The 72,089-nt window shown below is 38.4% G+C and overlaps 3 protein-coding genes, 1 long non-coding RNA gene and 1 pseudogene across 5 annotated transcripts; 4 read left to right on the top strand and 1 right to left on the bottom strand.

Annotated features, from left to right (window-relative positions):
• Positions 1–20,991: 20,991 nt before the first annotated feature.
• On the top strand, positions 20,992–29,099 carry LOC110700809 (WAT1-related protein At3g02690, chloroplastic-like). Its single transcript, XM_021878402.1, has 7 exons — positions 20,992–21,696; positions 22,755–22,802; positions 24,315–24,437; positions 26,789–26,938; positions 28,039–28,210; positions 28,348–28,408; positions 28,491–29,099. The coding sequence occupies exons 1-7, from the start codon at positions 21,121–21,123 to the stop codon at positions 28,594–28,596; spliced, it is 1,236 nt and encodes a 411-aa protein (XP_021734094.1). The 5' UTR covers positions 20,992–21,120; the 3' UTR covers positions 28,597–29,099.
• Positions 29,100–30,394: 1,295 nt separating this feature from the next.
• Positions 30,395–32,358, top strand: LOC110699496. The gene is made up of 2 exons (XM_021876991.1): positions 30,395–31,697; positions 31,985–32,358. The coding sequence occupies exons 1-2, from the start codon at positions 31,013–31,015 to the stop codon at positions 32,017–32,019; spliced, it is 720 nt and encodes a 239-aa protein (XP_021732683.1). The 5' UTR covers positions 30,395–31,012; the 3' UTR covers positions 32,020–32,358.
• Positions 32,359–36,618: 4,260 nt separating this feature from the next.
• On the top strand, positions 36,619–39,930 carry LOC110700775 (tetraspanin-6-like). 2 transcript variants are annotated; one of them, XM_021878381.1, is made up of 4 exons: positions 36,619–37,464; positions 39,024–39,343; positions 39,490–39,510; positions 39,662–39,930. In XM_021878381.1, coding segments are annotated over exons 1-3 (813 nt in total). In that variant the 5' UTR covers positions 36,619–36,972; the 3' UTR covers positions 39,491–39,510; positions 39,662–39,930. The 2 variants fall into 2 exon arrangements, with proteins under 2 accessions (XP_021734073.1, XP_021734068.1); XM_021878376.1 differs by lacking the exon at positions 39,490–39,510 and having other exon boundaries at positions 36,621–37,464.
• A 227-nt stretch (positions 39,931–40,157) lies between these two features.
• LOC110700790 lies at positions 40,158–49,263 on the bottom strand (annotated as a pseudogene).
• LOC110700802 lies at positions 43,972–45,037 on the top strand. Its single transcript, XR_002507279.1, has 2 exons — positions 43,972–44,872; positions 44,977–45,037. It is a non-coding gene; the product is annotated as an uncharacterized LOC110700802 (long non-coding RNA).
• Positions 49,264–72,089: the final 22,826 nt, after the last annotated feature.

Genomic DNA, 72,089 nt, shown 5'->3' with positions numbered 1-72,089 from the left:
AAAGTTGAGAGAGAATTTAAGAGAGAGAAATATTCTAAGTAGTGAGAGAAAATCTAAAAGAGAAGGTCCCCCAAAATTACGTACATAATCCGTACTTAAACATTCCTCAAAACAAAAATTAAAACTAAACTAATCAGGTCTGAGAAAAACACGCGCCCGATCGGGCGCGCCTTTTTCCTTGCGCTTCTTCTCAGCAGCGTCGCCCGATCGTGCTAGATGCTCGCACAATCGGGCGCGCCTTAGGCCACGTACCAGCACCAAATGCATGCCGCGCCCGATCGTGCTAGCTTGCCCGATTGGGCCCTTGCTTCTCTTAGAGGCTTGGACTTCGGTTGGGCTTGATTCCTTGGCCCAATACGGATTTCCTCTTCGGGTCTTGAATACTCGGTCCAAATACCTCGGTATCCCGATTACCGAGCCCTTAATCACCGGCTCGATGACTCTAACCGGCCTTGGGCTTCAAAGATGGTCGTGCTCTTCTAATTTCCGTAGTCGCTCCATGAAAAACCCGAGAAAATGCTCCAAAGGTGCAATTTCCTACAAAACTCAACAAAGACTACGAAAACACTAGAAAACATCAATTAGCAATAAAAGTGGCTCGAAAGAGCCAAAAACACTACTATTTAAGACCAAGGGACGGGGGTAAATTACTATATAAAATGGACATATCAAACTCCCCCAAGCCAAACCTTTGCTTGTCCCTAAGCAAAGAGCTCATCAATGAACATATAAAGCATGCCTCACCGCAATAATCAAAATCAAGCATAAACGATTCAAGATAAATCTAATGAACGTGCTTCAATATCAATCAATCTTATTCATCCAATCACCCTTCCTCCCCAACAATTGTCAAATAGAGCAAACCACAAGAGCATATAGAATTCAAGACTAGTACTCACACACTCAACTCTCATGTATGTGGCGAGTAAAAGATGTACTCGATCGCTCTCCAACCAACCCCTTTAATTGTGAACAATGCCCACCCATCTCACACTCTCGTGTGTTTAAAACAATGAACGCTCAACCTACTAGTCGACTCGAAATATGTCAAATCATAACTTGCATTGATAAACAACACTTTCACATTTACACAACTCTATGCACAAAGTCGGAAGGTCTTTAAAGCTTGTAATGTAAGGCTAGGGTAAAGGGTAGGATAAATTTGGGAATATGTGAGAGAAAAGCTATGCATTAAGGGAGCCAAATCTTAATAAACCCATGATCAAAATAAATGATGATCATACATCTCCATCAACATAACTAACTCCAACAAGAATCCACCAAATACAAATCCAAACAATATAAACAATCCCAACACTTACAAATTTCACTCATAAGAATATAATAATGTAGAACTTGAGTGAAATACAAACTTTGAACTGATTCTTTTTTTTTTCTTTTCAAACTTGAATTTTTTTTCTTTTTTTTCTCTTCTTGAACAACCTTCAAATAGAACATTTGAGCATTAAATTTTTTTTCTTTTGCTCTTTTTTTCTTTTTAACGCATATTGGAAATTTCAACTTTGAAACACAACATATCAATATTTCCCAATCATAAAATCAAAGAACAAACAATCTTCTTTTATTCCCACATTGTGCAAATAATGTGCACACCACAACTCCCTCACCTCACCAACTAATAGCTCCCCCAAGCCAAGCTTGGGACTAGTAACCAATGGGGCTCATATAGGCTTGTATTGTGGCTAAATAAACAATAAAAGGGCACAAGCAACAACATGGGTAGCAAGAAGGGAACAAATGTATCTAAATACTCTGAAGGCTACCTAAAAGAATGAACGCCTTCGTCCTCCTCATGTGCATAATAATAAGTCATGAAACACTACTCATAGTTGCAAACCAATACTCAAATTCATTGACATACCAGGAACTATGGAACTATCACACATTCCTAACCAAATCAACTAGTCAAGCACTATGTTCACAAATAGTTGGCAAAATTGACGCATGTTTAGGAATCCAAACAATTAAACTTCAAATCATGACCAACAAATCCACAATGCTCATTATCGATAACCAAGAATCAAAACAAATTTTCTCAAATTAGGGGCACAGGGAAGCATGATTTACAATTCATTGGAACGTATTTTTGGATTTTTTTTTTATTTTTCAATTTTTTTGTATTTTCATATAGTAAATTAAAGCAAATAGAATCTACACTATAAAAGCAAATAAAAACTATACTAGAAAGCAAATAAAAAGATAAAAGGAAGAGAATTACCAAGCAAAAGATCACCCCCCAAGCCAAATCAAGCAATGCCCTCATTGACTTGGGAGTGTAGCCTACTCCTCATCCTCATCCATCCTCGAATAGCCCCCTCCATAGCTAGAACCGGCTCCTCCATGGCTCGAACCACCACCTCCATAACCCGAACCACCTGCAAAGTAGTTAGGATCCACATTCCCCCAAGCCCACCAAAAGGAACATCGGTCCCATAACCATGGACCGATGAGTAGTCCACATAGGTACCGTAGGCACTTAGGTCCGTGTACCCTCCTTGCGGATATTGGAACCAATCGGGAACAAGTGAATCGGGGGGAATAGCCCCCCGACGTGCATAATCATCATACATGGGTTACAAACCCCTCCCGACGTTCCTCTCCAAATACCCCACCCGTCTATCTAGAGACCCAACTCTAGTGTCCAAGTTCCTAACTGATTAGGGGATTTTTATCCACCAAGCGCCGTTTGACAAGTGGACCAACCAGGTTCCGCCACGCGTCCTCCACGGACCACTTAAGACACGCCACGTGTCCACCCATGCCAAATGGGACAACCGGCCATCAAGGCCCATTTCAGTCCAGAAGCCCGTTCGGCCCTAGGTTTACCTTAAACCTAGAGAGTTGCACGCTTCCCAAGGCTATAAATACTCGATTAATCCTCATTAATCAGGAGACCGAATACATTACGGAACACACTAATAACCGGCTGATCTCGCTAGCAAAGCAGATTACCTACATTAAATACTCTCACCTAGAGAGACCTTATTACTTGAATTTCTGTATTAATTACTCCTTAATCAGGTACTAACTTGACCGTTGGAGGCGGAGCTCTCAGGAGTCTCCGTTATTTTGCAGGTACAGGCGTCCGGTTCCAGTCTCGGAATTGTAACTCTCCCGCAGGACATCAGAAAACCCCGAAACATTTGGCGCCGTCTGTGGGGAGAGTACTTCAGAGATGGCATCCAAGTCTGTACCGACCCCAGAAGAGAGGCGTCCCCTAGACGACCCTCAAGTTCAGTCGGACCATGATACCGAAAGTGAATTTGAAGTTGAAACTCATACAGCTCCAGACGGGACCCTAAGGGCCCGCCGTACCCGTCATACTGAAATAAGGGAACGGGAGTATCTTCAAACAGGAAGCGAGCCAGCAGGCGCACCGTTTGCTCGGCAACAGCCGACTGATGGGTCTGCTCCCATCACAAGGAACGAACTCATGACCTTCATGAGGGGATTCAAGGGAGAGATCCAAGAGTTGATCAACAAAAAACCGCCTGCTTCAGTCAAAGAGCAGGCGGCCAAAAAACCTTCCACTTCACTGAAGAGGAAACCAGTTCAAGGGCGAGAGGCGACTCCCCATCCTAAATCTAAGAAGCGGGAGCCGTCTGCTCTTGATTTCACAAAACTCCGTTATCCTACGGGAAATAGGAAACCGGTTCGTCATATTCAGGCGGACGGGTCAAAGCAAACGTTCACAGATGCTCGGCACCTGCTAGAGCAGAAGAAGAATGACCGATTATCAGAGTCGGCGTCTACTTCAAATTTTCAGGACAGTTTGCAAAATGCCTCGATGAGGCCAACTCAGTCGTACCATGCGAGTCAGTCAGGCGGCACCTCCCGTCAGTCTGGCTTTCATAGTGCGCAGGCGGTACCAAATTTACCATTTGTGCCGCAACAACAATATTTTATGCAGCCACCTCCATTTGGTGGACCTGCAGCAAAAAACGTCCAACCTATGGACTGGCAGCTACGGCTGCTTAGACTTGGTGAACAGCCGTCGGCCTTCTCCAAGGAAATTACTGAAGCCGCTCAGCCGGCCAAAGTAAAAAATGTTTTAGTAGGCGCCTATGATGGCACTACTAACCCGGAAGACCATCTGATGGCATTCACCAACCTGATGTACCTTCAAGGGTTGGATGATCCCACTTGGTGCAAGTGTTTCCCAGCAACTCTCAAGGGAATTGCACAGCAATGGTTCGGCAACCTGCCGACTGGTTGTGTAAACAGTTTCAGGACGCTTGCTTACTTATTTGCCTCCAACTTTGCAATGAACATCCCTGCGAAGAAAACGACCCTTGATTTGGGAACCATTCAGCAGGGTGAAAAGGAGGGGCTTCGTTCCTACATCAGGCGGTTCAACCTGATGAGAATACAGATCAAGGCTGTTATAATCCCGTCACTTATGCTGCTTAAGTTTGAAAGGGACAATGGAACAGTCGGCTCCCTAAGGGGAGATCAGAGGATGGCCCGAGAGTGCTATCTCTCGGCTGTCAAACCCACTGCTAAGGCCACTGGGTCAAGTGGAGAAAAAACAGACCTTGACAATGTCAAGGAAAGTGCGCCTGTTCAAGAAACAGGCGACAGAAAAAGAAAGGCGTCCCAGACAGAGTCCGCCAGAAAGGCAAGAAAATAGCAATCATTGGCAGAGGACCGGCCGGATGAGTTCCGCCCTCAGCCGGCTGGTGAGCATACGGACCTGATATTAGACGACTCCCGCCCTGACCGAACAGTCAAAGTTGGGACGACTGCTCTGAGAAACCTTGGTGATGACTTTCACAACCTGTTGAAAGAATACAAGGACATCTTTGCATTTGAAGTCCATGAAATGCCAGGCATTAGTCCTGATCTGGCAGTACACAAACTCGCTGTGGATCCGAAAAAGAAGCCGGTACGGCAAAAGAAGCGGAACCATGGTGAAGAAAGAGGTCAGGCGGCCGCCGCCGAAGTCAAAAAATTACTTGATGCAGGGTTCATTCGGCAATGTTACTTCCCAGATTGGGTTGCAAATGTGGTACTTGTTAAAAAGCCGAATGGCACCTGGCGAATGTGTGTAGACTACACAGACTTGAACAAGGCGTGCCCCAAAGACAGTTACCCTCTGCCCAAAATTGATAACCTAGTCGACTCAACAGCCGGCCATGCCTTGATGAGTTTTATGGACGCCTATTCTGGTTTTCATCAAATTCCTTTGTGGAAGAAAGATCAGGAGAAGACGGCCTTCGTCACTGATCAGGGATTATACTGTTATACGGTCATGCCGTTTGGTCTTAAGAATGCCCCGGCTACATTCCAACGAATGATAAACACAGTGTTCTTTGATCAGATTGGGAGAAACGTCGAGGCATACATTGATGATATGATTGTTAAGACTAAACTTCAGAAAGATCATCTGACGGACCTCCGAGAAACTTTCGCCACACTCAGGCGGCACCATGTCATGCTCAATCCCAAGAAATGTGTATTTGGAGTTGAGTCTGGGAAATTTCTCGGATTCCTTATCAACCAGAGAGGAATAGAGGCGAACCCTGAGAAGGTACAGGCGGTCATTGACATGCAGTCGCCTCGTACCGTCCGAGAGGTTCAGAAGTTAACAGGTTGTCTGGCGGCCTTGGGAAGATTTCTAAGCCGATCAGGCGACAAATGCCTATACTTTTTCCAGGCAATTAAGAAAAAGGCAAGGTTTGAATGGGGGCCGGATGCTGAGGCCGCCTTCCAGAAATTAAAGGTTCACTTGCATTCCTTGCCAAGGCTGGTCAGCCCTTTGCCCAAAGAAAATCTCTACATGTACCTGGCCGTCTCTGATCATGCGTTAAGCGCGGTGCTCCTTGCTGAAAGGGACGGCTGTCAACTTCCGGTCTACTTTGTCAGTCACGTACTGAAAAATGCCGAGTTGAGGTATCCCCTAGTGGAGAAATTTGGTCTTGCACTCTTCATGGCTGTTAAAAAATTGAAGCCCTACTTTCTGGCACATGCAGTCGTCGTGTATACCGACCAACCGATCAAGCGGCCCCTTACCACCATGGAGTCCTCCGGACGAATGATCAAATGGGCCATAGAAATGCAGAGTCTCGAAGTTACTTTCGAGCCTAGAAAAGCAGTGAAGGGGCAAGCCTTTGCTGACTTTATTGTAGAGATGACTCGTCCTCCTGACTCTCAAGTTCCAGACCAAGTCTGGAAGGTATATGTGGACGGAAGCTCTACTTCAAACGGTTGTGGAGCAGGCGTCGTATGTCAATCTCCAGAGGGCGACAGGTTCGAGTATGCTCTACGCTTCAGTTTCCAGGCTTCAAACAATGAGGCAGAATATGAAGCTTTACTAGCCGGGATCCGCATGTGTAAGGCGGCCGGGGCAAGGAAAATAGACGCCTGTTCTGATTCACAACTGATAGTGAGTCAGTACAATGGCGAATACGAAGCAACACATCCGGCCATGATCAAATATTTACAGGCGGTCCGACAAGCAGTCGGCTCCCTTGAGGATTTCCATCTGATCCAAGTACCGAGATCAGAAAACAACCAGGCAGATGCACTCTCGAAATTAGCATCATCCGCCTCCTCCGATACTCCTCGAACTGTGTTTTGGGAAGTAATGGAGAAGAGAAGCATCGAGGAAAATCCTATTGGAATTCTAGACAGAAGCTCAACCTGGATGGATTCAATCAGGGCATATCTGACAAACGGTACACTGCCGGATGATCCTCAACAGGCGGCATCACTGAAAAAACGAGCCTCCTGTTTTGAAATGATACAGGGGGAACTGCACAAGAGGGGGCACCTTCAACCCTTCTTAAAGTGTGTTACTCCTGAAAAGGGACGAGAGATACTAGATGATCTTCACTCTGGTTTCTGTGCTTCCCATATAGGTGGTAGGATGCTTGCTCAAAGGGCAAGGCGGCAGGGCTACTTTTGGCCTACTTTGGAAGCAGATGCAATGGAGATGGTGAAAAAATGTGACAAGTGCCAAAGGTTTGGCAAATTAATTCACCGTCCGGCTACTGACCTCACTACTATTCACAGCCCACTACCGTTTGCTAAGTGGGGCATGGACATTCTGGGTCCATATACGCCTGCTACAGGCGGCAGAAGGTATATACTTGTTGCCGTTGACTACTTCACTAAATGGGTAGAGGCGGAGGCTGTAAAGGGAATCAAGACGAAAGATGTAATTTCATTCATTTGGAAAAACGTCATCACTCGGTTCGGGGTTCCCATGTCTATGGTTTTTGATAATGGTCCCCAATTTGAGACGCCTGTTCTCAAAAGTTGGTTGGGAGACCAAGGAATTGGACATTACTTTGCATCTGTCGGCCGTCCACAAGCAAACGGCCAGGTAGAAGCCTTTAATAAAATCATCTCAGACGGTCTCAAGAAAAAAATTGAACGAGCAGGCGGCCTATGGGCAGATGAACTACCACATGTTCTTTGGGCCATTAGGACGACTGAAAAAGGGGCGACTGGAGAAACTCCATTCCTCCTAACTTATGGTGCAGAAGCTGTTCTTCCAATAGAACACTACGAGCCGACTCTTCGAGTAATGCTATATGACGAAGAGGCAAACTGGGAAGCTATGCGCCTGGCATTAGACTCACTTCCTGAAAAGAGGGGCAATGCTGTTTTGCGCCATGAAATCTACCGCCTGAGAATGACTAGATCATACAACAAAAAAGTGCACAGGCGTCCACTCAAAGTAGGGGACTTTGTACTTAGAAAAATGGAAGCAGTTGGTAGGGCTAACGAGTCTGGCAAACTAACTCCCAACTGGGAAGGACCCTACCGAATCTATGCGGAAGTCAGGGACGGTACCTACCGTCTGGAAACACCAGACGGACAACCGTTGCCTCGAACTTGGAATGTAGATAACCTTAAGAAATATTTCTTTTGAATGATGTAAAGTAAAGAGCTACTTAAAAAAGTTGGCACTTACTATTCAATTTTGTATTACGAGGGGCATGCCGTCTGTACCTTTACAGTCGGCTACTCTCCATTGAGTTTTTTCACTCTATCTTCAGAGGGGCATGCCGTCTGTTCCTTTACAGTCGGCTACTCTCCATTGAGTTTTTTCACTCTATCATCAGAGGGGCATGCCGTCTGTACCTTTACAGTCGGCTACTCTCCATTGAGTATTTTACTCACAATACTTAGCTAAAAAGATTAGGGCCTGGCCGACCCTGTGCCTAACAGGCGGCTACCCTTCTTTGACTTAGCACCTACGTTCACCAAGAACTTACCAAGGCCACCGGCCGAATGATCAGACCAGGCGCCTAGTCAACTGATCTAACTTTTAAAAACTAATCCGACCTGTCCCAACATTATAGCAGGCGTCCGGCGGCATCCATTCGGATGAAATTCGCCGCAGAGAGCAGCTCCCTTTTGGGTGGAACATTGTTCTATAAACTAATTACACGGCACCTATACGACTGTCCCCAAGGGCAACCACGTAGCCGTTTTTGAGACAAGGATAACTCTATCACTAACCAAACCAGTGGTAGCAGTTGACATCTGAGTCAGATGACCGCCTGTATTACTTGGGATAAATGCAGGGGGTACCTATTGAGATAATAGCCAACAAACATTGGCGAATCAAGGGGTCTAGCCGGCCTACGCCGCCTGGTACCTCTACTTCTCAAACAAAAGTGACGGCGACTGAGTAACTCCAAAGTTAACTCATAGTCACTCCTTCAAATTTGGTATGGAACCTAAAGTTTGAGTCGTCCGCCTGTTTTATACAAACAAGGGCACTCGAACCCCTATTCCTACTGGATAACCTATTGAGTAAATAGCCAACAAACATTGGTAAATCAAGGGGTCTAGCCGGCCTACGCCGCCTGATACCTTTACTACTCAATCAAGATTGTGACGAAGACTAAGTAACTCCTATGTTAACTTAATAGTCACTCAAACTTAGTACTGAGCCTAAAAGGTACGAGTCGTCCACTTGTTTTTAATAAACAAAGGCTCTCAACCAATACTCTTGCTAGGTTAACAAATAACAAATTAGAGGCCAACATTGGCAATAAAGGGAAACAACCGGTACCCGCTGCTTGTTTTCCTACTTAAATTCCTTGGCTACTTGGTAATTCTATTTACTTGGTCAAATTGAATAAAGAGTTCGAATACCGATTGATTAAATGGCCGACTGATCATCTATCCTGGAAACAGACAACCAGTCGTCCAGGGGCATAGGCGGCATACTTACTATTTGTACCTGTCTTAACGTTCGGCCATGCACAACAGTCTGTCTAGTGAGCAAATTTCAAATACTTAGACAAATTTGAACAAAAACAAAAAATTTGATTAAAATGAGCCGGCCATAAAAGACCAGCAGAATATTCAAAACCCCGGCCCCCTGGCCGGGTAATTACAAAGCAAACGGCACGCAGGCCGTGAAAAGAAAAAATATACTTAAAGCTTAAGAAGGGGGCAGTTCAGTATCAGCAGCAGCCGCCTGGTCAGCACTCTTCTTGCTGGACTCGGCCTTAGCTGCATCATCTTTTGATGCCTTACCCCCAAGTGGCACAAGCGCCACAACCGGCTCTTCCTCCTCCAACGCAACGTCCATCGCCTCTTCTTCAGCAGCCGCCAGGATCTGTTGATTATATATTTCCGAACACTGGCGGTACGTTCTTTCCCATGAGGCAAAGTCGGCACTGGGGAACAGTCGTTCCCAGGTCATGCGTTGGATTTGGGCGGAGTCTTCCACCATCTCCCGGACGAGTTCTTGTTTTTCTTGCTCGGCCTTGTCCGAGAGCTCTTGGGTAAGACTCTTCTCCTGGTTCACCAGGCGTTCTTTTACGTTAGCCAAAGATTTCTCCATGGCTTCGTAAGAGTGCATTTTCTGACGAAGGGGCTTCAGCTCGGCTTTAAGTTTGGTGACGGTCCCCTCCAGCTCGTCAACCTTCTTTTGGGCCGCCTCTAGCTGAGCCCGAACAGCGGCGGTCGCCTGCGCCTGATAATAAAGAAGATCAATGGTCAGTACTTCATTTTGGGCAATTTGAAACATTGCTTTATCACAGCTGGAGGCGGCCATAGCCTTTGCGGCCTTTACCTCTTTGTTTTTCCGATCAATCGGCTTGCGAAGGCTGTTGACTCGGAGCAGGGCCTAAGTACAAAGAAAAACAGGCGTCAGTTTCCAATCATAAGGGTTAACAGGCGTCCTGGAACTTCAAAAGGGTATACCTCAGCTAGGATCCCCGAAATTCCATCGAGGTCAAGGGTGCCGGCACCCTTGACCGCCTCCCTGTCAGAGGGAGGAACTACTTTAACCATTGACTTGGCTACCTCAACCAAGTCAAGTCCCTGGGGGCCGGCTGCATTAAGCAGAAGGAAAAACAAGTTAGACCTAATCAAGAAGGAAGCAAGAGTGAGTTTTTACAAGCAAGGGTCCATACATCTAGGCGGCCCCGCTTGGGTTTTTGAAGAAGTGGCCGGCTGCTTCTCAGCCGCCACTGTTTTCCTGGAAGACCCAGGAGAGCTTGCAACAGTCGTCCTCCGGGCCTTGGGGTCCGGCTGTTGCGAGGAAGAAGCCCTTGGAGTGCCAGACTGAAAACAAAAAGAGTTAGTATATGCATAATACAACTTAAAGGGGAAGAGTTTTCAAAGCTTACCAAGGGTGCCTCCTTGCTGGGGGAGTCGGCGTACGACTGCTTCATTAGCGAAACCCGCAGCATGGCCGCCGCAGTCTTAGATGCTGTTATTTTACTCATGGCGTCGGCTGAAAGAAATAAACAGCAAAGTTAGTAAAAATCCCAAGTAAACAAGGCGTGAAAAAACAGAGTATTCGTCAGGCCGGCTACCTCTAGAGCACCGACTGCCGAGGCCACAGGCGGCCAAGAAGTACTCATCATAGAGCCACTTGAAGCTCGGGACGCAGTGTAGGGGTACTTGCTCTCGTACCCCTGAAGTAGAGTTCACCCTAGTCTCTACTTTGAAGAGTCCTTTGTCTAGGATCTCTCTTTTAGCCTTTGGGGGAACAGGCGGCATGCTGCGGCCGCCTGCAAGAAGAGGCGGATCCCTGTTCCACTTGTTAAATCGTTTGTTCAGCTCCGTGTCTGAACTCTCGATAATAAGGAAGGTGTTCCGCCAATCCTTCCATTTGTTTGCCTTACCTCTCGTCATGAGGTAACCCCTGTGGCTTGTTAGTTGATACCAGCCGGTACCTCCCGACTTAGGGGTCCGGCTGAGATAGTTCATGTGGGCGAAAGCCTCAAAACTTGGCTCCACCCCGTTCAGTTCGCACCCGGCCACATAGCCGAGTACGTTTACCCAAGAGTTGGGGGGTAACTGCCATAACCCCAGATCATACCCATCTAAAATCCGCTGAACAGCCGGATGTAATGGGAAGCGCAGACCAGCTTTGATGGCCGCCACATAGCAGCCAAAACAGCCGTCACCATAGCTGGTACCAGCCGGCCAGACGACAGTATCTTCTGGATCCGGCACAAACAGTAAATACTCCGGGCCCATTTTGTGGTTAGCAATAAAGCTCGCCACGTTGTCTCGCATGGTTGCGATCCGGCCCCGGGGCACCCTGCAGTAGTAGGGGGTGTTTTCCTCTCTGTAAGAGGCGGACGGCTCTGCCCAATTATCCCCCTTCTCCACTGCATGGGAACTTCTCGCCTCTTGTAGGCGGTTATGTTTTTCTTCTGAGTCAGAAGAACTATGGTCAGAAGAGCTGGAATCGGACTCGTCCCCTGACGAGTCCGAAGAGGACAACTCCTCCCCTCTCCTAGAGGGGCCCGCCTCCTCTCCCTTAGAAGGAGCAGAAGGTAAATTGGACATGTCCACGGTTAGATGAGAAGGGAACACCTTGGTCCCTCTCTCAGAACTGTCAGCTTGACAGTCGCCTCGTTCCACATCTGGCGCCTGGTCAGATGTTTCGCTAAGGAGTACCCTTTGGGAGGAGCCGTCTGAGTTTGATATTCTAGCAGTCTTTTTTGTTCTGGCCATCACGTTCTGCATAGACACAGATTCAGTCGGACTTTGTATAAAGGGCAAAGATGGGTCCAGAAAAGGGCAGGCGGCACTCCTAGTCCTAGATTCAGCCGTCCCCGGTGACCGGCTGATCACTAACTTAGGGCGTGTCGTGTGCTTCCATGGTGCCATTTCAAAAAATAAAAAGAAAATTAAGAGTAAGAGAACTGAGTTACCTGAATGGATGACAGTTGATGAAGTCCTGAAAGTTCGGGTCAGTCGGCTTGTCAGAACAGGCGGTAGGCAGAAAAAGTCCGAAAATGTCAGAGCAAGTTCAGGGGTCCGAATGTTCTCGCAAAAATTCTCAAATGTGAAAATGACCGAAGTCAGCACTTCCTTTTATAGGCAAAATGAGAAGGCGAAGGGTCGCCTCCGAATTCAAATTTGGGCGGGAGAGTCTCCCGGCCGTCTGCAAGGTGACACCTGTAACGGGCCGTCGCCTGTCACCGTGCGACACCTGTCACAGGCGACACGTGACCAGTCGCGTGCCACCTGTGAGGGGCAAATGATTAGGGGATTTTTATCCACCAAGCGCCGTTTGACAAGTGGACCAACCAGGTTCCGCCACGCGTCCTCCACGGACCACTTAAGACACGCCACGTGTCCACCCATGCCAAATGGGACAACCGGCCATCAAGGCCCATTTCAGTCCAGAAGCCCGTTCGGCCCTAGGTTTACCTTAAACCTAGAGAGTTGCACGCTTCCCAAGGCTATAAATACTCGATTAATCCTCATTAATCAGGAGACCGAATACATTACGGAACACACTAATAACCGGCTGATCTCGCTAGCAAAGCAGATTACCTACATTAAATACTCTCACCTAGAGAGACCTTATTACTTGAATTTCTGTATTAATTACTCCTTAATCAGGTACTAACTTGACCGTTGGAGGCGGAGCTCTCAGGAGTCTCCGTTATTTTGCAGGTACAGGCGTCCGGTTCCAGTCTCGGAATTGTAACTCTCCCGCAGGACATCAGAAAACCCCGAAACACTAACCATACTCTCGACTCTCCCTTGCCCCACCTCAATCCTATCCAACTGGCTCCTAAAAGACGAAAATCATAAGGGGCGTTGGGGTCAATGTTGTAATTGATTGAGGAAGTGGGAATGTCATATGTGAAGGGTGGAGGTGGTGGGTAGTGTGGTGAATGGTGATGAGGGGAGTGGTCTAGGGGAGATTGGTGGGGTTGTGGTGAAGGGTGAGGTGGTTGAACCTCACCTTAACCGTTAATCTCAAAAGTATAAGAGGGCTTCCCCTTCTCAAATTTGGTCAAGGCGGGGTTGGGCAAAGTAAAAGCATTGTCCCTTCTATCCGATTCCTTTTGAATCACCCACCAAGTCTCACCTCCCATGACATTTATCCAATTTAGGCCACCTAAATAGGGTAGGCCCATAATTGTTGGGCCGGCTACCTTTCCTTCGTTGTTAGGGACAGAGTTAAGGTGTTTGACCGCTATGTGAGTTACTAGACCACCAAAATAAATGGGTACCCTAGACCTACCCGCCTCGGCCGCATTGGCCACCCTTTGGAAGTGGTTGGCCATCTTATGAACAATGTTGAGCTTATTACTCCTAGGTATCATGTATGACCCTAGCAATTCTAGCTCATCCCTCCTAACATTGGCGGGTTCATGCCTCCCAAAGATGGTAAGGCCAACAAACCGTTGCCAAAACTTTGGCACGGGATGTTTTATCCAAGTGCCCTTGGCATGTTGGAGGTTCAAGTTGGCATCCCCCGTAAGGGATTGGTAGACAACGACAATGTTGTCTTGGGGAGGTTCAATTGGTCTATCCGATTTTAACTCAAATAATTTGCCAAATTCTTTCAAAGACAATTTAACATCATTATTAAGTAATCTAAATTGAACATGAGAAATCAAGGCATTAGATTTTATGACATTAAAACTAGAAATAAATTCCAAGGTCAAATAGTCATAAGTATCATAGTGCAAGTTAAACAAACCACTCATGCCAATTCCTTTAAACAACTTTTCTACGGGTTTATCAATTCCTAATTTAGCAAGGGTTGGGTGATGAACAAAATGTGTAGGAATTACCTGCCTTGACGTGAGATTGATCATCCTTTGCTTTTGCTCTTGGGTGGTGATGACCACCCTCTCCCATCCCGAAACTTGCAACTCCGAGTCAATCCTAGGCGCTTGTTGCCTTGAGCTTTCCCCCTTTATGGTTCTAGATCTTTTGAGAGCCATTGCTTATGAGAAATGGTAGGAATTAAAGCTTTCTCTCTCTTAGGGTTTGATAAAAATTGAGAGAAAGTGGTAGAAAATTGGTGTAGATTGTAGAGAAAGATGAAAGGATTAAGAATATGCAAAAATATTTGAGTTTTGATGGAAGAATTGGAGGAGATCTTGAAAATAAGGGAGTTTGAAAGGTGTGAGAATGGAGGTTTTAGAGAGAGAAAGTAGTAATGAAGAAGATGAAAGAAGAAGAAAGTGAGGAAAGAAGGAAGGGAAAGGAATATAATGGACGGCCAAAATAGGCGCGCCCGATCGGGCGAATTAAGCTGAATTCCAGATGTCTGGTTGCGCGCCCGATCGGGCGAGCTCCGCCTGATCGGGCGCGAATACGAAGTAAAATTTCTCCTTTTCACTCTCCCGGTCGGGCGAGCTTCGACCGATATTTCTTTTCCTTCACTCGATTTTTTACAAAAATGCGCCCGATCGGGCAGCCTCGCCCGATCGGGCAGCCTCGCCCGATCGGGCGAATTAAGCTCCAATTTCCAACTGCAGTTGCGCGTCCGATCGGGCAGCCTCGCCTGATCGGGCCCGTGCCCGGTTAGATTTTCTTAGCTTCTTCTTCGATTTCTTTTCATCTTCAAATTTTTCTAAGTCTCTTTACCTTTCAAACCTATACCTGCACAAAAACACTTATAAAAGGTAAAATTTCACTCTCCTCGCCTCTCTAAAATAAAAATAAAGAAAAAGAAAAAGGAAAACTAGTCTAGTAAGCAAGAAATACGGGTTGCCTCCCACAAAGCGTTGGTTTATCTAGGTCCTGCACGACCCTCTTACCACAGTATAATAACTAGGACCCTTGGCCTAACGCTTAATCGGGCGGTTTCTCACCCGGTCTGGCGGTGTTTAGGCTACGACGCGGCTTCCTGACATACCCTGTGGGACGCCAATTCACCTTATCGGGTGGATCCTCCTTGACTTGGGTAAGGGGTTCTTCAATGCTACGCACCAAAGATCCTTCTTTGATCGAGGATTGTTTCAAATTGTCATTGTATTCAACACTTGCAACTCGATCTGACGAAACACTTACCGTAGTCTCAAATCGCACAACTTGCTTGATCGGTTCCACCTTTTCATCCTCGAAACCAAGACCAACAGTGTAAAGTGCTCTTTCTATTGCATCGAATTCCCTCTGCCATTTATCTATCTCATCTGAAAGGGATGCAACACAAGGTACCGCCTCCAAGGGATCTTTTTCAAGAGCTTGGGGCTTGTTAGAATAGTTCTCAACCACATTAACACTAAAACATTTCTCCCCAGTCATGGAGCTTTTAGGGGCATTATTAAGATTAAAAATAACTTTATCATCCCCTACTGATAGTGTTAACCTACCACTTCTCACATCTATGATTGCTCCTGCAGTGTTAAGGAACGGTCTACCCAAAATAATTGGGGTTTGCATATCCTCAGCCATATCAAGAACAACAAAGTCAACAGGTATATAAAATTTTCCTACTCTAACGGGGACATCCTCTAAAACACCTAAGGGGTATTTGAAAGAACAATCGGCCATTTGTAGAGTTATACTGGTAGCTTTTAATTTATCCATATTTAACTTGGAACACACAGATAATGGCATGACGCTAACGCTAGCACCCAAATCACACAATGCATTATCAATCATTAGATTGCATATATGACAAGGGATAGAAAAACTACCCGGATGTTTTAATTTAGGTGGAGACTTATTTTGAAGTACGGCACTATACTCTGCAGTGAAAGCTACCGTCTCTACCTCACTAATAGACCTTTTCCTTGTCAATATTTCTTTCATAAATTTTGCATATGAAGGAATTTGTGTGATTAATTCAATGAAGGGAATTGTTACCTTCAAATCTTTTACCATCTCTAGGAACTTACCAAACTGCTTATCCAAATTTGTCTTCAAGTGACGATTGGGGAATGGAAGTTTGATAATTGGCTTTGGAGCATTATTGCTCTTGTCTGGAGCAGCCACCTTCTCTGGAGTCGTACCCTGCAATGTAGAATTAGATATGTTAGTATTATCCTTTAGCCCTGCAGGGCTATTAACTACATTGTTTGGTTTAACGGAATCAAGATTAGCATTATTTAATAAATCAGGTTCATCAACTCTGGGCATAGAGGGCCCTTCATAGTTTGAACCACTCCTTAGAGTAATTACATATGCTTGATCTGTAGGCCTGGTCGGCTGTGCCGGTAGAGCTCCCTGTTGGCGGGCTTGTAGAGTAGCGGAGAGTTGCGCAATTTGATTATCTACAATTTTATTATGTGCTAGAATTTGATCAATTGTCGCATCTCTACTCTCCATGTGATTTTGCATATTAACCAACATTGCTCTAATTTCCACCATAGAAGGGTCAGAAGATGAGGAGGGTTGTTGTGGTTGGTTCTTCTGGCCAGCATTGGGATGATAATATTTCTGCTGCTATTGTTGTGGCGCTTGTGGTTCTTGTAGTGGTGGATTTTGAATATTAGTACTCCGGTAGGAAAGGTACGGATGATTCCGATACCCAAGATTGTAGGTGTTGGAGTATGGGTTATTCTGCCTATAAGCTTGAAAGGCATTAATTTGCTCCACGGAACTCCTGCAATCTTGTTCCCAATGACCTATAATACCACAATTTTCATAGAAAGCCTCATTAGAATTATTATTAATTGCAGAAACATTGGCTACATTAGCGGTGCTAAGATTATCTAATTTTTGGCATATAGAGGTCAGTTGAGCTTGCAAAAAGGATACAGAGTCAACACTATGTTTCCCTTTGTTAGCAAATCCTCTAGGATTCCCATATTGGGAATTGTGTATCGCCATATCTTCAATAACCTGACCTGCATCATCAACATTAAGATTCATAAATCTCCCACTAGCTGCAGAATCTAAAATTATTCTAGAGGAATTTTCAATGTCGTTATAAAAGGCTTGGATTAACTGCCATTGTGCTAAATTATGGTGAGGGCATTCTCTTTGTAAGTCCTTGAACCTCTCCCAAGCCTCATATAAAGATTCATCGGCTTTTTGGGCAAAATTCTGAATCACACTCCGTAGTACGGCTGTTCTCTCTGCAGGAGAATACTTATTATAAAAATTCAAAACAAGAGTTTCCCAGTCAGTTATACCAAGTGCAGTTCTATTTAAGCCATTAAACCACAATTTAGCTTTTCCAGTTAAAGAGAAGGGAAAGAGAATCTCCCTGATTTGGTCTTGAGTAACCCCGGCTTGCCTGATGGTATTGCAATATTGACAAAAGTCGGCAATGTGAAGATTCGGGTCTTCACCCTTGGCTCCACTGAATTGCTTCCTCTCTATCATCGTTATAAATTGAGGTTTAATTTCAAATTGAATCCCATCAAGAGCCGGAGTGGGGGTGAGATGTGGAAAATCTGTAAGCTTTGGTTGTGAGTAATCACTAAGCTTCTTTGGAGCCGTCATTTCTGATTCTGGATCTGATGATACCTCTGAATCGCTAGAACCAGTTGGAGGGTCTCGGTGATTATTATTATCACCAGAATCCGCCAGGATTTGCTTGTAGAGATTTTTCTGTCTATGGAAGGAACGTTCGATCTCAGGATCGAATGGGATGTACCCTGATCTGGAACACCTAGGCATAAACAAAAACTAGAAGCGAATATGAGATTTGCCTCAGAGAACTAAAAGTTCTCTGAGACAAAAAGAAAATAATCTAGACTACAAAAATAATCAGAAATAAAAATAAAAATGTTTCCCCGGCAACGACGCCAAATTTTGACAGGGTTAAGTCGTATCCCCTAATAAAAAATAATTACCTAACTCCTCTAAATAAAGTAGATAGGGAAGTAGGGTCGAACTCTACAGGGAAAAAAGTCTTTCTATTCCTAATTAACTAATATATATAATCTAGATTATGAAGTAACCAACATTTATAAACTACGAAGATTGAGAATAGGGAGAAAACAATATATAAAAGGATCTAAGGCATAGGTTCACCAATAAATAATACTCCAGGGTAAAACATAATAATCAATCATTGACATTGCATAAATAACATGATTAACAGGCTCTCGCAATTTATTAATCAACATATATCTAACAGGCTCTCGCAATTTATTAGATCTAAGTTCTATTGAAAATAGCCTTTAATATCAAATTAACATCTGCTCGATTCATCACTTCAATATTGCTATACTTTTACAAGTCATAATTGTAAAGCGTTAAAACAATTCAATAAGAAATTATCATGCAATGTCAAAAATCAATAATAGTCAATCATCAATGCATCAATTAGCCAGATCGTAAAGGGCTTTCGCTACGTATTACAATCACAGAATTAATCTACCGGTATTAAATCTCATCTCTCGAATCTCGACTTAACCATTTATAAATTAATCCGCCTATTGAAACTAGACCTAAACATCAATTCTCATCAGTCGAATCTCGAATTAATATTGTCAAACTCATGCATAAAATATCAAGCCTAATCTAGTCACAGAGCATTAAATCAATCAATAAGAAATTAATCTAGCATTGATAATTAACAACAATAAATTACCCCCTCATATTATTTAAGGATCCCTATAATCCCTAGAAATAAAACTACTCACACATAATAGAAACTAAACTAATCAAAGCCATAAAGTAAGACATAATTAAAGGAATAGAATAAATAACTAAGATTAAGAGAGGAGAAAAAGTTACCAAACAAATCTGGAATTAAGAATGTAATTAAGAACAAAAGTTGAGAGACAATTTAAGAGAGAGAAATATTCTAAGTAGTGAGAGAAAATCTAAAAGAGAAGGTCCCCCAAAATTACGTACATAATCCGTATTTAAACATTCCTCAAAACAAAAATTAAAACTAAACTAATCAGGTCTGAGAAAAATACGCGCCCGATCGGGCTAGAGGCCGCTCGATCGGGCGTGCCTTTTTCCTTGCGCTTCTTCTCAGCAGCGTCACTCGATCGTGCTAGATGCTCGCACGATCGGGCGCGCCTTAGGCCACGCACCAGCACCAAATGCATGCCGCGCCCGATCGTGCTAGCTTGCCCGATCGGGCCCTTGCTTCTCTTCGATCTTGGACTTCGGTTGGGCTTGATTCCTCGGCCCAATCCGGATTTCCTCTTCGGGTCTTGAATACTCGGTCTAAATACCTCGGTATCCCGATTACCAAGCCCTTAATCACCGGCTCGATGACTCTAACCGGCCTTGGGCTTCAAAGATGGTCGTGCTCTTCTAATTTCCGTAGTCGCTCCATGAAAAACCCGAGAAAATGCTCCAAAGGTGCATTTTCCTACAAAACTCAACAAAGACTACGAAAACACTAGAAAACACCAATTAGCAATAAAAGTGGCTCGAAAGAGCCAAAAACACTACTAATTAAGACCAAGGGACGGGGGTAAATTACTATATAAAATGGACATATCAATGCTAACTGCCTAGGTAAATGCAAGTAAGAGACTAGATGGAGAATACCTCCAAAACCCATCTCGGTCACCCATTGTGTCCTTCTTACATCAAATTTCTTACAAATCCGACCGACTGAATACGACAATTCATATTTGGGGGCTGCAAAATCAATTTGTTTAAACGTCATTATTTTCACATCAACCCCGTCAACAACCAATGATTACTAAATAGTAATAGTAAATGTCATAATTTTAACACTAACTGACAATCATAAACACATACTCTGCTTATTGATCTTGAATGCTCTCTTACAACTTCACCCCTAGCCTTCACAACACCGCCCTTGCTCAAGCTATTGTCCTACCAGTTGTAATGAGAATTAGAATACATGCAAGATAATTAATTGGCTTATAAACTGCAAAATACATATTCATTTTCATGATACCTATAATCTTACCTGAAATAAGGCAGGATGCAAATCTATTAGCTTTTTACTACAACCAACATAGGGTACCTGTTGCAATCCCCTCAATTAACAAAATAACAATAATGGATAAAAGGTAACTCGATCTATAATCAAATAAATCATATCCATCAATACATGTGCACACAATAAAAACTACAAGCCTAATGTAATCATCCTAAATTACGTACCTCCTTGATTTTAGCATTATCACCCGATTCCTTCATTCGGTTGCCTATAGATCTATATGAAACTGAATTTGAAAAAAAAATTAAAATTCTATTATCCATATTATCAACGACCTAATTACCAATGTCAAAATTCTTCTAACTATACAAGCTTTTATCATATCATTCAAACACCATAAATCACCAAAAATTTATAAAAATTGCAGAAAAATACAGTGACGAGTAATTACCAAAAATTTATACAAATTGCAGATGAACAGAGTGACTATGAACTTACATTATTCTGAATTTCCTCCAAAAGTCTTAGTTTCGCCTACCGCTTTTCGTGGAGCTAGATTATGGATGCAGAGCATAGATCTTAGTTTCGGCGACCACCGACGCAGGATTAAAATTTAATTTATTCTTCTTTTTTGCAAAAAAGATTATCCAAAAAGCAGATTGCCTATCTGAGAACATTAAAGATATCCAACAAACTGCTGTGACTCACCCATTTCACGACGTTAGCTGAGCATTCAAATTACGTGGCTTCATTGATTAGTCAGAATTCACGTGTATCACTGTGGCCGTCCACGTAAGACGGGTATTACGAAAATACCCCCATGATAGTCGTTTATCATGATTCATGAAGATGAATGTGTATTTTGCGGTATTTTGTTAAAATAAGCCGTTTACCAAACATAGCATAAGTAAGTTCAGTTTAAAGACTCAAAGACAGCTTGCTTTCGTGGTCCTTTGCTGATCACATATTTTCTCTGTTGTCATCATCTCTGCATTATACGAAGTAGTATTGTACAATGGCAAATTACAGAACAACTTCTCAGATTCTTCGACTCAAGTTCAGCTACTGGAGGAGAGAGAATCATGGCGTGTACAACACCACTCTCCTCCACCCACAACCACGCCATCTTCTCAAACCCATCTAAATTTCCCAACTTTCGACCAAATTCTCACAACCCAATTCAACTTCGACCAATTTCATCCAACAAAAACCCACCAAATCTCACAAATTCCGATAAAAAACGTTCTAGATTTCGGGTACTTGTTCGACAAACAAAATCGACGAAAACTGGTGATGTTTCAGAGCAATCAGAGTCGCAGCAATCCGAAATTGAATGTATAGGAACAGGGACTGAAGTAGAATGTGTTGTCAATGAGAATTCAGAGAGAAATGAAGAGGAATTAGGGTTAGGGTTAATTGGGAATTTGTGGGAATGGGCAGTGTTGATTTCACCCTTTTTCTTCTGGGGTACTGCAATGGTGGCAATGAAGGAGGTTTTGCCGAAAGTGGGTCCCTTTTTTGTTGCCTCGTTTCGGCTGATTCCGGCTGGGTTGTTGTTGGTTGGGTTCGCCGCGGCTAAGGGTAGGCCTTTGCCTTCTGGGTTCAATGCTTGGGCATCAATCTCTCTCTTTGCTCTTGTTGATGCCACTTGTTTTCAGGTTTTTGATTTCTTGCTCTTTCTTTCTAATTTTGGAGTTCATTTGGTGTTAATACCAGCTTTTGCTATTGATTTCCCTTATGAAATAGGAGTATTGTTTGACCTTATGTTATACACTTATACAAGTTATACTTGTAGGTAGTAACTGAGTAGTAACTAGTAAGTATATTTATTGTTTTTTTTTTATGTATCTCTAATTTGTGATTGTTGAAATTTGAAAATGTGAGTTGGTTTATTGATGAAAGTTTTCTTGTTGGTTGGAATTTACCCCGTTTCAATTCACTACCATTTTTCAGTTTATTGGCTTATGATTTAAGAATTCTTGTGATGAAGCTGTAATGCCTAATAATCATGTTGATTATTAAGATGGACAACATTAAATTAGAAGCTAGTTCATGTGTTTTCCATTTGTTTGTAATTCTAAGTAGAAACGGAGAATTAGATTATAGAAATGAATAAGGATAACAAATAGGCCCTAATAAACCACTAATTACTCATGTGTTTGGGCATTGGACACGTTTTCCTATGCCTCTTAGAGCGTAATACTTTTCCGGAGAGGCTTTTGTTTTGGTGTTTGTTTGGTCAGTAGGAAGTCAGTGGCAATCAAACTTCTCTTAGGTAATAGAGGCGTTGATTTAACTAGCAGGGTTTGTTTAATTTACAGTTAAAAAAAAAAACACATTTGCATTTACGGGAAGTTGAACTTTTTCCCTGTAAATCAGGCAAGTTTGAAATAGAAGTATCCCAGGTAGCTTGTAAACATATGAGAATGAGAGTCATTTCAGTAGAAATGCCAGTTTGTGGATGAACTTACTACAATACTACACTATTACTTATGCTGACCAAACAAGGTGAGGGAATAAAGTGAATTACTGTCATCGATGCGATGATTGTCATCTGCAATCTACACCTTGCAAAATCTCTGTCTATTGATAATTTTCTAAGGAAAGATTAAGATGTCATTATTTGAATGTATTTTTTATGCAAAGCGTATCAAATTTTACACACTTTGACGCAAATGGCTTTGCATAATGATTATCTGTTGCTGGCATGTTACAGGGATTCCTCGCGGAGGGTTTGTTGCGAACAACTGCAGGTCTGGGCAGTGTATGTTTACTTTATAATGCTTCATATTTAGCTGCTTGACTGGCTTCTTTATCTGTGCAACAAATCCTTTGCTTTATTAATTGATATTTGCTTTGCTATGCAGTGTATCTTATATGGACATTTTATTCCTATTTGGCTTGTTGTTGTGTTGTTTAATAGAATAAGAGCAAAAGACTGCATATGACCCATGACCAGTTCTCCTTTTTTGAATGCCGCGAGATTATTGGGAATATTAAGAATTCTTAGAAAGTTTTTGGTTTGAAACCATCCGTCATTCTTTTTCTTGGAGCCCACTCAGATCACCATGATATGAAGCTGAATTGATGTCTTGCTCCAGGATGCCTACTTTTAACTGTGATTATATTGTTTATTTTATTTTTATCCCATAAGGTATAATCATCTTGCTTGCTAGCTCCAGCCTGAGGAGTCCTAAATTTCACTTGGAAAGTTGTATTAGCTTTATTTTTTATTTTTATATTATTTTATGTGGGAATTCGGAGTTTCATTCTTGTATATCTGATCCGATTAGGAAAATTTGCAGTAGTTGTTTTGTCCAGTTGCTGCTTCCAAATCAGTTATGCTTCCTTTTAAATCATTTGAATGTTTGCATTGGAGAGTGTGAGGCTTGTTTCTTATGAGTTCTAAGTGTTACAACAAGTATTAGAAATAAGTAAAAACCATTTCCAATTAGTTTTCTCATTCCCTGTATTGAATTCTTGGTCTTATTATTTTATTTATTTTTATTACTTTTTAAATTATGGCAATAGTTAGAAGCACTGGTGAAATGATATGAAGTAGGAGTTAAGTTGTAAAATGATGACAATTTTTTTAAATTAAAAAAAAAAATGGCAATTTGAATTATCTACTGCTAATACAAAAGCTGTACAAAAGTAAGTCCCATAATAAACTGCTCAATATCTTATAAGTTATTTATATAAGCCACACTAATTTCTTCTTTAATGTTACTAATGCCTATAAGTGAAACTTTTAGATATACGTATAATCTTTCTATAGTATACTCCGAATCCCTCACTACAGATAATTTATTAGTATCTTAAAACAGCACTTTGAAGATGTCTCATAAAAATCAACATTATAAAATTACTAAAAAATTATTGCATGCGGCCTAGTATGTTTAGGAACTAGATGATACGTCAGCTATGATATTCCACAGCTAAAGCATATGGTTAGGCGTAAACTCAGTGGGATGTTTCTGCTTTTATCTTTCAAATCAATGCCACTTCATGATAATTCAACTGTGATGCCAGAAATTCCTTCTTGGCACTTAACAGGTCACCTAGCTCAACATTTATATTCACTGCCATATCAATAAGGAATTTCTATATAACATTTCACTGTTACCACTGAGATTAAATTCATAGTTTTGCACATAGAAGAGAATTATGACATGTTACATGCAAATTCATAGACTTGTTACTTTGTGGATTTCTTGTCTCTTATAATTCGAGTAGTCTGGACGCTGGAGCTTATGACTGAAATCCATGACTGCAGGTTATAATTGACTCACAGCCTCTTACAGTGGCTGTACTTGCAGCTTTTTTCTTTGGCGAGTCAATTGGGTATGTTGGTGCTGCAGGGCTGGTGCTTGGAGTTGTAGGGCTTTTACTACTTGAGGTAATCTTTGAACAAATATAAGCTTCTATTTCCCTTGCTTGCTATACTATCTCCTTGTGATGTATGCTTATATATAGACAATGCATACTCTGATGGTCTGACATCTCTGACCTATTGTATTAGATGTTAATATAGCTTGTTTTTGTGTCTAACTACTTCTGAAGAGTGTCTTGTTCGGTTGTTCCCATGATTCCATTGTTTCTTTCCATTTTCTATTTCAATTTGTCTCACTTTGAAGCCAAAAATAATTGTTTGGCATCGTAGTTGCTTCTGTAATGAAAAAAGAACAATGGTTTACAACTTTACAGTGGTTATGGTGTATTTTGTTCCAAGGCCCTCTCTTATATTCAAGTATCAAGGAATGACACATTCAACTCCAAGCAGGCAAGCACAGAATGTTTATGACCTGATTCTATTATTTTGATTGCTGTTTTCTTTCTTTCTCTCATCCCCCACCCCCCAACCCCCCCAAAAAAAAAAAAAAAAAAAAAAATTTTTAATGTGGTTGATGGTGGGCAGGGAGGCGGAGGTAGTTTCACTTGTCAATTGTGCATATTTCATATATAAAACAGGATGGCTACTATGAGTGTTGATGAGTTAGAGAGGTCTTTTTCAAAAGTCCGTCAACGCTGTGTAACCAAAAGTTAGCCAGAAATTAGATACTAAGAGAGTGAGAGGGGATATCAATGAACGAAAATTTAGAATAAGGTGATGGTTGGGGATGTACCTTGTTTGATTAAGAGTGCTATTGGGATAAATGAAATTGCCACTACTCCCACTGTCCCCTTTTGTTTGGCTTATAGACAAATGGTGCTTTATTTTAGTTTTGGAGTTTGGACTAACATTTTGCAAGTTGATGGGGGTATAGTTGATAATTTTACTTTTATGAGTGTATGCAAGTGGGATAAATCGTGGGGGCACATTACTATATAAGGAAATGGGTAAAAGTATAAGATATGACCCAAAATAAAATACAAGGCAAACAAATAGGGATGGAGGGAGTGCCCGCTAGCTATGTTCATCGGACTCGGCTGAAATCCCAAAGTGTCCGTGTCGACAAGACACGACGCGGACACGGACACGGAATTCGTGTCAGATTCGGCTATTTGCACTCGGATACTTCAGAGCAAGGGCTGTGTGCGAAATCTTCTTCGACTCCATTGAAACCAGAGAGTGAAAAGAAAAGAGGGGGAGGAGAGAGAGAAAGGCAAGAAGAGGAAATGAGTGAGGCTGTCAGAAAGGTGGGGGGTAGGGTAATGGGATACCACTTATTTTTCTTTTGACTTTTTGACTACTAACTTTAACCAAAATTACTTTTTTGTGATACATTACCCAATATTTACAGCAGTAAAAAATTCTTTTATTTTATTTTATTTTATTTTTTTGAAAACGGTAAACAATTCATTTTAGAGAAAGTACTAGAATAATTATAACAAGAAATAGTAATCATATAATTTATATTACAAGAATATGATATAAAAATTTAATTTAAAAAATTTAAGAGTATTAAAATATTTTGTAATGTATAATTTTTTTTTGCAAAAAATAAAAGTGCCGTGTCTCCGCACCCGTGTCCAAATATAGGACAGAGTCCCCGTGTCCTAAAATTTTGGAAATTGACGAATCGGACACTTGGACACGTGTCCGTGTCCGACACACGTACCCGAGTCCATGTAACATAGCCCGCTAGCCTTGATAAGTAATTGCTAGTTTGCTATTGCCACTCTACAATATTGTTATATACTTCCTCCTTTCTATTTACTTTACTCACATTCCTAAAAAGGAAATTTCATATTACTTGACCTATACTATTATTGCTAAGCTTTTTTTTTTTTTTTTTTTTTTTGATAAATTCTCTAAATTACCCTCATAAAGTGCACATGGGGAACTTTTAGGGGTAATAAGGTAAGCCATGTGCAACAAGGGCCACAAAACTACAATTACTCTCTCCTCTCCTTAAATACTGTGCCCAAGGCTATAGGTCAAGTAAATAGAACCGGAGGAAGTAGCAACTAAGCCAACAACTATTACGTACTAGTCTTCTGGCCTTAGGCAACTACTAATACTACTCTTGCTTTTGGAAACCACAATATTAATCATTAATAGACTTTGAAAACTTTAAAAGATATCATTATTATTAGCTTTATTCAATCACATATAGTCTCTTGAATCAACAGCTTCCTCAGGAAACCACTAATAGCTTACAGGGAACTACAAGTTCAGCTTTTGCATATTATCCCTTAACAACGTGTAGGAAACAGCTAATCCCTCTAGATCAGATTTTGCATGATTTTGGTATTGCAGCTACTACTTGCTTATTATTGTGGATTTGCTTGCAATTTATTTTTCAGCTACCTGTAATTGCAATTGATGGGAATGATTTTTCATTATGGGGGAGTGGTGAGTGGTGGATGCTTCTATCAGCACAAAGCATGGCAATTGGAACTGTCATGGTGCGTTGGGTTTCCAAGTTTTCTGACCCAATTATGGCAACAGGATGGGTATGTCTCTGTATTTATGCTTTGTAATGTAACCTGGTCCTTGTTTAATGGGTAATGCATGCCGAGTTAGAAATTTATTCAAAAACGATCAATGACTTTGATCTGGTTCGTTTGGCATACTGTGGTTTTCTGTTTTTTTGGTTTTTTGTTTTTTTAAATCATATGATATATGTTACATAATGAATAAAAAATTAGTCAAACTTATTAAAATCATGAAAATTTTGAAAACTGACGACAGAAAAGTGGAAACACCTTTTTCTTGTTTCTTGTTTTTGGTTTTTTGTTTTCAAAAAATCTGAAAACCGAAAACAAAAACAATGCCAAACAAAAGTTTGGATTCTTACTCTGATGTATGGTTTTCTTTTCTTGTTAAAACATTTTTAAACCTATTTGAATGTACAGTTTTGCATGTATAATTTTGTTTTAAACTTGGCCTAAAGAATGTATTCTCCTATTCCCCAAGTTTTTTCAGCTTATGAAGTGAGCTGTCTGTACATATTCATTTGGAATGTAAATGAAAGCAGTAATTTCCTATTAAGTGGTCTCTTGTCATGAGACAAAATGGGATCCCATTCTCAATTATAGTCACCCCAATCTGCAAGTTAATCATTTTATCACACCATACTGCTAACTAATCAAGTTCAATTCTATTGGCTTGGCTGAATATGGTGTTAATCTTGAGGGTAGATTATAATGCTGAATAAATTATCAGGAGACTAATTTAAAGGGGCAATATTTCTGGGCTAATTGTTTCTTATGTTTGGCATGAAGGCGATAGATTCACCTGTAATTCACTTTGCTCAAAATTATCAAAGATTTTTTTTTTTTTTTTTTGACAACTGGAAAAAATTGTTGGGCTTGTCAATTTGGGATTGGATCTACATCATCTAAACATTATTCACATCATCTGAAGATTAAATTCAAATTGTATTTGCACAGGATGCTATCATGCTTCTGCCCATTCGTGTTTTGGTGCTTCTGCTATTTAAAATGAGAACAGAAATAGAAATTAATTATGGCCCTATATCTAGCTTCAATTGTTCGTATCATTTTATGTTTCTTTTTCTGTTTCAATCTGACAGATGCAATTTTTGTCACAGCACATGTTACTTGGTGGCATTCCGTTGGTAGCTTTATCGATACTTAATAATGATCCTGCGTTCAATGGGAGTCTTAATGAGCTCTCTGCCAGTGACTTTTCAGCTCTGTTCTATACATCCATCTTTGGGAGCGCTGTCAGCTATGGTGTATTTTTCTATAATGCGACTAGAGGTCCTATAATCTTAATATCAATTATATTGTTTCACTAGTTACTGCAACATATTGTCTTGAGTTACTTGATGCTATTGCCTCTTTGAAACAAGCGATTGCACAGCAATCGATGTTAACTTGGGTAGTTTTTATTGCAGGTAGTCTGACAAAGCTAAGTTCTCTAACTTTTCTGACTCCAATGTTTGCTTCTATTTTCGGGTAAGACTATCTCCATTTTATCCAACTGCCTTGCCTTCATGAGATGTCTTGTGCTATAATTTGTGACTCGGTTTCTATTCAGGTTTTTGTATTTAGATGAGAGCTTCTCGAATGTGCAACTTGTTGGGGCCTTTATAACATTGGTAGCTATATACATGGTAAATTATAAAAAAAGCACTGTGGAATGAACCAGTGAATTCTGGATTTCAGTAAAACTACTTGATAACAGTTCAAGAGGAAGAACATATATCAAATGTACATTCTCAAATTTGATTGACGAATCATGTAGCTCATATACACACACATGGGACGTGTCATCATCAAAGATTAAGTGAAAGATAATTATACCAGGTATAATACAGTATAATGCGGAAGGACAGATTTTCAAGCTACCTTGAATTGCTGGAATGAAGTGGAACCACTTCTGGAATTGAACTACATAATCTTCTACGGTGGACTTGTAGCAAGCTAAAAGTGCACAATCTTGGATTCTCGCTATTCCTTAAATCTCTCTGTAAATTAATCTAGTTTTTCATGATAGGTCCTTGCCAGTATTATATTTAATATTGTATAAAGGAACTGGGATGTATGCTCCAAAGGTGGGTCGTGTATATAATGGCATTTCTGTAAGACCTATCGCTAGGGTTGAGGAATATTAGGGTTCTTAGCATTTAAAAGAAAATTAAGAAAAGAAAGATGATACAAGTCTTGGGGGTGGTTATGGATTAGAGATTTCAAGGTTAATAATGAAGACTACCTTGACTTATTGATATGAAATCAATCAATCACTTATCTTATACTAACCGAATTAAACTAACAAAAATATCCTAATAAATTCGGTCATCTAATAATAAACTAAAAATAACAATAAAAATAATTATAATAACAATATTGATGCCTTGGAACCGCATCACTTATCAGGTGTTTATATGGATGAAAGACAAGGAAATTTGAACTACTAAATAAGATTAGGAAAAGTAATTAAACTGTGATGAGGTTGATACTATGTTAATATTACTGTTATGAACTTATGATTGAATGGAACAAAACATGAGAAGTTCTACAGATCTCCGGGAATCAAAAATTCTATTATTCTATATGAAAGATGAGCTTTTTTCCAATTTTACCAAGTAGTACCCTAGTTTTGAAAAATTAAGCATAGTGCGTATTTTTTGGTTTTATGGCTAACTTTTATAATGGTACCCTTCCCAGCCACCAGCTTGTCGCTGCTCTACCGTCCTCTCTCTGCGATCCCCAGCCCCCCACCTTAGCCGGCAAACAAAACCCTCCTGTGCAAACGAACATATCCCTGGCAACCTATACCTCCCTCTTCCTCTTTCCATTGTCATCCTTGCTGGTGACCCCCAACCCACCCCCTAAACTCTAAACCTCTTGTCACAATCAATCAAAACCACACAGCTCAAAAATTAACAAAATTACTCCAAAATTACTTGCAAAATCGTCTTACTAATCAAGCAACTAGGAGGTAACCCTGAACCCTAAACCTCTTGTCACAATAAATCAACCACCACACAACTCCAAAATTGACAAAATAACTCCAAAATTACTTACAAAAACTTACTAAAACCACCATTAATCCGTCTTAGCGACACTAATCAAGCAAAGAGGAGTAACCCCCAATTTCTGCAACACTAAAACGATGATATTTTTTTAAAATATTATTATGGCCCTATTTAAGAATTTATTCCACTTATAACTTTTTAAATAACTAGTTAGTTAAAGTTAACTGTGATTAGACTTTCAGTCCATTAAACATATCAAACAAAATGTGTCCATTTAACGTGAAACAGAACGAACACTGTTAAAAGTAAATAAGATCGAGATTGATTTTGTATGAACTTGTTCTCTTTAATCAAGACGGAAATATCTAGAATAACAGGAAGAAAAAGATCATCTTTACAAATATTGGGATTACAAATCTACCTAGCTAGGAATATAATCCACTAGAGGCATGTATTAGGATATTTAGGAAATATCATATATTTAGGAAATATTTAATCTTCTCTGTTTCCATGTTTATCTAGGACTAGGATTCTAGAGATCTTTTGTATTATATATTTCGTGCTTTTCCATCAATGAAAGCTAAGCAATTTCTGCCCAATTCTACCTAATTCTACATGGTATCAGGCCAAAGTTTCTAATCAATAGCATTCAATGGCAGGTGATGATGTTCCACCGCCACCCCCACCACCGACCGAAATAAAACCAAATTCCTCTTATTATCTTGGTTCCCAAGATCGCCCAGGAGACTTCATCACACCTACTCGTTTAACTTCCGATAATTATGATAGCTGGGCTGCTGATATTCAACCCGCTCTCGAAGCTCGACGCAAATTTGATTTCTTGGATGGAACAATTCTTACTCCATCACCACCGTGCACCAAGTCCGATTGGACGACCATTAACGCTATGCTAATATCATGGATATCAAATACAATTACTCCTGAAATACGGTCCTCTTTGTCCAAATTTAGAGAAGCAAAACCGTTTTAGGATCACTTGAAACAGAGGTTCGCTCAAACTAATGGACCTCGCATTCAACAATTAAGATCTTCCATAGCCAAGTGTGAACAATCTAGGGATATGCCGGTTTCTGTTTATTATGGTCAATTACACTCCTTGTGGCAAGAGTTGGATCATCATGAGCCATTAATTTCCTGCTCTGTTTCTGGTTGTCTTTGTGGTCGTTTACACGAGGAGCGAAGAGCGCAAGCAAAGTTACATGATTTTTTAATGGGATTGTATCTCGATTTTTATTCATCCCTACACACTCAAATTTTATCACAAGACCCGCTTCCGAGTCTTGACAGAGCCTATCAGTTAGTCACTCAAGAGGAGTGTGTTCGCCTGTCAAGGAAGGAAGCAGCCACTCATCCAACCGAGGCCGTTGGTTTTGCTGTGCGTACTGGAGCTGATGCGGCAGGTGTGTCGCGAGGCAGGGGAAGGGGTTATGACAAACCTCTTTGTACCAAGTGCCACAAGACGGGGCATGAAGCCTCCACCTGTTGGGCAGATAAGGTGTGCGCCCACTGCAAGAAGAAAGGGCACCCTAAGACCCACTGTTTTGAGATTGTGGGCAGGCCAGGGAGTAGACGCCAGGACCAAGGTCGTGGTCAGCCTCGTGCCAATGCAGCCGCTTGTGACAGTCAGTCTTCCGCATCTAATTCTTCTACAGTTTCGGCTTTGGGACAATTATTTACTCCTGAACAGTGGAAGGCTATTGCGGGGGTTGTTGGTAATGCTCAAATTCCGGAAAACATATTGACCGGTAAGTTTGATGTTTCATCTTGGATTATTGATACCGGCGCGACTCATCATGTCACCGGAGAGAGTTCTTGGCTAGTTGACACGAAAAATATTGAGTGCCCTGTTGGGTTGCCGAATGGTGCAAAAGTAATAGCCACTTTGGTGGGATCTGTCTGTTTATCTGAAACAATTACTCTCACTGGAGTTCTTTATGTTCCGAATTTGAATTGCAACTTACTTTCAGTTTCTCAACTTAATGATGATTTACACACTATTGTCCAATTTGATTCTTATGTTTGTGCTATACAGGACCAAGCGAAGGAGCCGATTGGAATGGGAACTAGAAGAGATGAACTATACTATTTTAGCAAACCGAAAGTGTCAAACGTTGAAGCTACACCGAAGTTAGAGTTATGGCATCGTCGACTTGGGCATCCTTCTGAAAAAGTGGTTAAGTTAATTCCTAATGTTTTTGGTAGCAAAGATCATTTAGATACGGGTTGTGAAGTATGTATGCATGCTAAACATCCTAGAGACAAATTTCCTTTAAGTGATAATAAAGCATCTCGAATATTTGAGAAAATTCATTGTGATTTATGGGGTCCATATCGACATGTTTCGTCGTGTGGAGCTCGTTATTTTTTAACAATTGTGGATGATTATTCACGAGCAGTTTGGGTTTATTTGTTGGTTGATAAATTAGAGGTCTTTCAAATGTTTATGGCCTTTGTTGCTATGGTTGATCGGAAATTTTCTCAAACTATTAAAGTAGTACAAAGTGATAATGGGACAGAGTTTAACTGTCTACTTGCCTACTTTAGAGCCACTGGAATTTTGTTTCAGACATCTTGTGTAGGAACTCCACAACAAAACGGGCGAGTAGAGAGGAAACATAAACATATATTGAATGTTAGTCGTGCTTTGAGATTTCAAGCAAAACTACCTATTTATTTTTGGGGAGAATGTGTACTCACTGCTGCTCATTTAATTAACCGTACCCCAACTCCTCTTTTGGGAAACAAAACTCCTTTTGAAATCCTTTTTCACAAACCCCCATCTTTTGACTCTATTCGAACCTTTGGATGTTTATGTTTTGCTCATAATCAGAAAAACAAGAGAGATAAGTTTGCTAGTCGGAGTCGCAAATGTATTTTCATGGGTTATCCGTTTGGTAAAAAGGGATGGAGAGTGTTTGATTTGACTACAAAGGAATTTTTTGTCTCACGGGATGTGAAATTCATTGAAGAAGTATTTCCGTTTGGGAATCCGGAGGCCGTGAATATTTCCAATAATGAGTATGAGGATCATAATATCCATGAGGATTTTTCAGCAATTATTTATGAAGATGTTGTTGATCCAAATCACAAAGCCCAATCCCATACTCAAGACCCAGCGGCAGGACAAGCTTCACCAAGGTCCGCTGGGCCTTTGGCAGATCAGCCCACAGTGGCTGCTGGTGAGCCCGCTGGTAATCCAGCGCCAGATGGGCCACCTATTTCTTTCCCCACCTTCACGCCATTTGAGCAGGTTGTGGATGGGGCTTCTTCGAGTGGGCCCACGACTGCTGCAAAATCGGATGACAAGGAAGCTAATATAAATGATCAAGCTTTGGGTCGTGGCTTGAGACACAAATTTCCGAATGTCTTGCATCGAGATTTTGTGACACATACGGTATTTGCTAATAGTCCACTCTCTTTTCCTTCCGATCACTCCTCAGGTACTCCTTATCCTTTAGCACATTACATTAATTGTGACAATTTTTCTGTCAAGTATCGCAACTTTCTTGCAGCTATTATCAAGGATAATGATCCTAAATCTTTCAAAGAAGCAATGAAATATGACGGATGGCGTAAATCTATGAAAGATGAAATTCGTGCTCTAGAGGACAATGGTACATGGACTCTAGAACGCCTTCCTCTTGGGAAACGTGCTCTTGGTAGTCAATGGGTCTATAAAACTAAATATTTATCTAATGGTGATATTGAGCGTCTTAAATCAAGATTAGTGGTGTTTGGTAATCATCAACAAGCTGGAATTGACTATGATGAGACATTCGCTCCAGTTGCCAAGATGACTACCGTTCGTGCTTTTCTCGCAATAGCGGCTTGCAAAAACTGGGAAATACATCAAATGGATGTGCAAAATGCCTTTTTGCATGGTGACCTAGCAGAGGAAGTTTACATGAAGTTGCCTCCCGGGTTTGAAAGTTCAGATCCGTCTTTGGTGTGTAGGTTATGCAAGTCATTGTATGGCTTGAAACAAGCACCTCGGTGTTGGTATGCAAAGTTGACAACGACTCTAAAACGGTATGGATTTATCCAATCTTATTCAGATTACTCTTTATTTACATATACTAATGGCAATACTCAAATTAATGTCTTAGTTTATGTGGATGATCTTATTATTTCTGGGAATGATTCCGTTGCACTTAAGGCTTTCAAAGCATATCTTAGTGATTGTTTTAAAATGAAAGATCTTGGTTCCCTTAAATATTTTTTAGGCATTGAGGTGGCTCGTAGTCCGTCCGGATTATTTTTGTGTTAAAGAAAGTATACTCTGGATATTATCTCTGAAACAGGTTTATTGGGTGCAAAGCCGAGTGGGTTTTCCATGGAACAAAATCATAGACTCGCTCATGCTAATGGCGAATTTCTTCAGCATCCAGAAGCTTATCGTCGTCTTGTGGGACGGCTAATATATCTCGGGGTCACTAGACCTGATCTAGCGTACTCAGTTCACATTTTGTCACAATTCATGCAAGCACCTCGCATAGAACATTGGGAGGCGGCCTTGAGAGTTGTTAGGTATCTCAAAGGATCTCCCGGCCAAGGCATATTATTGCGTTCGGATAGTGAGCTCACTTTAGAGGGATGGTGTGACTCAGATTGGGCGGCGTGTCCTTTAACTCGACGCTCGTTGACAGGTTGGCTTGTGTTTCTAGGAAAATCACCGATTTCTTGGAAAACTAATTAGCAACCTACAGTTTCAACTTCTTTTGCAGAGGCGGAGTACAGGTGTATGAATGGCGCCACTTGCGAATTAAAGTGGCTCAAGGGTTTATTGTTGAGTTTGGGTGTGCAACATCCTAAAGCCATTAAATTGTTCTGTGATAGTGAGTCAGCATTGCATATTGCGAGGAACCCTGTGTTTCATGAGCGTACGAAACACATAGAGGTTGATTGTCATTTTGTTCGCGATGCCATTACTGAAGGATTAATTTCTCCGTCACATGTGTCCACTAAAGATCAATTAGCGGATATATTCACAAAGGCACTCGGAAAGGCGCAGTTTGATAAACTTCTTTCCAAGTTGGGCATTTTTGATCCTAATGCTCCAACTTGAGGGGAGGTATTAGGATATTTAGGAAATATCATATATTTAGGAAATATTTTATCTTCTCTGTTTCCATGTTTATCTAGGACTAGGATTCTAGAGATCTTTTGTATTATATATTTCGTGCTTTTCCATCAATGAAAGCTAAGCAATTTCTGCCCAATTCTACCTAATTCTACAGCATGTCACTACCTTCTATACTATACCAAAATGTTAATGTCACGCAAATAAAATTGTCTACATGAAAAATGACTAGACAATGCAAAGCATACGAAAGGCATTCTAAATTCTCGACATTTATTCTTTTCGAAGAGCATCGATACCAATCACCAGTGAATAATAATTGAATACAATAGCAAAAATGAAAGTTAGTGGAGCCTTAAAGAGAATCAAGCAAAGCATAAAACATACGGCAGAAGATAAGGAAGATATGAGAAAGGGCATCTTTTTATTTCTTTAGGAAGAGAGATTATTAGTTGGTGAGTATTAGTGGATCAAGGTTTTGTTCATAATTCTAAAGTTTTACATAAAGCAATAAAGCTTCACTCGATCATGCATGATATTTCTAGATTAAATGATCCCTTTTTTCTTGAGTATTGCCTCGTTTTATAAAATATTATTATTATTATAGTTAATGGAAACGACAAAGTGAGGTATTAGAATTAAATATAGAAAATTAAGAACGCGTAATTTGTAGTTATATCAAGTAAATAAAGATATATTTATAAGATATGTTAAAGCAAATAAGAACAGAAAATAATTTATAAGACCAAAGTTAAATGTGTGTGAATTATGATAATGTTTGAACATCTTTAGATTATATGTAACATACTCTACATGCAAATTCGTACATCTTTTTGTTAATTTTATTAACACTAACAAAGCAACTAAAGTCATACTTTCACTAATATTATTAAGTGTTATCTTTAACTAATGTGAAAATAGTAGTGAAATATATAAACATAAATAATGAAGCTAGCATACTTTGGAATTTGTTATATATATCCGGGTGCACCACCGCACAGGCGCACACCCAACTAACCTAAGATTAGTTTTAGCTTTTCATTTGATGATCGATTAAATGAAAAATAATCATCAAACTGAGAACAACATACTCATGTTTATACAGTACACCCGAGTGTATATAACAATCTCTCAGCTTGAAACTCTGTTTTATTTATTTATGATATTAGCCAGTTTTTAAAAGTGGTGTATTACTGTGTATATACTTCAATTCCTTCGTTCCTTAATTTCTTTCCCTCTTTTTGTGTAAGTCCATTATTACAAGGAAAAACTTTGTTCATAATTGTTAGTCCATTATATACAAGAGTCTAAATTTTTTGAAAATATATACCTGTGCATTTTTAAATAAACTTCTTTTTCCTACTTAAAAAGTATAAAATGTCCCACTTTTAACTAACCTCCCCATTATCATAATTTAAGGGAATGAAGGGAATACTTAACTAAGAAATCTAGCAAAATCACACCTATAATTTAACTAGTAGTAACTTAGTAGCTAAGGGTTGATTTAGTCAAAGGGTAAGAACATTATTGCACATATAAAAAGGCACCTTGATTCCCTACTCATGAAAAAGCAATAACAATCAAGCTAAGTGGAGATTCATTTGCCTTTCTTTTCCTGCGTCCTTTCTTTTTACAGCATATTGGACCATATAAAATATACTCCATACTTCCATTATCACACTACTAGAGCTTAATATATAAGCACAAATTAAAGCAATCCCAATAAGCACCTACAAGTGTACAACAACCCCATCAACTCTAAAGAGACACCCATATAACTCTTCATATACTAATTCATCATCACCTAACATATTTTCTTTGCTAACGTTGTTACATTCTCAAAGCTCCAACTTGAGAGCTAGTATAAACTGAAACAACTCCTTTACCAGCTGATCTGATACAACCGTTTATTAGTACGTGGTAATAAGGTATTACAAATCATGCATAGGTTGAGTAACACAGTAATAGGTTTCCTAAACCTATTTACTCTCCTAGCATCAATACCCATCATTGGAGCAGGGCTTTACATGGCAAAGGATAGTACAACATGCGAGAATTTCCTCCAAACTCCGCTTCTTGTAGTCGGCTTCATTGTCCTCATCATTTCCCTAGCAGGGTTCATTGGTGCATGTTTTCACGTAGCATGGGCTCTATGGGTGTACCTAGTGGTCATGTTGCTACTCATCATTGTTTTGATGGTCATAACCGTGTTCGGTTTCGTGGTTACGAGCCAAGGGGGTGGTACTCAAATCCCAGGGAGGGTTTATAGAGAGTATCACCTACAAGATTACTCCCCTTGGTTAAGGGCTAGGGTTAAGGACCCTAAGTATTGGAATAATATTAGAGGTTGTATTTTTGGGTCTAAGACTTGTGCTAAGGTTGCTACTTGGACTCCTGTTGATTATCTTAGAAATGATATGACCCCTGTCCAGGTACTCTCTCTTAGCTTTTTCATCTTCCCTTACTTTTTGTTTGGTGTCTCCTCTGTCATATTAATTTAATTGCAACATTTTTACTTTTATGCTTATTGAATAGTCCACAATTAATAACTAGTTTAAGTAAAAAAAAAAAAGAAAAATTATTATTTAAAATTTAGGCGGTACTGATGAGGTAGAATAAGTATAAATGGTTGAAATACATGTATAATTCTTTTTGATATATTTGCATTTATATTAGAGATTGAAAAAAAAAACAATATTTTGGAAGTTGGAGCACCCAAAAATTGTAATTATACTTTGTCAAATTAATGTATATTCTTATTTTCAAAGTTGAAGAAAAATGTAGAAAGCCAGATTTTTTTTAAAAAAAAAAATTATTAAAATATTTATATTAAATTTATAATTTTATTTACCAAGCAATGTTTACCTACTAAAAAACTAAATTTTTTTTTTTTAAACCACAAAAAAAAAAAAAAAAAAAAAAACTAAAATTATTAAGCAATGGAAAACCATGCAAATTGCAAATACATACTTTTGCTCACTAAAATTCCAAACAAATTAAAAATAGTAATAATCATAGAATCATCTTTCTTACAAATTAATTCCATAAGTTTACAACTTAGCTTATCCGTACTAATCTTCATCACTAAGTAATTAACATTGTGTTATTTCAAATATCTCCTTTTCTAGTAGTAAGATAAGCGAAGCAGCTTTGTTGTCTCCTTTGAAAGCAATGTTTAAATAGGAAAAAAGATATGGAGAATTTCTTTTTTGCTTTTATCATTGTAAGTTGATGAAAAGGAAAGATCACATTATAGTGGATTAGAGGGAATTAGTTCTTAATTTCTTTTGCATGGTCCATCCTTTTACTTTTAAATTGATATTCATTTTGCCTTTGTTGCAATTTGCAAAAGATATTTTGTCTATGATATAACATAATCCTACTTTTTCCTTATAAATTTTACTTTATTAATCTTTAATTAGGAAATTAGATGGCTTAAGTGAACTAACTCGTACGAAAAGATTACTGATCAAAGTTACTTAATCTTTTTGAATAATGGCTAACTAATTCTTGAATAAGTAATAGTTTGGTATATATGTAATGCACCTTCATAAAAAATAATACGGAGTGAAAGTTTTAGGTTAGAAAACATAAATTTTCAATTCATGATTAGTTGTTTCATTGTTTCTGGCTTGTTCATATTTATTAAACTGAACTGAAGTGAACTAAACTGATGGGAGCTGAACTGAACTAAACTGTAGTGAACTAAATTGATGGGAGCTGAACTGAACTAAACTGATTGGAGCTGAACTGAACTAAGTTGAAATGAATATTATTATCTCTTTAATTACTCGTAATCAAATAATTTTAACAAGTTTTTCCAAATAAAATAAAAATAAAATAAAATAAAATGTAACAAGGGTATGTAAAGCATCATCTGAAAAATTAAATCATAAACCATTTGGTCATGAAAAGTGAACCTTTTAATATATTCTAAAATAGTTTATGCGACTACTAATTTGATAAAGGGAATGTATGTATTTTTGTACAGTCAGGATGTTGTAAGCCACCAACATCGTGTACATACGGGCAAGATCCGGTTATGATGGTACAAGATCCGGATTGCTACAAGTGGAGCAACGACCCGAATTTGCTATGCTACGAGTGTGATTCTTGCAAGGCTGGAGTACTCGAGTCCATAAGGAGGGATTGGCACAAATTGTCTGTCCTCAATGTAGTTATGCTTATCTTGCTCATTGGCGTATACTCCATTGGTTGTTGTGCATTCCAAAACACCCGTCGGGCCGAAACCGATTACCCGTACGGCCATAACCGTATGACCAAAGTCCGACCCAGATGGGACTTCTACTGGTGAGTTATTCTCACAATGATTTAATTTATTTATTTATCTTACTTTTAAAATGTTGTCTTAAGATATAAATTTGTACACAACGGGTGACTTTCCCTGAATCATATATATCTCGTGTTTTTTTTTTATTTATTTTTATCACTTACAGATTTCTTTTGACCATATATAGGTAAGATTTTGTTTAATCTTTCATTGGTTTTTAAATTTTAATTTTCTTTCAACTTTCATAAACTTTATTTTTTTTTTTATTTTTTTTTTTTTATTTTTTTTTTTAAGACAATTTTATTTTTGTTAATAAAACAACTTTCAATTCTTTTCAGGTGGAGATGGTGGCGTGATAGAAGAGAACAGCTTTGGTAGACTAGTAATTTTTTTTTTTAACGTCTTTTTTTGTTTTAGTTTGATGGAGCCAAAAGTGGTGTTATTTTCCATGTTTGTGCATGTTCTTGGTTCCTCTTTCTTGACAAACGAAGGGTCAACCCTTTTTCTCCTGCTAAGCTTGTATCTATATATTTAGATAGGGTTGTATCAATATTGGCTTATGGATATGTTTAAAAGTTTTGTAGAGTGACGGAATTTGGTTATTTTATCTTGAGTTTTGATATCATCAACTTAAAAAAGGTTACATTACAATAAACATAAGGTTTAATAAGTAATTACTCGGTAGATCAAGATATGTCACTTTTATAACAATTTTACATTCGAAAAATTTTCTTTATAAAAATAGGTACACGTGTATCGACTTGGACGACTTCTAATAATGATAAATGAACACTATATAGTATCTTGATGAAGAGAATGCCACTCAACACCATCTTAACTTGTTCAATGATTCAACATGTATATGGTCTTGCGATCTAGTTGATTTTATACAAATTATGTACAATTTTCTTTTTCTCCTATATGAAGTGCAACCAAGGAAGCGTAAATACCATCCTTAATACGAATCAGATTTTCATGCTTCCCTTTCTCTGCAACAACACCATTTTTTATCACAGCAATCGCGTCAGCATTCTTTATGGTGGACAATCTGTGAGCAACCACAACAGTAGTACGGTTCACCATGACTTGATCTAATGCATCTTGCACTACCCTCTCTGATTCAGCATCAAGCGCGCTTGTAGCTTCATCTAACAGGAGTATTCTCAGATTCTTTACTATGGCACGTGCAATCGCAACTCGTTGCTTTTGGCCTCCTGATAGTTGTACTCCTCTTTCACCCACAACAGTATCATAACCCTACATAAATTTCATTTAAGATCTTAATTTTTGTACTAATACGAAGTATAATCTTGTTCTGCTAGTAATATTATTTTGTAACAGAAAAAAATCAGTACCTGTTGCAAACTACTGATGAAATCGTGAGCATTTGCTAGTTTTGCTGCTGTTATAATTTCATCTTCAGTTGCATTACCTCCATTTCCATATGCAATGTTAGCTCGTATAGTTTCATTAAACAGAACAGGTTCTTGGCTTACGAGGCCCATCTGTTGTCTTAACCACTTTAATTGAAGCTTTTGAATTTCAATCTCGTCTAAAGTAATACAACCAGAATCATGATCATAGAATCTTTGCAACAGGGAAATGACAGTTGATTTTCCGCTGCCACTTTCTCCAACAATAGCTACTGTCTATAAAATCAATGATATAAATTTAATCAAAAATTTTTACAAAACATATTGTTTTGAATGATTTTAAGTTGCATTTGTTTTCAGACAAAAAAAAAAAAAAAAATCTGTAGTAAGGAGTATACCTTTCCTGCATGAATTGTTAGGCACAGGTCTTGAAAAATCTGGACTTCAGGTCTTGTTGGATATGTGAAGCTGACATGTCGAAGTTGAATTTCACCCTTGACATGATCAATTGTCATCCCAGATTCATCACCTGAGTTTATCTTAGACTTGCGATCAAGAATCGCGAATACAGAAGCAGTGGCACTCTTGGCTTTGCTGGTATCCGGAGCCAAAGAGCTTGTTTGTGATATTCCTACTGCTGCCATTGCAAGTGCAAAGAAAACCTGCAGTAGTATAAGATTTGTCAGACATGTAAACTATGATATATTACTTGAAATGTTTGCATTACTAGCCTAGGTTAATCGATCTCCTCTCACAACTTTATGCATTGATTTCAGTGTCACTTTATGATTTTACTTTAATTATTTAACAAATAAAAGAAAATCAATCTATTGTGAGAGGAGATATGTTTACAGATTTATCTCAGAGGTCAACTTGAATTTTCCCTTGCTTATATTTTGCGAGCAAAGGAGTTGATGATTAGTGAAGAGATGTGTACTTACTCTGAAAACATCAGGAAATGTGGTTTTACCATGGCCAACAAGTTGTGCTCCCGCGTAAAAACAAATGCCATACACACCAAATAGGAAAGCAAAGGCTAACCCAAAACCCACCCCACTGATCAATCCTCGCTTTATACCAGCTTTTATAGGGGCTTCACATTTCTTTTCATACAATCGAATTATCTTCTCCTCTGCACAGAAAGATGCAACTGTTCTAATACTCCCAACTGCGTCGTTAGCAACTTGGCTAGCTTCCTCGTACTTTTTCTGTTGAATAAACAAAAGAACGAACAATAAAAACAATTCTAACTCTCAGCAATTTATTCTAACAGAGAAAAAAAATGAAGAGAGGACCTTAGCATCAGCACTAAATCCCTGCATAAACTTTACTTGGAGGTAACCACTGAGTCCAATGAGAGGGATTAAGACAAGGACAATCAGTGACAGAATCCAGTTTGAGAGGAAAGCGATTAGCAAACCCGATAAAGCAGAGGATATATTCTGAACAAGCAAACCCAATGCATCCCCAACTAAGGCACGCACAGTTGCAGCATCAGCTGATAGCCTTGCACCTATGGCACCACTTGAATTCTCGGCCTCATCAAACCAACCAATTTCCATGTGTACTACTCTTTCGAAGCATAATGTTCTTATCCTTCGTATCAACTTACAACCAGCTACGGCAAAGAAATAAGTTCTAGCAGGATATGATATCAGTGCTCCTAACCCAATGACTACGAACATAAGGGCCCAAAACCTTGAGTCCTTTCTCAAGATATCATGTGGTTTGTAAAACATTTCAATCGCACTAGCAAATACTATACTAAACACAGGAAATACTGCGCCTCTAGCAATTGCAGATAGACATCCCAACACAAGTACTGGGATTTCAGGTTTGTTGAGTGAGGCCAAACGCTTGATAGAAACTTCTGATTGCTTTACAGCAGGTGATGACGTTACAATGTTTGCTTCAGGGTCTGCTGTTAGTTCAGACACTGCTGTGAAAGACTCGTCGTGAACACTACTTATCCTCCCTGAGGAACCTTGGCTTAAAGATCTTAATGATGATCTTCTTTGACTAGATTGACTCCACATTTCTCTAGCATCTGTTGCTTGTTCTGACTCTTTTTTCATTTCTTGTAAGCGTATTAGTTGAGAGTACGCCCCCTCAGGATCGCTGAGTAATTCAGAGTGCATACCTGAATTGTGTCAACAAAGCAAGCAAACTGTCAAGATAATTTAATAAAAAGACAAACAAAAATAAAATGATTTACACAATTTTGTATCAAACAACAGGTAGAAGCTAGCTTGCCTTTTTCAACCACCTTTCCTTGATGAATGACAACAATTGTATCAGCATTTCTTACTGTACTCAAACGATGGGCTACAATAATAGTCGTTCGATTTACCATAATCCTATCTAATGCTTCCTGCACAATCCTCTCAGATTCTGCATCAAGTGCACTTGAAGCTTCATCCAAAAGTAAAATCCGCGGATCTTTCAGAATGCCCCTTGCTATGGCAACCCTTTGCTTCTGCCCTCCTGACAGTTGTGTTCCATGTTCACCAACCAATGTGTCTAGTCAGTGGCGGACTCAGGAATTTCCGACTGGTGAGTCACAATCGATAATCAAATATGTAAAATAAAATTTCACAATGACATGTAAGGAGACATTTACTTCCTAAACTTGAAAATAAACAACACGATTGGAGACCAAATTAACTACAACGGATGTAGCCTAAATACATATCAGTCCGCAACATGTTTTACAGGATGATCAATAATTTTGAAGCAATGCCTCAAGGCGTAAAAGCAATCCTTTTTTGGCACTTCAATATGATTCAAGCATATGATCAGGAATAAACACGAATAACAATTGATTCACAATACAAGTATACAATATTCCCAGCATGAAATAGACTCAAGAATTACAGAAATTGCCCAAATTAAAACCAAAATTACAGAGACTCACCCATATCCAGGCAAATTAACAATATACCAACTCTTGTTGATTAGAAAATGATTGATAAGCTGAGTCTTCCCTGCATATAAATTCAACAACCTAATCAAACACAAAGTTAACAAAACAAATGAAATCACAAGTATGAATCATATGCAAATAACCCCAACAGCGAATTACCCCTATTCATAATTGGTTGGACGGTTCATATTCAACTAAATCAAGCAATATTCAACTAAATCAAGCAATATTCCCCAGAAAAATTATTTACAAAGATCATCCAAATCAGTTATTGCGACACATACATGATAAATGCAGAATGAATGATAATAAATTCAATAATTAATATCAATTAAACAGAAAATCAGAAATAATAATCAATATCAATTAAACAAAAATTATAGGGCTCAACTACTCAACTCAAATAGTCAAATATCCGGTCACAACTTCAGTTTCTAGAGGAAAAATTCCCAAATCGGCTAATTAAAACCAATCTTCAGTTTCTAATCGGCTAATCATATTAAAATAAATCGTTTGGGACTTAAAAATTATAATGAAGACAATTAGACAAAACTATAACTAAACACAGTCAAAAGACTCAAAACCAATCTTCAATTTCTACTTTTTTAGACGAAATTGTTTAGTTTAAGCAAACAAAATGATTATACAGATAGCAAGTACTTTATTTGAGCACAAATTCCACATAAATTAAGCTAATTAAACTTCAAAACAATCCTTATTCACACAAAAATCAGCTAATCCTGACTACCCATTAGTAGATAACAAAACCCCTTCAACTTTCCGAGCAAAAACTGGCACAAAACACAAATTTAAACAAAAATGACATAATTAAATCAACTATAGAAAACCTACATCAAAAATCCCCAAATCGTAAATTAAATTAGGCAATTAGCAAATGAAAAACACACATGAAGCCAAACACATTCAAAATTCTAGCTACTTTGCATATCTATAAGCACAAATCGAACCTCACCAGTCACCATCGCTACTCTCCACCACCACCAACAGTTACAAATCGAAACCCTAGAAATCGAAAAAAAATCAAAGATTTGAACTAGTAATTATGCAAAGAAACCTTAAATTTGAAATTTAAAGGGGAAAGTTTAAAGAAGCTCATACCATGAACACCAAAAAAATCCTAGAAATCAAACCACACAGTCGTTATCTCTCACGACCACCATGAGGCATTAGTGAATGAGGAGGGAGAATGAAAGGGGAACGCGAAATGTGGTTGCAGCTGCGGCGAGGAGAAGGTGAAAGGGGAACATGCTGAAGTTAGAATTTTAGTGAATGAGGAGGGAGAATGAAAGGGGAACGCGAAATGTGGTTGCAAACTTGCAGCTGCGGCGAGGAGAAGGTGAAAGGGGAACAGGCTGAAGTTAGAATTTTTTATTTTTTATTTTTATTATTTTTTTTTTTAAAAAAAAGAAAACTTAGAATTTTTTTTGGGCCCTGGTGAGTCACTTGACCCACCAGGCACAAGCCCAGGTCCGCCACTGTGTCTAGTCCCTACAAGTTTAATTTCATCTATTAATTGAAATGAAATCGAGAGACTAATAGAAATGTAAAAGGACTAACTAATAGAAACTTGAAGATCGAACCAGTGGTAGTTTATCAATGAACTTAGCAGCATTTGCAAGCTCAGCTGCTGCTCTTATTTCTTCAATTGTGGCACCATCTTTCCCATATGCAATGTTCTCTTTGATCGACGAGCCAAACAACACAGGCTCTTGATTAACTAACCCAATCTTTTGCCTAATCCATCTTAGTTGATATTCTTTTATGTTAATTCCATCAATCAAAACTTCCCCTGCTTGTGGATCATAGAATCTCTCTATAAGACTGATCACTGTCGATTTACCACTGCCACTTTGCCCTACTAAAGCCGCGGTTGTGCCACTTGAGATACTGAGAGAAAATCCATTAAATATTTTCTCGTCAGGTCTTGTTGGGTAACTAAAATGAACATCTTTAAACTCTATATCTCCATGAATGTCATCTAGTACTTTCCCATTGGGATCAAAAGGGTCAATATCTGGCTTTCGAGTAATGGTCTCGAACATCTTGTATGCTGCTGCTTGGCCTGCTGCAAATGCCGTCATGTTGGGAGATGCTTGCCCCAGTGACCTGCATCATGTTCAAATGTAATACATTTTTATCAAAGAACGAAAATCATACAAAATATGCTAAGATAAATGTAATAACAATATATATCAAGGTGCATGATAAGACATCATTCAAAGACTAAAATTGTGGACTTACATAGAACCAATAATGACGCCAATAATGACATTAATGACGTCGCCACCAGTGTAATCTCCATGGAGAATCCTCCTTGAGCCAAACCAAATGGCTAAGGCATAACTGCTAAAGATCACAAACGTCAAGACACCTAGTCCTACCCCTGTAATAACGCCTTCTTGTATACCTGAAGTATAGGCACTTGCAATTGCTTTATTGAATTTTTCAATAGCTTGTTTCTCTCCTGTAAATGAGGCCACCTAAAGAAGAATTTTGTTAAAATTCATGATCACATAAATGTACAGATTAGAATATAACTAAACTGTAAATACAGAGAGAAAAACATACAAATTTCCATATAATTCATGGAGAAACTAATTAAAATCCAACATATATACTCACAGTTCTTATTGAACCTATAGTTTGCTCTACAACAATTGCCGCCTTTGCATAAGCAGTTTGCCCCTTTGTAGCCATTCTCGAGAACATTATGGTCATTAATGCACCCGCACTTGCAAGAAATGGTATTACCGACAGCATAACAAGAGTAAGAAGCCATCCTTTGATGAATGCAACCACAAATCCTCCAAAGAATGTTGCTATCAGTTGTATAAATTGCCCTACCTAAAAACAGATAAATAAATTATAATATTAATCATTTCAATGCAGTTGTTTAGCATCTTGCTACAAGAATCAGATTATCGATGATAATAAGATAAGAGCTAAATATGTCACCTTCTCCCCAATGGCATCTTGTATTAGAACTGGTATCGCCGGACATCCTACCAATTACTTCTCCGGTAGTAATTTCTTTGTCAAAGAAGGCAATGTCTTGTCTTAGTATAGTTTTTAAGTACAAATTTCTCATTCTGGCTGCTTGTCTTTCTCCGGTAACCATCCAACAAGCTACCTCTGTCAGAAAACAAGTTAAAGATGTGCATTAGCAAATGTGTTACGTGTATACATAAAACCGGAACATATAAAAGAAACAAGGGGAGCTCTTTGAGTATCAAAAGCACATAGCCTAGTTTATCATTTTAGATTACTCGAATGAATGAAGGTTCATCCAAGAAGATTTTCCCAACAATCTAATAAGGCATTATAGTTGCTGACTTTCAAATAATAAAAACAATATAAATTGACAGCAAATAATAAGATAAAAGGATTAACAAGCTTACGAAGAAATGCAGCTACTAAAGCTCCAATAGCCAAGTAAGCAAAATTCAGAGATACCTGCAAATGTCAATGGTGAGCACACTTTGCTATTTGAAGCATATCAAACGACAGATGCAGAGTGCAGAACATTTTGACTGTGCAAACCACCCGTTCAATTAATTTTGTTCATAAATGGTGTGAACACAACTATTCATGAATTTGTCACAATATATTGTGGAATGAAGGTGTTTGGTTTGATCATAAAATGATATAGATTTGGAATATTGTGTAAAACTAAGATTGCATTGTTCTCGAACTTGATTCTTAATACCATGAGTCTGATTTGGATCACCTTTTTATTTATTTATTTATTTTTATGCTAAAAGTATTGAAATGAGACAACCCCGCAATATAAACACATGTTTATGAGTAATGAGACAACCCGCAATACAAACACATGTTTATGAGTCCTGTATATTAGGAGTTTGAAATAAAGATTTAAAAATCATAAAATTATCAACGAGACACATGATATGAGTTTTAATTATTCAATTCTAATTAAACATGTCTCATACTTTTAATTCATGAACCAAACACCCGATAGTAACGATGTTCGAATTGAGCTGTCACATTCCTTAATACAGTACACACTCCTTCCTAATTGGAATATCCCTTTCCCTTATGAATATGAGGAATTAGGAAAATTTGACAAGCAATAATTTCAACTTTTCAAGCACATTGAATAATAACATTTTACCTTAGATACAGCATGGATGACATCCTTGGTATTCTGATTTTGGCCAAAAGCATTAACTAAGTCACCCACAAGGATTGCCATCAAGGGCATAGCTACACCATTTGCAATAGCACCAATGGAGCCAACGATCATCAATACCTTATCAGTAGAATCGGCGAAAGCAAAGAGTTTGTAGATAGGGACTTTGTTACTAGTCTCATTAGTCTCTCCCTTTTTGCTTTCATTTTCATTCGGATGTGTTGCATCCAAAGCCGACGTTGTTGTCTCATCAACTCCGTTATTCATCTTGTCCATATCAGTAACCTATTCCAAAGACTAGAGAATTGAGGGCTGTCCTTGGCTCTTAGCTAGTTACCTGGAATATTCATAAGTAATAAATAATGAAACGTGACATGCATGTATGCATGAGATCCATGCTGGATGATGATGGCCGGATGAGAAAAATGGTTTATAATTGGATTTTCTTATACGTCTTATGTAATGCCTCGACTTTTAAACTAAGGCACTAGTATTTAGATTTCTACCTATGTTTCATATTATTTGCAATTTTGAGGTATTATTTATGAGATATAAAATATTATAAAGTTGCAAATAATATGAAGTAGAGATAACAGTATAGTAACTAAAACCTATGGTGCGTCACATGTTGTACCTTTTTTAAGGGAGATACAAAGCGACATAATAACCTCATAGTTATCTAAACTAGACTATTACTTCATAATTTCTTGTGTTCATTGAGCTGTAACTAGATATTTGATTGTGTGTGTTTGTAAAGGTTAAAGAAACTCAGTATGGTAATCAGTGAGCTTATTATTATGGTTTGGCAATTGCAATACCATGGTATATTGGTATGTCTATTGGAGGAAGATAATCGGGTAAATCTATAATTGTTGTGAGTAACTTTAATTTAATTGGTGGCATGGGGAAGTTTTTCACATTTGGCAATTGGCAAACAAGTTTGACCATGGAAGACTTGCATGGAATCAAGTCACGTATTCCATAAAACTGTACTTCCAGTGTACCGTTCTTAATTTTTGGTTTTTTTTTTTTTTTTTTTTTTTTTTTTTATTTTTTTTTTTATTATTATTTTTTATTTTTTATCGTGGACTCAAAATACATCAACCTTAACAATGTTACTATGTATTCTCATTGATTTATAATAAGAGAAATATAATCATTTGAAATTTTCATTGATTTCTTAGGATATAAAAGTTAATTTTCAGAAAATCTACATGTACATTTTAATAATGATACATACTTAATTAAAATTTAAGTACAATTTTATGTAGTCAAACATATTTCTATGAGACCCTGAAAAATGAAAATACTGCCAACAAAATAGGACAGAGAAATATGTGGACCATATTCAGATATTCTAGACTTTTGTAGTGTTTTAATGTTTACATGCAAATAAATTTTGATAAACAATAGTCATACATGTAGGACAATTAATCCTGAATATGGAATACCTACTTCAAATTCAAGATCCACCCCACCCCCCCCCCCCCCCCAAGAAAAAGGAATACCTACTTCAAATTCAAGATCCTAAACGGCTAAACCTGATGGAATAAATCTCCAATAGCCCAAATTGGGCCATATAAATAGTTAATAACCACACATCTTCCTATAATTATGATCCTAAAAGGCTAAAACATGACTTTAGGAAAAATAATTTCAAAACTTTTTTTAGGATTAGAACAAGATACTCCGTACAACCTATTTGCATATATGAAGTATGTAACTCTTGCCATCTCTTAGTAATTAATCCTGTATTCCTACCACCAATTCTTTCTCTTTTGCTTAAAATACAAAAAAAATAAAAAAAATAAAAAAATAAAAAAAAAATAAAAAAATAACACTACCTTGAAATTAAAGAAAATGGCTTTCTGCTTCTCCTTTTTACAGCAACCCACGTTTCTGAGTAGACTTTCATTTTTCTCCCATTTTCTGCCTAATTTTATATTGTTTTCATATATACTCCAAGTTACCTTCTTTGATATGCTTTCGATGTTTATATCTATGTTTTTCTAGTACTCTTTAATTGTTATGATGGTCCTTAACTCCTTAATATATGCATGATTTTGGTATATAGTTTTTTAGAGGAGGTGCTTAATTTAATATTAGTCAAACATTTTAGTTATATAGTAAGGTATTACAATGAGTTATTTATTGAAAAATAATGTTATAGTATTTGTCATGCGACTTTAAGACTTGTGGAGCAAACTTTTAAATCCTATTGGCTAGATTAGCTAAGCCTATAGATCAAATTCGATTTGCTTGGTAAAAAATTAGACCAACTCAAAGGAGGTGATTGATATTTATTTATTTTTACGGAAATTTCACCAAATGTTCATGAGTTATTTTTTTATTCACTAAATACCCATCAAAACTTTTAAATTCACCATATACCCCTTAATTTAATAAAAATCTCACCACATGCCCAAATAACTAACAGACGTTAAAGTCCGTTAGTCATTAGGGTTAAATACGCCATGTGGTTGGATCTGATTGGCTTTTTCTAAAAAATTATTTAACTAAATATTACAATTAAAAAATTTAATAAAATTTTCAAAAAAAACAAAAAAACTTTCACCCCAACCTGCCACCTTCTGCCGGCGAACCCCAAGCCCGAACACTTCCCTACAACCGCCATCCGCCAGCCTCCCCACTACACCAGCATCGCCCCTTCCACCAACCCCGCGCTGGTGCTCGCTCATTCCCCGAACCACCGCATCGTTTTCCCTCCTTGCTTTGAATCGCAAAACCCCTCACCGAAAATCTGGCAACCATACCCAAACCCCTTTGCCGGTAGCCCAATCCCTTCCCCCATGCCGTTGCTGCCCACCTAAGTCGAAAACCACCAACTCGAACATTAAAACCCCAAAATCGAAACCCTAGGTTTCAATTTTAGGGGTTATTTATTTGGGGTTTTTGATTTTGGAATTCGATTTGGGGGTTCATGGGTTGGAGATGGCAGGGGGAGGGGGATTTGGGTTCGCCGGCACAGGGAGGGGCGATATCGCCGAAGGGGGGAGGGGTTTGGACGATATTGGTGGGAAGGAGAGGAATTTCGAGGGTAAAAGGGAGTTTAGCGGATCGTGGAAGGGTGGCTGGGTTGCGTCGCCGCACGGGCTGGCTAGGATGGTCACCGACGCGGTGGTTCAAGGCTGGGTCGCCGACGCAGTAGGGACAAGCTGCTAAGACTTGGGTGGTGGCGGTGGCAGTAGGCTGGTTGTTGCGGCTGGGTTGTGGAGGGGTGGGGTTGGCTTTTTTTTTAAAAAAAATAAATAAATAAAAATCTTAAAATCTTATTTATTGAAAAGACAACCAATAAGATGATGCCACGTGGCATACTTAACCCTAATGGCTAACAAAGTTTCATGTCCGTTAGTCATTTGGTCATGTGGTGACATTTCTATTAAAATTCAGGGGTATATGGTGAATTTGAAAGTTTTGATGGGCATTTGGTGAATAAAAAAATAACACGGGGGTTGTAGACACCTAAAATGTCTCCCCAAAACCAAACCCGATGATGAACAACCTTTCACCGCAATTATTGGTCGGGTTGAGTATTTAATATTTAGAGTTCTTAAATTCATGTTTCCATACAATACATTTCATAAACCAATCCATTTCTTAGCTCATTTCCCTACACCATAACTTATTTTCCACTTTTCGTGTCCACATCGCAAAACCGAGATAAACTGATTTTTTGGTCTTATAATTTTGATCCAATTATTATTTGGTTAGATAGGACTTTTAATAAGCTTTCCAACAATATATCATAAGCCCAATTCCGATTTAAAGTGAAGAAGATATGAGCAATATACTAAACTCAGCCCAAAACCGACACCCTTCTACTAAAACGATAATATCTTAAATTCTACAAAAATTTGACCTGATTCTAATTGGGTTGGAAAATAGACTTGATAAGCTTTCCAATGATATATTATATGCCTTATTCTGAATTACGAATCAAAAGTTATCATAATTTTAAAAACTGGAATTTCCTCGCATTAAGCAAAACTACTGTGTCACGGCGCCTGATGACGTGGCGCGGCGCCTGGTACCGTGACACGGTGTTCTTCATGTGTCACGGTGCTTTCCCGTGTTTCTTCCGCATTCCTTTTCTCACGCGCTTATGAACTTGGACGCAAAAAAATTAAATGTCCCTCGTCACATCATATTTTGCCGTGTCACTCCATATTTTGCCGCGTCACTCCATATTTTTCCGTGTCACGGTGCATATGCAATGACACGGGAATTTCTCGGGTTTTCTCCATGTAAAACCTAAAACACGTTTTATCATTTTAGGGCTGCTAATACACCGCATCACACTATTTTTCCCTGTGTCACGACATAGTTTGTCGTGTCGCAGCATGATTTGCCGTGTCGCGGCAGTGCTTTTTAGGGTTTTTATCTTTTTAGGGTTCTGTGTGTTCCCTCAGCTCATTTTCCCTATAAATACCCCCCTCCTTTCTACAGTTCGGGGCACCAAATCATTTTCCCTTCTTCTCTTTTAAACCAAAAATCATTCTCTTCTCTATTCCTCTCATATTCTAAGCCTTAAACCTATTGTAACACCCCCGATTTACTAGCTAATAATAAACAATAAATAAAGAAAAATTAGACAACCTTTAATAAAATTGCGGAAGCATACACCTAAATCGGAGGTATCACCGCCACACTCAACAACCTGTCAAGTGTTAAGGCTTACAAAATCCCAACCGTATAACTCAATAAATCTAGGTGAGCTATTTATATAACTTTACAAACTTGTTATAGCAAACTAATCGATCACTTGATCTCCTTTAGCTACGATCACTTGATCAACCTGCTTAAACAACTTGACTGCTCACCATTAAGGACAAATTCCAAAATAGATCGTCGCAGGGCCACCATAAGAAAAAGACATGGCCGCAAACACAAATAGCACAATAAAACAACACACATGTCAACAAAAGCTGAGTAATCACCACATATCATAATACAAAGTATAATAGGATAATCAACATTAATAGCTCACTTAAACAATGTAGTTTAGAACTACATTACACATTGTACTCTGAAAATAACCTTTAACAACTCAACCTCGAATAATTATACAAACCTTTACTCAATTAACTCATATAACCCATAAGTGTGCCATGCTCGTTGTTTTATACCTAGCCTTGGACATGGGTAATTCGAATAAAACCAACAAGTATAAAAACTTGAATACTCCCAATAACCAGAAAACACCTTTAACCAGACCACATACGGGACAATTCCCACCATAGGGGACCATAGAAAAATAAATATAAATAAATATTGTACCTCATTCTTAACTCAGCTCATGATTATCATCTCCTTACCAACATGCCAAGGACTAAGGTTTATAACGCCGAGACTCAAACCAAGAACAAAATAATAATTCTCAACCTTTTGATCTCATACATTGATCAAATAATAATTCACAAATTAATTTATAATATCTCAACAGTGGCACGGTTCCCAAATAACATAACAATTCGATTCATAAATATCTCAACTCTTACGGCAATAAAACTAATACCCTAATATAATCAACTCACAACCCAAAAATAATATTCTGCATTAATAAGTCTAAAACCTCGATAAAACAATACTCCCTATAGAAACAACATTAAAACCCTAGAAATAATTGTACAATCAATATATACAACAAAAATAATATGATATTCAAATCAAATCAAATCATACAATATCATAATAATTAATCATATATACAAGGAGTACCATTAATAAATCATATTACACATAATAATACAAAATATCAAACATGTCCAAAGTTTCGTGTGATTACCTTCCCGGAAACAATTAAACAAATATTATAGCAAAGTATTGCACTAACTTTGGACTCCTGACTTGCGATTCACGCCGACATAGTACGTGAGGCTTGGATACTTACAGGGGAAATACATGATAAAGTTTGGTGGAAGAATCATAAGAATAATCAAAAGGCTCAAGGTTTATTAAGAGAATAACTTGGCTTGTTTGATTATAAATAGTAAGGTTTGCTATTTCAACATAGAGAAACAAACGGAAAAAAGGATTAAGGTTAATAATGCTATTATGAGATAATTATAATAGGGTTTAAGACTTTCCAAACTCTAATTTAAATGATGAGATTAAGAAAGTTATTTAAAAATAAAAATATACTTTTTTTTATAAAATATATTATATAAAATCATAAAATATTCGGGTATTACACCTATATTCTTAATTACACCATTCTTCCCTTAAGCAGTTTAAGGAGTCCATACTCGACCCGAGGTTCCGTCCTTTAACCAAGGCGTGAAAGGTATAACTGAGAGTTTGGACCAAATCAAATCTACCTTTATTTAATTTAATTTTTATTTGATTTATATTTTATATTGAAGTTACCAACAACTTATTCATGATGTAGCAATTTAAAGGAAACCGTGGAATGTGAGTAATTAATCGATTTAATTACTCATTTTATTTTAATATTGCTAGTATCATGATTAAGTATATTAAAAATTTGATTCGACTAAGGCTATTATTGTTAAATTGCTTCCAAAATTAATGTTTATTATTATATTTTTTATGATCACTATATTGCATGTTAGAGGGAATATGTAATTGAAAATCACGACTAATAAGATAATTTGGACGACTGGTTTACGTTCCTTTTTAATCTTGTTGTTTAATCTGATCACAATATTTTAGAATTATGTGTTGCATTAATATTCAATATATTTAGCTTAATGTTAGTTTAGAGCAACTGAATCTTTGTTTGCCTGCCTTTAAGATCGCAGGTTTCACTTTTCACAATAAGAATTGAGTAGAGGCCAATACGGACGAATGTGACTCCATGACTCACTTCGTACCATCATCCCCGATCCTCCTTTCATGGTTCCGAACCATATGGAGTTAGTAATCTCATGGATTATGAATGGGGTGTAACCTTCACTGGTCAATCGTTGTTGCCTATTATTGTCCCTTTATCGTGGTTGCCTTATAATAATTCGTGAACAGTTTATAAGTTCCTTAAAAACTTGTTGGCGGCTCCCTATTTTCCTTGTTCCTAATCGTACATGTCAATTCCCACTTCCTATGAGTGCCAAGCATATTCACACATGCTTTAATGTAGGAGCACTTCAAACGACGCCTATAGGGGCATTTGGTGAAATTCCTGTTATTTTTTTTTTGTGAAATGGAGGTAGAGCTGTCAAAAACCGACCCGAACTGGTGAATCCGAACTATTCCGAAAAGGAACCAAACCGTAAAAACCTGTTATTTTAAAATCGTAAACCGGCCCGACTCGATTTTTTAAAACCTAGAACTGAACTGAACTAAATGTTTGAGAACTGTTAATGAACCATACCCTTTATCAAGCAGAATTGATACAACCCGAAACCGAGTATAACCCGAACCGAGTACTTTCGAACCCGATAGCATCCCGACCCATTGTAAATCAAAACCGTTTAAACCTAAATTGTTTACAACCTGTAAATGGTTAGGACCGAACCATTTATAACTTGTAATAAGTTAGATCGAACCGTTTACAACCCATAACAGGTTATAACCAAACCGTTTATAACCCGTAAGTCAGTAACATGTTATGACCGTAGAGTTTTATTTTTTTCCTTTTTTTTAAGGTATATTTTATCGATCGATAGTAAAACAATAGGTTTGGAATTTTGATGTCATTCAAACTCTTATGCTAAAGTATTATCGTCCTTTTACAAGTAATGGCTTATGGTACACTATATAATTGTTATTTGATCCTGAAAATCATTATACAAAAAAGGAACATAAAGCTAAACAATTAATTAATACTCTGTATGATCTACTATAATAACTAATTAAAGAATGTTGAGGATATACTAGAAGATATATGTTAATGACTGTTGGGGTTTGGTGAGTCCGACTCACCGCGGAATTAAACCCAAAAACAATACCGCACTCGCAATAAATAAAACCATAAACATAATTAAATTAATGACAAGATTAAGATAATAAGATTACCTTTGAAGCGTGCTTTGCCTGATCACTAGAGCTCTTACTTGAAAGCTAGCCTCGAAAATAAGGAGGCCTCCAACGATGATCCACCCACAACTCGAACACCGACTAGGTTCAATGCCTTGGAGTTAGCAAGGTGTAGACACCTATTTGTGTCTTCCCAGAACCAAACCCAATGATGAGTACCTTTCACGTCGAATCATAATCGGATGAAGTGAAAGTGTGAAAAGTCTAGTGTTGCGGCTAGTTTTATTTCTTTTCTTTCTCTTTGTTTTTGAAAACCTATTTTTAAGAAAACAACCAATCCAGTTTGGATTGGACCATGGCAGGGGTCTAATAATAGTGTAGTTGTTTCAGGTTTGAAAAGAGCTTTCCAACGATATATTATAAGCCCAATTTCTATGAATAATGAGGAAGTTATGGCCAAATTACTAAACTGGACCCGGTTTGATTGTTATATGTGGCCCAATGATCTAGAGGAGGGCCTAATATTTATTTGTCAATCCTAATGCAATTAGAATTGATTATAGTCTTATAGATTCTTCTAGAAGGTTATTTTCATTCCTAATTTAATTAGCATTGATAAATTGACTTTGGTTGACTTTTTAGAGTTTTAATCAGAATAAAAGAAGTGTTTTTAAGGAAAATACGATTTTGCCCTTCTGTACGGCTAAATTTTATCAAAATTAAGAAAGCACGTGAAGCTGGTTTCTAGCGCCCGACGACAGGATTAGCGCCTGGCGCTAAGGCTTGGCGTCTGACGCTAATGTCCAGCGTCTAGCGCTAAGCTGTTTTATTCTCTTCGAAACTCTAATTCGTTTTTCTATCCATCCGACTGATTTTCTCTATAAATAGCCTCCTAAAACCTCCGTTTTCCATCATCAATTATCATCAACAACAATTAGTTTTCTTATTCTCTCTAGTTTTCAAGAATCTCTTCTCTCTCTCAAGCTTTCTCTACAAAGTTCCGCATTCAAAAGATCTAGAAACGCCTAGCATTGTTCGAAGTTGCCTTCGCCCTTGACGTGAAAGGTTTTAATTTCCGAGGGTATGGTCCCAAATATTTCTTTCAATTATTTGATTTAATTGTTTGTTTTTAATTTTCTTGAAGTTACTAACTGTAGGGAATATTTAAAGCATTACCCCTAGCTTGAACCCCACTGTGATCATACACTAAAGTACGGTGGCGTCCAAAGGGAAAGAAGATAGAGCAAAAGAGTCGCCAACAAGTTTTAGGAACTTGTAAACCGTTCATAGGGTGAAGGTTACACCCCTTAACGATCCAAGAGATCTTTAACTCCAATAGGTCTTGAACCATGACTGGTAGGTCGAGGATGAAGGTAAAAATCCAACCTAAAAGAGATTGAACCTGCCCTAATAATAGGCCTCTATTTTATTCTGATCGTATTCATGTGCGCTTTCTGACTAACATGTAATCAATAAGATTAACCTTAAACCTGTTTATCTATGTTGGTTGAATATTAATGCACAAACAAATCTATTATTGGTGTTCACTTGAATTATAATCAAATTAACCTTAAACAATATTATTAATTATCTTATTAAGCGTGATTACAAGTACAAATTCCCTTTAAACATGCATAAAAGGTGTGGTCAAGAAATAAATAATAAATATCAAGCAACAAAATATTAAATAAAATAATAATTATAGCAATAATCATGATAAAGCATAATAGCAAGGTCCTAGGCATGATACTAACGAGATTAATAACAAACCCGGCCTAGCATGTCACTAAGCAATAAAAATCAAAGCTTTAACCCTAACATGATACTAACAATCATAAATATTAGGAAGAACATAGGAAGCATCATACTTTTAATCATACTTGATATTAAAGTTACCCTAGACATGATACTAGGAATCAAAATAACAATCTAAGCATGATTTCTACATAATAACATCAATAAAAACCCTTAAAGTACTTACTTGGATGCCTCGTACCTCTTTCTAATAACAAAATACACACGTTAGTAACTTCAAGGAAAATAATAAAATCAAACAATTAAATAATTAAAAGAGAGATTTGGGACCAAACCCTCAGAAATTAAAACCTTTCACGTCTAGGGCGAAGGCAACTTCGAATTTGGCTAGGTGTGTCTAGGTCTTGTGAATGCGGAATTTTGTATGAAAAAGAGTAGGTTTAGAAAAGAGAGAGAGAGAGAGAGAGTTGATGATTCTAGATGAGAATTGGTGAAAACTGATGATTCAAAACGGAGTTTTTAGAAGTCTATTTATAGAGAAAATCAGCCAAAAAGATAGAAAGTCGAAACAGAGTTCTGACGCGCAAAAACAAGGTTAGCGCCGGACGCTGACATTAGCGCCGGACGCCAGGCTTAGCGCCAGGCGCTAATAACTGACGTTTTGCGCCGATTAACTTTCTAACGCGTTTTCTAAAATCAGATAGAAATTAACCATACAGGAGGATAAAATCGTATTTTCCTCAAAAACATTCTTTTATTCTGATTAAAACTCTAAAAAGTCAACAAAAGTCAATTTATCAATGCTAATTGAATTAAGAATGAAAAGAACCTTCCAGAAGAATCTAGAAGACTAAAACCATTCCTAATTGCATTAGGAATGATAAATCCATATTAGGCCCTCCCCTAGATCATTGGGCCGCACATAAGGCTCAAACCGGGCCCAGTTTAGTAATTTGGCCATAACTTTCTCAATATTTATCGGAATTGGGCTTATAATGTGTCGTTGGAGAGCTCTTATCATGGACCAACCAAACTGGATTTTATTCAAGCCATATCCAAGTACACTACTATTAGACCCATATCATGGACCAACCAAACTGGATTGGCTGTTTTCTTAAAATAGATTTTCAAAAACAGAGAGAAGAGAAAAGAAATTAAAACTATCCGCAACACTAGACTTTCCACACTTTCAATTCATTCGATTATGATTCGACGTGAAAGGTACTCATCATCGGGTTTGGTTTTGGGGAGACACAAATGGGTGTGTACAAAAGCCCCCACTTTGTCTGAGTTTTGAGAAACACAGGTTTTGAAAACAAAAGTCAAAGTATCGATAGGGAAGGAGAATGATTCAAAACGTTCTGCGATCCTAAATCACTCTTGTAATGCCGATACCTGCAAACTAGCGTTAGGTAAACAGATAAAAGAGTTAAGAAACATGTATCTTGCACCGTCGAGCACACGTCTCTGAAAGTAACCGATTTGCTACTGTATCCTTGTATTTCAGTACTTTTGACGACCTCTTACAAGCTAGAGAATATCGCCTGAAGACTGCCACGCCTATAACTGCCTCCAATTCCTCCATGATAGACTTATGCAAGCTAGAGAACCCCATCAAAGATTGCTTCGCTTGAAACGACCTTCAGTTGTTTGTGACAACTCCCCGCAAGCTAGGAAACGCTGCCAAAGATATCCTCGCTTGAAGCTATCCTCATTTGTTGCGATAATATTTCAAAGAAAATTATCGAAGACCTACACTTGTTGATCTCTAAAAAGCTCGCTTGAACTTTGTTTCCGCTATGCCTGTACGTCGGCGCTTTTGCTGCTTGTGAACCTGTATGTTGGTGTCTTTTGCTGAATTATGAACCAGTATGTCGGTGCCTTTTCTGAATGAACCAGTATGCCAGTGCCTTTTGAAGTGAGCCAATGATTAGGCCCTTTAAGCTAAGTGAGACGATCTTTCATTAGGTCGATTACTAAAAAATCGTGTCAAATTTCTTAGAGGGGCTAACTGGTATACCAAGGAACCCAAAACATATTGCACAAGGTTGGAACAACTGTGCTGAGTTGATGAGAAATCTGACGCCGTTGAAATAACGCTAGCGCCGCTATTTGGCTGTAGTGCCAGACGCTGGTACTAGCGCCAGGCGCTAAGCTTTATCGACTGACGCCAAGGTCTGACGCTTGGCGCTAGAGTCGGGTTTTCCTTAAATACCCTTCTCTTCTTCATTTCCGCTGTTGCTGCTCGTTTCTTGCTCGAGAATTCGCTCAGAACTTCATTTCACTCGTTCTTGCTCATTTCTCAACCAAATTCGCTCAAATTTGTTACAAATAAAAGCTTATTCCATCCATTTTCCTGATCTATGTAAGTTTCCTTCAAACTCACTTCGGTTTTAATGAATTTTGCATGTATTTGTTCACGAATTTCTTGAAAATTCGAAATTAGAATTGCTTAATTCTCTTTATTTATCAAATTTTATGCCATGAAATTGCTTGATTATGTTTATATATTTCTTTGGGAGTAATTTGAGACTTGTTTAACTCAATTTGGTGAAGAAACGAACAAATCACCATTGTTGAACCTCTTAAGGTCGGGAAGACAATGTGGCTTGTTCTTGATGTTTTTTCTAGCAATTCTTGTCCAATTTGTCACAATAATTACTATAGTATTGCAAGAAATTGTTTGATTGCTTGAAAAATGCCGTGTATGCTCAATTTGAATTTGTGCTCTGTTTTAGTACTACGTACTTTGTTTTTTGCAAACATAGTATCATGCGGCTAGGCGAACCTTAGATACCATAGAACCTTAATATATAATGATTCTGCACAATGTAGCATGGCTAGACAGCGAGGCTCTGGTTCACGGTCCCGAGACGTTCGACGGGAGCATGAGCCTGTAGAGGACGACGCTGATCCGTCCACTTCGCTCGGCCGGCTCCCTGAGTGGGATGAGCGGACCTTGTACTTCTCTCCCGTCCATCATATCTCTGAGAGGGTGAGACGGGGCGTCCCAGTTGGGAGGACACGTTGTCACGGTTCTGGATGTGACAGTTTGGGCGACCTGTACAAGATGTACATCGCCAAAGACGACGAGACGAGACTTCTATGGGAGTCTTGTGACTGCACTGTTTGAGACCTCAGAGGCCATGATTGCCTCCAGCGGGGGTCACCATGTAGTTCGTGCTCTGGTAGAGTTCTTTTGGGACACCACCAACACTTTCCAGGAGTCTGATGTGCTGTACCGACCGTAGGTCAACTTGGCAGTCCCTAGGCTAGCCGCGCAGTATTCTGCTGAGCGCCGCTATTTCATGGGGACCTATGGGGCGGTCGCATATCTTGGGGAGAGGGTTGCTATTCAGCATTCCTCAGATAGCTTTGTGGTTCCTACTCCTCCACCGCGTCACATGTTTAATACCGCGAGGTTGGTGAGCATATCAGAGGAAGCTGGTACCCCTTGGCGATCTTACACGATCCCTAGGTGGTGCTATGAGGAGGAGCTACTGCCGTTGTTAGCTCCAGTTCCTGTACTTGCTGAGGATGTGGCGGTATGATTTTCAGCTTTTACCTTTCGTTAAGTAGCCCTCAAGTGATGCTTCACTGATTTTGTTTTGCTTTGTCAGGGTGATCCTTCTGAGTTCGTGCCACCCCATATGTCCGTCCACTATCAGGGGACATATGGGCCGATTGAGGAGATGATTCCTCCGGCTCCTGAGGGCGAGCGCTTTGTGGAGCGGTCGATTCCTCGTCAACAGACTCGGGTATGCTTATTCATTTACAACTTTTGTCCATATATGTTATGCATGTTTACTGAATTATTTCTTTGACAGTTCTCACGCGAGGTGGTTTCGGCGATGTCACGATGCATAGATGCCTTCCGTAGCCAGCTCGTCTGGATGAGGAACGTGGCTACATGTCGTCGAGACGACGCCGTTCAGGAGGTAGTTTCCCTTCTTATGTTTTTGCATTACCACATCTACTTTTCATGTTTCTGATCTTAGTTTCTTTTGCAGGGTCAGCCCATTCCTTCTCGTACCCGCACGAGACCTGAGGTGCGGAGGGATCCGGCGAGGTCTAGTCGAGACGTCGCCGCACTGGTTCAGGTGGTCGGGGCGGTCGTTCTGAGGTTGCCCGTACCGAGGCGGTAGAGGGTTCGGGCTCTTCATCTGAGGGTGCACATGCTGCGCTGGTAGGCCAGGGATAGGCTACCTCGGCTCTTAGAGGTGGTGGGATGTACGAGGTCGGCTCGTCATCGCAGCAGCCTTTGCAGCCTCAGCCTCAGGTTGATCTTGGGTGGACGGGTCCTGTGTTGAGCTTTCCACCTCTCGAGGAGACCGGAGCTGGCACTGGAACTGGTGGAGAGGTTACTCCTCGTATGACGCAGTTTTATGAGATGATGGGTGTACGTCCCCCGGCGCCGTAGTTTGTTCTTGTGCTTTTTGTTATTTCATTTTGACTTTGTACAGAACTTTGCCTTTAATTAGACTCTTTATTTAGACATGTTTGTATATACATACTATTATGAGTTTATTCATCATTTATCGTGGTTTTTTTTATTGTTATTTATTGTTATGTGCATGTGTGCAAAGGAATGTGAAAAAATAATTTTGTGCAAAAATTCCGTCATTTTAATTATTGATGGAGGGTATCCGACTTTTTCCCCCAAAAAAGGAAAAATGAAAAATAAAAGTAAAAAAATATTGGATTTATAAAGACTTGGAAGTTAGTCTAAATAAAAATCCGAAAATTAATATAATAGTTATGTTAATTAAGAGGAAGGAATAAATGAATTTTTAGAAAAAGATATAAAAGAAGAATAAGGAAACCGTAAAATCATTGGCAGACTTGAATTAGGTCAAAACGCGGTTTTTTGGAAAGCTCGTACGATAAGATACATTAGCGCCAGCTGGCGCCATGCGTTTTGGTGTAGCGCCAGGCGCTACACTTAGCGTTTGGCGTCAGGCTCTGGCGTCAGGCACCAATATTTGGCGTCTGGCGCTAATGAGCGCTGACTCCGAATCCATCCTGGATTAAAACTGCGCCGATTTTGTGTATAAATAGCCCCCAGCCCAGCCGATTCTTTTCATATTTTCAGAAAATTTTTGTTTTTCTTAGCAATAAAAAATAACATGTCTCTAGTCTCCAAAAGTTTTACCAACTACACTCATGAATGGTGTCGGTCTCTTAATGCCAAGGAGAGAAAAGAGTTAGATGTGTTTCACTTGGGGGGTATTTATGGTGTCAAAGGGGTAGATCTTGATTTAGATTTTATTCATATCGCTCTAGAATATTGGGATGTAGATACTCATTGCTTTAGAATAGGGTATGATGGAATTAGCCCTTTGCCGGAAGAATTCGGTGCTATTTTAGGCTTTCCTGCACTAGATCTTGTAGTAATCCCTAGAATAAACGAATATTATTATAAGGATTTTGAACGCTTCTTTAATTTAAAAGACAAAGATCTATAAAAAATAGTAGAAGGTAGCATAGTTAATTTGAAAGAATTTGCTCGCCATTATTTTGATAGACCTTATTCTGAATCTTTCCATGTTTATAGAAGAAGGGCTTTTCTCTTTTGCATGCTTAATAAATTATTTCTCACTAGTGGTAAAAATAATGAGGGCCAGTCAATTATATCCACTGTTTTAGAACAGATTGATTCTGGGAGAAATCCAACGCCCTTAATAGTTGGAGAGACTATGCTTATCCTTGATGAATTAAAAAAGGAGCCAAAAGCACCTTTTCGGGGCTGTCCAATTTTATTACAGGTAGAAAAATAATATTTTTAATTACAGAAATCAAAAATATATTTTTGTATAGTAATAATAATTTATTTGCATTGCAATTTTTACAGATGTGGCTAATGGAAAGACTGGAATTAATTAACTCTTCGGACAACATTGAGAAGTATGCTCCAAATTACTTTGTAAGAAGGAAGAAACACTTCTCTAAGATGGGGCGCCACGAATGGAAGAAGGTCTCCGAGTCTTGTAAATTTGCCCTTAAGTGGGTCATCCCTTGGTGAAAAATAGAAAAGATGGTTGGTGTCAACAAGCAGCCTTTCTGCCGTCTTCCAAGCTTGTCTCAAATGACTTTTTATTATCCCTGCAGGGTAAAGAGACAGTACGGCCTACTTCAGACTATTCCTTCCGGTGATCTTTGTCGTCCCTACGAGTTCTTTATCTCTCAGGAAGTAGACAAATTTGATGCTTATTGGAGCGCTAGACCTTTATGGGAAGTAATTACCCAAAAGGTTCCTCCTTCTTTGCCCAATGATGTGAAAAAGTGGCTTTTGAAGAAACTCTCAAAGGATGTGAAGAAAAATCAGAGTAAAACTGATGTGAAGAGTCGTCTAGGTGAAAAAGTGATTCCTGTTAAGGAACGCTTGGGTGAAAGAAATGAGTTCAAAACACCTATAATGCCTAAGAAGAAGAGTACTACGAAAGATAAAGGAAAAAGGAAAGCTGACACCACAAAAAAGAAAGCTTGGGTAGAAAAGAAGCATGGGGTCCTAGCTAAGGGAGAGACTATTTATTCAAAGATTGAATGTAGGTCCTCTAAAGGATGCCTAATAGCTAAGGTTATGGATGAGGAAGAAGACGTAGACAAGAATTGGAAAAGGGCTAAGAAGGAGAAAAAAGATTAAGAACATTGCTTAATTTTCAATTATTAGACTTTTTTGTTTTTTTTTTTATTTTTTAAATTCAAAGTTAATTCATTAAAGCTTTATTTAAATTCCATCAATAATGTAATTTATTCTTTTAATGAAATTCCAGCTTTTTAATTAAATTATCTACTTTAAATTTAATTTATTAAAGCAATGAAATCCGAACAATTAATTTTCCAGAAATTTTTTCGATTACGGAAGTCGAAAATTTTCCGGAAAACACCGAAATATTCCCAAACATTTTATAGTAAATTGGCAATACTGTTCTTTGACTGGTGCCAGCTACGGCAGTCTGGCGTTAGGTGACGGAGGCTGTCGTCTGGTGCTAATGTTCATCGATTGGCGCCAAAATCTTTTTCGTGACGCCGATATTTCGTCGATCTTCTGTTGAATTTTTTATTAGGTCTAGGATGCGAGATTTGAAAAGAATAATGTGGTCGCACCCGTAAAGGGTTGCCTACGTATCCTTTCTTATAGAATCAGGCCAAACGTAGCTCTCTTGAATATTCTACTCAAGTAATTATGGGTAGTATTTCTTAAGTTGGTCAAGATTTATCATGTTCGAGAACTCATTGCCATCCATGTCAGTTAATTTTGCTGCACCTCCTGACATGATTGTTTTAACAATGTAGGGTCCAGACCAATTAGGTCTGAATTTTTCCCCTTGGATCTAAAACATTTTTCCTTAATGCTTTTAACACCAAGTCTCCTACTTTGATGTTTCGTGTCTTGACCTTCATATTAAAATGCCTAGCCATACGAGTTTGGTAACAATGAGTATGGTGTAGAGCTTCTAGTCGTTTTTCATCAATTAGAATTAGCTATTCATATCTTGCCCTAGTCCATTCAACTTCATCGAGTTTTCTTTCTAATGCGATGCGTAGAGATGGAATCTCTAGTTCGACAGGTTGTACGACATCCATTCCATAAAGCAAGGAAAATGGCGTATTTCCTATTGATGTGCGAATTGACGTGCGATAACCCCACAATGCGAAGTGAAGTTTGTCAGGCCAATCCTTGTAATTTTCCGTCATTTTCTCGATGATAGTCTTTAGATTTTTATTAGCTGCTTCGACTGCTCCATTTGCCTGAGGTCTATAGGGGGAAGAATGATGATGTTGAATGCCATATTTTTGTACCAATTCTTCACATTCGGCTTGAAATTAAGTTCCATTGTCACTTATCACTTCATGTGGGACTCCGTATCAACAAATAATATTTCTTTCGATAAAGAGAGCTACATGTTTTGCAGTGAGTTTAGCGTATGATTGTGCTTCGACCCACTTTGTGAAGTAATCGATTGCCATTAGGATATATTCGTGACCTCCTGTTCCTGGGGGAGTGATTTTGTCGATGATGTCAATTCCCCATGTAGAGAACGGCCATGGCAACGTGTAGGCGTAGAGCAAAGATGTAGGAACGTGTTGTAAATTAGCGTAGATTTGGCACTTAGGGCATATTTTTACGTATTGATGGCAATCCCTATTCATTGTAGTCCAATAGTATCCTTCTCCCATTATCTTTTGCACAAACATTTTGCCATTTACGTGAGTTCCACAAATTCCTTAGTGGACTATCCTCATTGCTCTTTGGGCATCCTTTTTTCCTACACATAAGAGAGCTCGACCCTTAGGTACCCTTTTATGCAGCTCGTTGTCTATGAATACATATTGGGAAGCCAAGAGTCTTAATGCTCTTTTTGCTTTTTTGTCAGCGTGGGGAGGGTATTCTCCTTTGGTGACATAATTGAGTATATCTGTATACCACGGTTCTTCTTCTTCTTCGTCCTGGATAACTTCATCATCTTCTATAGCTGAATATATGCTGGTTCGTACCTTTTTTCTATAGTTAGAGGCATTTTCTCGATTTCTGTAGGAATCCTAACCATTGAGGCTAGTCTGGCCAAGGCATCAGAAAATTGATTTTCTTCCCTGGGTAGATATGTGTATTCTACCTTCTCTAACTAATTAATAAGGGTTTCCTGATAGGTTTGGTAAGGAGCCAGACTTTCGCTTCTTACTTTCCACCTTTTGGAGATTTGATTGATGATTAATGAAGAGTCTCCGAATATCCGTAACTTTTTTACTCCCAATGCCAAAGCTGTTTCAAGGCCTACCACGCATGCTTCGTATTCAGCAGCGTTATTGGTAACGTCGAAATCAAGCTTTATGGAGATTGGAACATGCTCTTCTTTAGGTGATACTGGTAATACTCCAACGCCACATCCCTTTTGGTTTGAGGCTCCGTCAAAGTACAAGGTCCAAGTATCATCTTCAGTGACCATTAAGTCTTCATCTGGAAATTCATTGTCGTGTATTGGCGTCGAGTCTTCTATCGGAAAGTCTGCTAGAAAATCTGACACCACAGATCCTTTGATAGCTTTTTGTGGCATAAACCTTACATCAAACTAGGCTAAGTTGACTAACCATATTGATATGCACCCATTGAGTGTAGATTTCTCGAATAGATACTTGAGTGGATCTAATCGGGAGACTACGAAGACTGTATGCACGAGCATGTAATGTCTTTACTTGGTTGTGGCCCACACCAAGGCGAGGCACAATTTCTCAAGTGGCGTATAGCGTGCTTCATATTCGAGCACATTAGCAGAAAAATGTACATTTTCGTCGCCATATTTGCGTCACTCATTCTAAAGAACGAAGCAAATGTTTATTTTTACCATCCTTTAAAGTTATTTGCGTCGCTTGTTATTGAAGAAGCGACGCAAAAGTCAAGTGTATTTCAGCTTTCTATCATTTGCGTCGCTCTTATTTATTGAAGCGACGCATATAATAACCTTATTTGCGTCACTCATTTATTGACAAGCGACGCAAATAAGTGAGTGAATAAATTGCATCACTCTTTTAATAAATGAGCGACGCAAATGACAAATTTTCAGCATTATAGATTTTGTTATTTGCGTCGCATTTTTATAATTAAGTGACGCAAATGACTCTGTTGCATTTAGGTTATTCTGCGCTTTTTTGACCTTAGCTTTTCACGCCTACCTTTCACTAAACAAAAAGAAAAAAAATAGAGTTGCTTCTAGTGAATTTCTACAGAAAAACACCCACAAATTCGACCCTGAAATCCAACAAATTTGCCCAAAAAACTGCAATTCCCCAGAAAATTCAACATCCAAAATCGCAATCAAGTTCAAGACCCATAATCGACAGCAAATCCGAGCAATTTTGAGCAAAAATTTAGACCAAAAACCCTAAGAAATTCGAACCTTTAAACCCTAGAAAAATTGATTGTTTCCGACCAAAAGTGCCCCATTTCAAGCAAAAAATCTACTCAAAACCATACGAATTCGAACCCTAGAAACCCCAAAAAATTCAATTAAAAATCATGACGAAAATATTCGAGCAATGATTGAAATTTTCGAGTGGAAAAATCGCTGAATTTCGCCCCAAAAAACCCGAGGAAGTTCTAGCAAATTACAACAACAATAATTGAAGTTCGATTTTGGCTCGACATTGTTGAATTTTTGAAGTCAATTTCACCTAAGGTAAGATTGCTTCTATTTATGTTCAATCTTTTCATGGTAGATAGAATGTAGCATTTAACTTGAACAATGACTTAGTTTAATTTCAGGTTTAGTGTTAGTTCATTAATTAGAAAATATATGGCAGATTTAATTGAATTTTTATAATTTTAGTCATTGAATTTTCATTGAGGCTCATTTCAATTTAAAGCTTTAATATATTCACCTGAATATTTTCAGCTAGTACATTTAGTCCGTAGATTTTTACAGTTGATGGTTTGCAATATACTACTAGTTTGCAGCTGCATCTTTGAGCTGTTGGTTTGCATCTTTGAGCTGATTATTTTTACAGCATTTAACTTTGATGGCAATAAAACATTAGCTTTGCAGCTGTTATAAGGTTGTTAATTCATTGGACTGAAAGTTTCACATACTTTAGGCGACAAAAAAGGTACTTCCCATCTGGTGGACCTAGCTAAGGTGACCTTCAATCAGTCATCAAGTTAAAAAAACTATAAATCAATATTCCATCCATTAAACAACCACCTTGTTCAAACCTTAATTAAAAAAAAAGTTTCAAAAAACTATCGGACCAATTCTATCAGTTGGGTTGCTCTCACACTTTTCTCATTAATCGAACTAGTCTCACACTTTCCTCAATCATCACAAATAGTATATTTGATAATTACAATGAAATAAAAGGAGTAAGGAAAAAGGACAAAAAAACTTAAACAAGCTAAAGCAAAAACTTACTTGTGCTGAACCAGCACTGTCATCTGCAACTTCTCTAATTAATCCAAACTTGGTCAATGTATTCTCACATTGAGCAAGAGCCTACAAATTCAATTTTTTTTTATTTAAATTGACGCAAATATCATATCTAAGAAAGACATGGATTAGTATAAGATCTAAATACTTGCGGATGGCTTAACACTCGTTTCAGATCTTCAAGTTTTACACCATGATTGGCTAATAAGCAATGCCAAATAATAACTTTTATTTCACATGGCAGATTAAGTTGAATCAACTATGTTGGTTTAATATATGTAACTTTTTTATGGCAGATTCTTAATTATGCGGAAGTGAATTCCACAAGTTGCTTGAGGTTCTGGTTGTGGACAAACGATTAAGGCGGTAGTACGCATACGAGATTGTCTTCACTTGTGGTATATATATCTGAACCATTCTTTGCAATATTAAATTATTTGTTCTGGTTGGTATAATGATTGTGAATTGTATGAGATTTTAATTGGGATATAATTGATTGGAATTGCAATAATACTTGCATCATTGGCTTAGATACTCGTTCAGGGCTTACTCATTAGGAGTAAGTATTGAATAGTCCCCGGTTTGGGACTATTCTTGAATGTTCTATCTCATTTAGGTGATAACTACTTGAACTGTTTTTGGGTCTGAGAAGATCATGGCTCACTATTTCCCAATTGTTTTCTAGGTACATATGTAGATAGCCGATTATCTACATTGTGTGCTTGGAGAACTATAGGGAAATGCTGCCGAATTTTCTTTAGAACCAAACTTTAAAAGTAGTTATTAGTGAGATAGGACATTCAAGAATGGGTTAGGTTGGAGTGATAAGGACCTTATTGGATCATGTCGTTGCATTTACATGAGATAAACTTTGAATGAAAATGTTTGATGCCTTATATTCTTGTTTATGGTTAAGGATCTATATATGTTAGAAAATATACACATTATCTTAAAATTATTTTTTTTATTCAATGGTTAAAAATGGATCGAAGTTGGATGTATAGTGTAGGGAATAATTTCAAGCTTTAATCCCACTAGCTTGAACCCCACTGTGATCACACACTTAAGTACGGTGGCGTCCAAAAGGGAAGAAGATAGAGCAAAAAAGTCGCCAACAAGTTTTTAAGGAACTTGTAAACCGTTCATGAGGTGAAGGTTACACCCCTTAACGATCCAAAAGATCATCAACTCCATAAGGTCTACAACCAAATAAGGGTTCGGGGATGAAGGTACAAATCCAACCTAAAAGAGATTGAACCTGCCCTAATAATAGGTCTCTACTTTATTCTGATCATATTCACGTGCGCTTTGTGATTAACATGCAATCAATTGGTTTACCCTAAACCTGTTTATCTATGTTGGTTGAATATTAAGGCACAAATAAAACTATTATTGGCGATCACTTGAATTATAATCATATTAATCCTAACAAGATTATTAATTATCTTATTAAGCGTGATTACAAGTACCAATTCCCTTTAAACATGCATAAAAGGTGTGATCAAGCAATAACAATATATAATCAAGCAACATAATAAATAATCAACATCATGACAATAAAATTATAATCATAATCATGTTCATGTTAATATTAAAGCATAATAAAAATAGCAAGATCCTAGGCATGATACTAACAAGATTAATAACAAACCCTAGCATGTCACTAAGCAATAAAAATCAAATCTTTAACCCTAACATGATAATAACAATCATAATATTAGGAAGAACATAGGAAGCCTCATAACAATCATATTTAATGTTAAAATTACCCTAGACATGATACTAGGAATATCGTAATAACAATATAAACATGATTTCTACATCATAATATCAATTAAAACCATTAAAGTACTTACTTTGATGCCTCGTATTTCTTTCTAATAACAAAATACACATGTTAGTAACTTCAAGGAAAATAATAAACAAAACAATTAAATTAAATAATTGAAATAGAGATTTGGGACCAAACCCTCAGAAATTAAACCTTTCACGTCTAGGGCGAAGGCAACTTCGAATATGGCTAGGTGTTTCTAGATCTTGTGAATGCGGAATTTTGTATGAAAAAGCAAAGGTTTAGAAAAGAGGGAGAAAGAAAGAAAGAATTGATGAATGCTAATTAAAACCATTAAAACTGATTGTAGATGAATGTAGATGAGAATTGATGAATGATTGTGAGAATTGGTGAATGAAAACGGAGTTTTAATACGATATTTATAGAGAAATCAGCCAAAAAGATAAAATAAACAAAACAAAGTCTAACGAACAAAAAACAGAGCTGGCGCCAACCCTGGCTAGCTGGCGCCAAACACTAACACTAGCGCCAAGCGCCAATGGCTAGCGCCAGACGCCAGGCCTGGTTCCAAGCGCCAAGGCCTGGGGTTAGGCGCCAAGCCTAATTTTAACGCGTTTTCGAAAATCAGATAAGTTTGCCGTACTGGAGGATAAAATCATATAATTTCCTCGAAAATGCTATTTGATTTTGATTAAAACTCTGAAAAGTCAACAAAAGTCAATTTATCAATGCTAATTGAATTAGGAATGAAAAGAACCTTCTAGAAGATTCTAGAAGACTAAAACCATTCCTAATTGCATTAGGAATGATAAATCATATTAGGCCCTCCCCTAGATCATTGGGCCGCATATAAAGCTCAAATCGGACCCAGTTTGGTAAATTGGCCATAACTTCCTCAATATTCATCGGAATTGGGCCTATAATATATCGTTAGAAAGGTCTTTGCAAGCCCCATCCAACTACACTACTATTGGACCCATATCATGGACCAACCAAACTGGATTGACTGTTTTCTTAAAAAACAGTTTTCAAAAATAGAGAGAAGAGAAAAGAAAATAAAATTTTCCGCAACACTAGACTTTCCACACTTTCACTTCATTCGATTATGATTCGATGTGAAAGGTACTCATCACCGGGATTGGTTTTGGGGAGACACAAATGGGTGTCTACAGAAGCCCCCACTTTGACTGAGTTTGGAGAAACGCAAGTTTCGAAAACGAAAATCAAAGTATCGATAGGGGCGGAGAATGATTCAGAACGTTCTACGATCCTAAATCATTCTAGTAACGCCGATACCTGCAAACTAGCATTAGTTAAACAGATAAAAGAGTTAAGAAACGCGTATCTTGCACCGTCGAGCACACGTCTCTATAAGTAACCGATTGTTTTGATGACCCTCTGCAAGCTAGAGAATGCAATCCCGCTTGAAAACCGCTACGCCTATAACTGCTTCCAATATGGAAGATTGCTTCGCCCGAAACGATCCTCCTCCGCTATGATAATATTTCACATCCAAGGAAATACCATCGAAGATTGCTTCTCTTGAAACAATCCTCATCCGCATTGATAATATTCCACGTCCAAGGGAATACTATCGAAGATTATTTCTCTTGAAACAATCCTCATCCGCATTGATAATATTCCACGTCTAAGGGAATACTATCGAAGATTATTTCTCGCGAAACAATCTTCATCCGCATTATGACCATCTTCCATGCCTAAGGGAATATGATCGAAGACAACTTCGCCTGAAATTACCTCTAGTTGTTTGTGACAACTCTCCGCAAGCTAGGGAATGCTGTCGAAGATATCCTCTCTTGAAGTCATCCTCATTTGATGCGATAATTTTCCAAAGGAAATTACCGAAGATCCACGTC

The sequence above is a fragment of the Chenopodium quinoa genome, unplaced genomic scaffold (assembly GCF_001683475.1).
Source record: "Chenopodium quinoa cultivar QQ74 unplaced genomic scaffold, ASM168347v1, whole genome shotgun sequence".
In the NCBI taxonomy this organism is placed as follows: domain Eukaryota; kingdom Viridiplantae; phylum Streptophyta; class Magnoliopsida; order Caryophyllales; family Amaranthaceae; genus Chenopodium; species Chenopodium quinoa.
This window is presented reverse-complemented; position numbering and strand designations above follow the sequence as displayed.

Bases quoted from the DNA above. Each gene is read 5' to 3' on its own strand.
- LOC110700809 (XM_021878402.1), top strand. From the start codon at position 21,121: ATGGCGTGTACAACACCACTCTCCTCCACCCACAACCACGCCATCTTC. The intron at 22,803-24,314 runs GTATGTTTACTT...CCATGACTGCAG, and splicing joins CAACTGCAGGTCTGGGCAGT to GTTATAATTGACTCACAGCC. The intron at 24,438-26,788 runs GTAATCTTTGAA...TTTATTTTTCAG, and splicing joins TAGGGCTTTTACTACTTGAG to CTACCTGTAATTGCAATTGA.
- LOC110699496 (XM_021876991.1), top strand. From the start codon at position 31,013: ATGCCGGTTTCTGTTTATTATGGTCAATTACACTCCTTGTGGCAAGAG. The intron at 31,698-31,984 runs GTAAGTTTGATG...TGTGCTATACAG, and splicing joins TCCGGAAAACATATTGACCG to GACCAAGCGAAGGAGCCGAT.
- LOC110700775 (XM_021878376.1), top strand. From the start codon at position 36,973: ATGCATAGGTTGAGTAACACAGTAATAGGTTTCCTAAACCTATTTACT. The intron at 37,465-39,023 runs GTACTCTCTCTT...ATTTTTGTACAG, and splicing joins ATGATATGACCCCTGTCCAG to TCAGGATGTTGTAAGCCACC. The intron at 39,344-39,661 runs GTGAGTTATTCT...AATTCTTTTCAG, and splicing joins CCCAGATGGGACTTCTACTG to GTGGAGATGGTGGCGTGATA.